This window comes from Triticum urartu, chromosome 5A, assembly GCF_056163025.1.
Source record: "Triticum urartu cultivar PI428250 chromosome 5A, HENAU_Tu73, whole genome shotgun sequence".
Classification (NCBI taxonomy): domain Eukaryota; kingdom Viridiplantae; phylum Streptophyta; class Magnoliopsida; order Poales; family Poaceae; genus Triticum; species Triticum urartu.
In genome coordinates, this window is record NC_141877.1 from 542,482,297 (window position 1) to 542,553,982 (window position 71,686).

The 71,686-nt window shown below is 45.4% G+C and overlaps 4 protein-coding genes and 1 pseudogene across 4 annotated transcripts; 3 read left to right on the forward strand and 2 right to left on the reverse strand.

The window, feature by feature from the left end:
- Positions 1-8,708: 8,708 nt before the first annotated feature.
- Positions 8,709-11,840, forward strand: LOC125510403 (BTB/POZ domain-containing protein At2g46260). The gene is made up of 5 exons (XM_048675569.2): positions 8,709-8,981; positions 10,360-10,478; positions 10,558-10,621; positions 11,014-11,293; positions 11,415-11,840. Exons 1-5 carry the CDS (start codon positions 8,831-8,833, stop codon positions 11,635-11,637), a joined length of 837 nt encoding a protein of 278 aa, XP_048531526.2. The 5' UTR covers positions 8,709-8,830; the 3' UTR covers positions 11,638-11,840.
- A 1,334-nt stretch (positions 11,841-13,174) lies between these two features.
- Positions 13,175-14,761, reverse strand: LOC147972665 (E3 ubiquitin-protein ligase WAV3-like). The gene has a single exon (XM_087521586.1). The coding sequence runs from the start codon at positions 14,744-14,746 to the stop codon at positions 13,175-13,177; it is 1,572 nt and encodes a 523-aa protein (XP_087377712.1). The 5' UTR covers positions 14,747-14,761.
- An 8,734-nt stretch (positions 14,762-23,495) lies between these two features.
- Positions 23,496-26,270, forward strand: LOC125510405 (BTB/POZ domain-containing protein POB1-like). Its single transcript, XM_048675571.2, has 5 exons — positions 23,496-23,867; positions 24,635-24,753; positions 24,833-24,896; positions 25,278-25,554; positions 25,677-26,270. Exons 1-5 carry the CDS (start codon positions 23,690-23,692, stop codon positions 25,924-25,926), a joined length of 888 nt encoding a protein of 295 aa, XP_048531528.1. The 5' UTR covers positions 23,496-23,689; the 3' UTR covers positions 25,927-26,270.
- A 9,106-nt stretch (positions 26,271-35,376) lies between these two features.
- LOC147972666 (uncharacterized) lies at positions 35,377-36,452 on the forward strand (annotated as a pseudogene).
- Positions 36,453-40,661: 4,209 nt separating this feature from the next.
- On the reverse strand, positions 40,662-42,442 carry LOC147972667 (uncharacterized). Its single transcript, XM_087523470.1, has 3 exons — positions 42,359-42,442; positions 42,061-42,207; positions 40,662-41,342 (listed from the first exon to the last, which is right to left on the reverse strand). The coding sequence occupies exons 1-3, from the start codon at positions 42,440-42,442 to the stop codon at positions 40,662-40,664; spliced, it is 912 nt and encodes a 303-aa protein (XP_087379596.1).
- Positions 42,443-71,686: the final 29,244 nt, after the last annotated feature.

Consider the following 71,686-nt stretch of genomic DNA (forward strand, 5'->3'; position numbering starts at 1 on the left):
AGATCCATTTATTCTTGCTTGCCGATCATCGGGCAAGTCAACCAAAGTCCATACTTTGTTCTCATACATGGATCCCATCTCAGATTTCATGGCTTCAAGCCACTTTGCGGAATCTGGGCTCACCATCGCTTCTTCATAGTTCATAGGTTCATCATGATCTAGTAGCATGACTTCCAGAACAGGATTACCGTACCACTCTGGTGCGGATCTTACTCTGGTTGATCTACGAGGTTCAGTAGTATCTTGATCTGAAGTTTCATGATCATTATCATTGGCTTCCTCACTAACTGGTGTAGGTGTCACTGAAACAGTTTTCTATGATGAACTACTTTCCAGTAAGGGAGCAAGTACAGTTACCTCGTCAAGTTCTACTTTCCTCCCACTCACTTCTTTCGAGATAAACTTCTTCTCTAGAAAGGATCCATTCTTAGCAACGAATGTCTTGCCTTCGGATCTGTGATAGAAGGTGTACCCAACAGTTTCCTTTGGGTATCCTATGAAGACACATTTCTCCGATTTGGGTTCGAGCTTATCAGGTTGAAGCTTTTTCACATAAGCATCGCAGCCCCAAACTTTAAGAAATGACAACTTTGGTTTCTTGCCAAACCACAGTTCATAAGGCGTCGTCTCAACGGATTTTGATGGTGCCCTATTTAACGTGAATGCAGCCGTCTCTAGAGCATAACCCCAAAACGATAGCGGTAAATCAGTAAGAGACATCATAGATCGCACCATATCTAGTAAAGTACGATTACGACGTTCGGACACACCATTACGCTGTGGTGTTCCGGGTGGCGTGAGTTGCGAAACTATTCCACAGTTTTTCAAATGTACACCAAACTCGTAACTCAAATATTCTCCTCCACGATCAGATCGTAGAAACTTTATTTTCTTGTTATGATGATTTTCAACTTCACTCTGAAATTCTTTGAACTTTTCAAATGTTTCAGACTTATGTTTCATTAAGTAGATATATCCATATCTGCTTAAATCATCTGTGAAGGTGAGAAAATAACGATATCCGCCACGAGCCTCAATATTCATCGGACCACATACATTGGTATGTATGATTTCCAACAAATCTGTTGCTCTCTCCATAGTACCGGAGAACGGTGTTTTAGTCATCTTGCCCATGAGGCACGGTTCGCAAGTACCAAGTGATTCATAATCAAGTGGTTCCAAAAGTCCATCAGTATGGAGTTTCTTCATTCGCTTTACACCGATATGACCTAAACGACAGTGCCACAAATAAGCTGCACTTTCATTATCAACTCTGCATCTTTTGGCTTCAACATTATGAATATGAGTATTACTACTATCGAGATTCAATAAAAATAGACCACTCTTCAAGGGTGCATGACCATAAAAGATATTACTCATATAAATAGAACAACCATCATTCTCTGATTTAAATGAATAACCGTCTCGCATTAAACAAGATCCAGATATAATGTTCATGCTCAACGCTGGCACCAAATAACAATTATTTAGGTCTAATATTAATCCCGAAGGTAGATGTAGAGGTAGCGTGCCGACCGCGATCACATCGACTTTGGAACCGTTTCCCACGCGCATCGTCACCTCGTCCTTTGCCAGTGCCCGCTTATTTCGTAGTCCCTGTTTCGAGTTGCAAATATTAGCAACAGAACCAGTATCAAATCCCCAGGTGCTACTGCGAGCTCTAGTAAGGTACACATCAATAACATGTATATCACATATACCTTTGTTCACCTTGCCATCCTTCTTATCCGCCAAATACTTGGGGCAGTTCCTCTTCCAGTGACCAGTCTGCTTGCAGTAGAAGCACTCAGTTTCAGGCTTAGGTCCAGACTTGGGTTTCTTCTCCTGAGCAGCAACTTGCTTGCCGTTCTTCTTGAAGTTCCCCTTCTTCTTCCCTTTGCCCTTTTTCTTGAAACTAGTGGTCTTGTTAACCATCAACACTTGATGCTCCTTCTTGATTTCTACCTCCGCAGCTTTCAGCATTGCGAAGAGCTCGGGAATAGTCTTGTTCATCCCTTGCATATTATAGTTCATCACGAAGCTCTTGTAGCTTGGTGGCAGTGATTGGAGAATTCTGTCAATGACGCAATCATCCGGAAGATTAACTCCCAATTATACCCAGACATTTTGAGTATATGCTCACTGACAGAACTGTTCTCCTCCATCTTGCAGCTATAGAACTTATTGGAGACTTCATATCTCTCAATCCGGGCATTTGCTTGAAATATTAACTTCAACTCCTGGAACATCTCATATGCTCCATGACGTTCAAAACGTCGTTGAAGTCCCGATTCTAAGCCGTAAAGCATGGCACACTGAACTATCGAGTAGTCATCAGCTTTGCTCTGCCAGACGTTCATAACATCTGGTGTTGCTCCAGCAGCAGGCCTGGCACCCAGCGGTGCTTCCAGGAAGTAATTCTTCTGAGCAGCAATGAGGATAATCCTCAAGTTACGGACACAGTCCGTGTAATTGCTACCATCATCTTTCAACTTTGCTTTCTCAAGGAACGCATTAAAATTCAACAGAACAACAGCACGAGCCATCTATCTACAATCAACATAAACAAGCAAGATACTATCAGGGACTAAGTTCATGATGAATTTAAGTTCAATTAATCATATTACTAAAGAACTCCCACTTAGATAGACATCCCTCTAATCTTCTAAGTGATTACGTGATCCAAATCAACTAAACCATAACCGATCATCATGTGAGATGGAGTAGTTTTCAATGGTGAACATCGTTTATGTTGATCATATCTACTATATGATTCACGCTCGACCTTTCGGTCTCCGTGTTCCGAGGCCATATCTGCATATGCTAGGCTCGTCAAGTTTAACCTGAGTATTCTGCTTGTGCAAAACTGGCTTGCACCCATTGTAGATGGACGTAGAGCTTATCACACCCGATCATCACGTGGTGTCTGGGCACGACGAACTTTGGCAACGGTGCATACTCAGGGAGAACACTTCTTGATAATTTAGTGAGAGATCATCTTATAATGCTACCGTCAATCAAAGCAAGATAAGATGCATAAAAATATAAACATCACATGCAATCAATTTAAGTGATATGATATGGCCATCATCATCTTGGGCTTGTGATCTCCATCTCCGAAGCACCGTCATGATCACCATCGTCACCGGCGCGACACCTTGATCTCCATCGTAGCATCGTTGTCGTCTCGCCAATCTTATGCTTCCACGACTATCACTACCGTTTAGTAATAAAGTAAAGCATTACATCGCGATTGCATTGCATACAATAAAGCGACAACCATATGGCTCCTGCCAGTTGCCGATAACTCGGTTACAAAACATGATCATCTCATACAACAAAATTCAGCATCATGCCTTGACCATATCACATCACAACATGCCCTGCAAAAACAAGTTAGACGTCCTCAACTTTGTTGTTGCAAGTTTTACGTGGCTGCTACGGGCTTAAGTAAGAACCAATCTCACCTACGCATCAAAACCACAACGATAGTTTGTCAAATAGAATCCGTTTTAACCTTCGCAAGGACCGGGCGTAGCCATACTTGGTTCAACTAAAGTTGGAGAGACAGTCGCCCGCAAGCCACCTGTGTGCAAAGCACGTCGGGGAAACCGGTCTCGCGTAAGCGTACGCGTAAGGTTGGTCCGGGTCGTCTCTTCCAACAATACCGCCGAACCAAAGTATGACATGCTGGTAGGCAGTATGACTTGTATCGCCCACAACTCACTTGTGTTCTACTCGTGCAAATAACATCAAACCATAAAACCTAGGCTCGGATGCCACTGTTGGGGAACGTAGTAATTTCAAAAATTTCCTACGCACACGCAAGATCATGGTGATGCATAGCAACGAGGGGAGAGTCTGATCTACATACCCTTGTAGATCGCAACGGAAGCATTAACACAACGTAGAGGAAGCAGTCGTACGTCTTCTTCCCGATCCGACCGATCCAAGCACCGTTACTCCGGCACCTCCGAGTTCTTAGCACACGTACAGCTCGATGACGATCCCCGAGCTCCGATCCAGCAAAGCTTCGGGGAGGAGTTCCGTCAGCACGACGGCGTGGTGATGATCTTGATGTTCTACCGACGCAGGGCTTCGCCTAAGCACTACAACGATATGATCGAGGTGGAATATGGTGGCAAGGGGCACCGCACACGGCTAAGGAACGATCTCAATGATCAACTTGTGTGTCTAGAGGTGCCCCTGCCTCCGTATATAAAGGAGCCAAGGGGGAGGGGTGCGGCCAGCCCTATGGAGGCGCAGGAGGAGTCCTACTCCTACCGGGAGTAGGACTCCCCCCCCCCCCAATCCTATTCCAACTAGGATTCCCAAGGGGGAAAGAGGGAGAGGGGTGGCCGGCCACCTCTCCTAGTCCTAATAGGACTAGGGGAGGGGGGGAGGCACGCAGCCCTTATGGGAAGCCCTTTCACCTTTCCACCAAGGCCCACTAAGGCCTATATGATTCCCGGGGGGTTCCGGTAACCTCCCGGTACTCCGGTAAAATCCCGATTTCATCCGGAACACTTCCGATGTCCAAACATAGGCTTCCAATATATCAATCTTTATGTCTCGACCATTTCGAGACTCCTCGTCATGTCCGTGATCACATCCGGGACTCCGAACAACCTTCGGTACATCAAAATGCATAAACTCATAATAACTGTCATCGTAACGTTAAGCGTGCGGACCCTACGGTTCGAGAACAATGTAGACATGACCGAGACACGTCTCCGGTCAATAACCAATAGCGGGACCTGGATGCCCATATTGGCTCCTACATATTCTACGAAGATCTTTATCGGTCAGATTGCATAACAACATACGTTGTTCCCTTTGTCATCGGTATGTTACTTGCCCGAGATTCGATCGTCGGTATCCAATACCTAGTTCAATCTCGTTACCGGCAAGTCTCTTTACTCGTTCCGTAATTCATCATACCGCAACTAACTCATTAGTTGCAATGCTTGCAAGGCTTTAAGTGATGTGCATTATCGAGAAGGCCCAGAGATACCTCTCCGACAATTGGAGTGACAAATCCTAATCTCGAAATACGCCAACCCAACATCTATCTTTGGAGACACCTGTAGTACTCCTTTATAGTCACCCAGTTACGTTGTGACGTTTGGTAGCACCCAAAGTGTTCCTCCGGAAAACGGGAGTTGCATAATCTCATAGTCATAGGAACATGTATAAGTCATGAAGAAAGCAATAGCAACATACTAAACGATCGGGTGCTAAGCTAATGGAATGGGTCATGTCAATCAGATCATTCAACTAATGATGTGACCTCGTTAATAAAATAACAACTCATTGTTCATGGTCAGGAAACATAACCATCTTTGATTAACGAGCTAGTCAAGTAGAGGCATACTAGTGACACTTTTTTTGTCTATGTATTCACACATGTATTATGTTTCCGGTTAATACAATTCTAGCATGAATAATAAACATTTATCATGATTATAAGGAAATAAATAATAACTTTATTATTGCCTCTAGGGCATATTTCCTTCATCATTGTCCCACTGTGGACACTCAGAGATGAAGTGTCCAGTTTTCTTGCACTTGTGACATGTTTTCTTCTTGTAGTCATGAGCAGAAGCTTCATCATTCCTTGAGCTTGATCGTGAAGACTTTCTGAAGCCTTTCTTCTTGGTGAACTTTTGGAACTTCTTCACAAGCATTGCAAGTTCCCTTCCAATGTCTTCAGGATCATCAGAACTGTTGTCAGATTCTTCTTCAGATGAGGAAACAGCTTTTGCCTTCAAGGCACGAGTTCGCCCATAGTTTGGACCGTAGATATCTCTTTTCTCAGAAAGCTGAAACTCATGTGTGTTGAGTCTCTCAAGTATGTCAGATGGATCGAGTGTCTTGAAATCAGGACGTTCTTGAATCATCAGGGCTAGGATGTCAAACGAACTATCAAGTGATCTCAGCAGCGTCTTGACGACTTCATATTTGGTGATCTCAGTAGCGCCGAGAGCTTGAAGCTCATTTGTGATGTCAGTGAGTCGATCAAATGTGTGCTGGACATTCTCATTGTCATTTCGCTTGAAGCGGTTGAAGAGGTTGCGAAGAACACTGATTCTCTGATCTCTCTGAATTGAGATGCCTTCATTGACCTTGGAGAGCCAGTCCCAGACCAGCTTGGATGTCTTCAAAGCACTCACACGGCCATACTGTCCTTTGGTTAGATGACCACAGATGATATTCTTGGCAGTAGAGTCCAGTTGAGTGAACTTCTTGACATCAGCAGCAGTGACACCTTCTCCAGCCTTGGGAACGCCGTTCTCGACGACATACCATAGGTCGACGTCAATGGCTTCAAGATGCATGCGCATCTTATTCTTCCAGTAGGGATATTCAGTTCCATCGAAGACGGGGCACGCAGCGGAGACTTTGATTATCCCTGCAGTCGACATAGCTAAAACTCCAGGTGGTTAAACCGAATCACACAGAACAAGGAAGCACCTTGCTCTAATACCAATTGAAAGTGCGTTATATCGACTAGAGGGGGGGTGAATAGGTGATTTTTATGAAAGTCTTCAAAACGTGGAAGTTATGAAGACAAACAGTAGAGATATGCCTATCACTATGCAGCGGAAGTTAGATTACACTAGACAAGCCATGGTCAAGTATTCAATAGAGTAAAAGCACAGTGACAAGTAGCTGCAGTGTAATAAGGATCAGGTAGGAAGAAGTTATGAAGCCAAACAGATCATACAGTCACGTTGTGAAGACAGAAGATATAGCAAGCATGCAATGACTTCACAAAGAGTAACAGTAAGAAAAAGGAAGTGAAGATGAAACCAGTGACTCGTTGAAGACAATGATTTGTTGGACCAGTTCCAGTTTCTGTGACAACTGTACGTCTGGTTGGAGCGGCTAGGTATTTAAACCAAAGGACACACAGTCCCGGACACCCAGTCCTGAACACGCAGCTTGGGACACCCAGTCCTCACCGTATTCTCCTTGAGCTAAGGTCACACAGACCTCTCCCAATCACTCTGGTAAGTCTTCAAGGTAGACTCCCAAACCTTCACAGACTTCGTTCACCGACAATCCATAATGTCTCTTGGATGCTCAGAACGCGACGCCTAACCGGCTGGAGGATGCACAGTCCTCAAGTGTAATAAGTCTTCAGATCACTCAGACAAGAAGACTTAAGTGATGCCCAATTCTCTCTGGCTCTGGGTGGTTAGGGCTTTTCTCCTCGCTAGGAATTTTCTCTCAAAGGCTTCGAGGTGGGTTGCTCTCAAACGACAAAAGCCGTGCACTGAAATCTGAGCAGCCAACCGTTTATGGTTGTAGGGGGTGGACTATATATAGCCACTGGGCAACCCGACCTGATTTGTCCGAAATGACCCTGGGTCACTAAGGAACTGACATGTGTTCCAACGGTCAGATTTCAAACTCACACGGCAACTTTACTTGGGCTACAAGCAAAGCTGACTTGTCCGACTCTGGACAAGATTTGCTCTCATAGTCTTCACTCGAAGATATAGGTTTTGAATTAGGCATCACTTCAGTCATTCTGACTGGTTCTCTTGGACCCCACTTAACAGTACGGTGATTCCTATGACTCAACACAAAAGAAAAAGAACTACGAAAGATCCAAGTCTTCGAGCTCCATAGGCTTCATATCGTGTCTTCTCCTGTCATAGTCTTCAATGTGAATATCTTCATATACCACCATTGGCTTCAATGTCTTTGTACATTTTTAGGGGTCATCTCTGGTAGTAAAACCGAATCAATGAGGGACTTCTACCTGTGTTATCCTGCAATTCTCACAAACACATTAGTCCCTCAACTAGGTTTGTCGTCAATACTTCAAAACCAACTAGGGGTGGCACTAGATGCACTTACAGTGTCCACCGACATGGTCGACCGGGGGTTCATCCTGGTCATGATTTCGTATCATCTGTTTTGGTCAGAAGCAAAATCGGTAACCAAAGGTCTTGTGCGGCAAGATTCGGTGAGGATGTGGGCCAAAGGTTGTGGAAGGGCGATTACCTTCATATCAGGCATCGAAGACCAACATAATAGGTCATGCCACATTCCACACCTATTGTCGCCTCGCCGTCCCCACTACCGAGGACACACAACCAACACCTACGATCATCCTTGGCGATGCCTCAATGCACCAGAAGTCCTTCACCCGAGCAATGAAGCACACAAGATATCATTGCCACACTCGCCAACAACGGCGAGGGAAGAGTTGACAACACGATAAAAAACCTAATCACCCTCGAGTCGCCCACATAAGGATGACATGAGGGCTGAATTGTTTTTCACTTTCTGCTTCACTAGCTGGTCAGCCAGAGAGTGTTGTGTATTTTGATGGGTAAATGAAGGCTAACATTTTACTAAAAAAACTAGCTAATTGTTCATGCATTGCAACGGAGATATACTTATTCTAGTGGGTTAGCATCAATATTGCTCGACATATAACTTACTCCGATCATATTTTAATGCAGAAAGTAATTTGATTTCATTGAGTTACTGCAAAAGATTTAATTTGATTGCCCGTGTCCGACATGTAGCTAGAATGGTTTACTTTGATTGAGTTAATGCAATTATGTTACACCCACCGGTATGAGGCCTTGCAAAAGATTTAATTTAATTTATTTTTTTGAGAGTAAATTTGATTTAATTGATATAATGAAAAACATTTATGGTCGGAGAAATGAAAGGAACGACCTCACCTCCCCTCGTCTCTCTTATCTCAGCAACACAGCAGTCCCTTTCCCCTTCTTCCTACGCCTCCAGGCCATCTAGCTCGCTCGGATTACGGCCGTCGGCGGCGGTGCTTCCAGAGGTGAGCGGCATGGCAGGGGCGGGGGCGGAGGAGGCGGTGGTGGGCGAGAGCTTCGAGTTCGCCTTTGACAAGGAGGCCTTCTCCGACAAGAAGCTGCGGGTCGAGGTCGTCGGTAGCGACGACGCCGCCAGCCGCAAGCGCCGCCGCGAGGACGACAAAAGTGAGCACAGCACCTCCGGCAGATCCATCGCATCTCCCCCACTTCTTTGCGCGCAAATTAAACCCCTACGCAACTCGGATCTGGATTTGTGTGATTTTCTCCTCTGTTCGTTCGTTAGGGATCTGTGGGTAGGTAAAGGGGGAGTAAAACAGAGGAGATGTTTTTCTTAAATAAAAAAAGTTTGGATTTTTGAGCTGTACGCCTGTACTCTACGATGTAATCCAGGCGACTGATTTGGATGCAGCACATCTGTGGCCACATATTTGGATGTAGCAGTAGTTTTCAGCAGACTGCATCATACCATTACCAGTAAGATATAGTACTCCTTAGAATTTATTTTGCATGCGATAGGTCTGCAGGACCAGTGGGATGCGGACTGGTTAAGGGTAGTTACTATGTGTGATTCGTGTTTCCGTGGCTGTCTGTGTGATCCAGGCAGCACAATTCTTCAGACTCAGATCCAAGGAAAACAAGCTGATCAATTATTTCACATCTTTCACAAGAGAAACGTGATTTGCTTGATTGCTGCATTGAATCTGCAGTTGTTAAATCTCTGGATGTAGCATCGAAAGGTCCAACACAAGTAGAAGGACAGATTCATCAAAACTGTTATATTTCTGAATGTATACATGGATATGTAGAAATATGTTTAGGTTTTTATTTTTTTTGCGAATAAGAAATATATTTAGTTAGGAGGTGTGGAGTGAGGAGCTCCTAAATCTCTAGAACTCTCTCCATAACCCTGCTCTCTGTTCCACATTTCATCTCAATTTCTGTCGTTTTGCATTGATACATTTACAGTCGATATTATTCTGCTCATAATCACTTACTTTTAGTTAGTACGAACACTTGTGCACTGTCGTACACACCGGTAATGTTGGTACAGTACTAGCACAGTCCATTCGTCAACTATATGTAGTACTAGTTGACTATTTTTTCATAAACGAGCAACATACTATTTACGACCCAGTCCTAGTGAGATACCATGCTACTGCTTCTAGTTGGTTGGGAGGTATGGAATACTGATTAATTACATAAAAGAAGATAACATTGCAAGACTTTAGTCTGGTGTTTGTCACTTGAGTGCAAGTTGAACAAAATTCTAATAGGATCCCTGTGGTAACTTTTGTGAATACTTCACTCACCGACATATGAGCGTGCTTATTATGCTTGATGCAGCTCAATAGGTGTCCAGTTTTTTGTATGTTCAACATTTTGTTGCTTTTCTATAGGTTGATTAAATGAATGTGCGACATAGAGAACATGTTGTTCCAAATATTTGAACAGCAAAAATCTTGTCTAGGAATTTCGTTAAAAACCTTCCACTCCCTAATTTTGCACACTTTCTCTGTATTTATCTGACATTGGTATTTTGCAGGTGATGAAGGAGAATGTGTTGATTCTTCTTCTATAGTGATGGCTGCACCAATTTTACGAGTCACTACCATGCATATCAATTCGGCCATTCTTGCTGCAAAAAGCCCTTTCTTTTTCAAGGTAATTTTGATGACATTCTGAAATGCATCTTTTCTATAGCCACTTTACTTAGCTTTCTGATAAACTCAATGCTTCTTAGCTTTTCTCAAACGGCATGAAAGAGTCTGACAAGGGACAGGCAACACTTCGAATAGCTGATTCAGGTAACAGCGTACAATGCACTCTTAGATTCTTCATCTTATAACTGATGATTCTAGTTTGCTATTGTGATTATATTGTCGATTTCTGTATTTTAATATGGTAACTTGTGTGTGTGTGTGTGTGTGGGTGGGGGGGGGGGGGGGGGTTGATTATGAATTGGTCATTCTCATTGACCTACAGACCACACCGACAAAATGGATTCTCGGTTCTTTGTGTATTATAGTTTTTTGAGTTGATTGCTGAAAGTCGATGGTCATACTTAAATGATCATGCAGTCATAAAAATAGCCAGCCCCCTTCCTTTGTGATCCTTTATTTAATGCTACCTTTTGAGATTTATTGAACTGTTTCATTTATCCTAATTCCTTCTTGCTCTCATTTCTTACTGGGAACAGAGGAAAATGCCTTCATGGAGCTTTTGTACTTTATGTATAGTGGAAAGTTGACACCAACAACTGAGCCCACTCATCTGGTTGATATCTTGATGGCTGCCGACAAATTTGAGGTCATTTCTTGCATTAAGCTTTGCGGTCAGTTGCTCACAAGCTTGCCTATGACCCCAGAATCTGCAGTGCTGTGCCTAGATCTACCATATTCCATTTCAATGGCACCTGCCCTGGCAGTGGCAGCCAAGAAATTCTTTGCTGAAAGATACAAGGATTTCCTGTCAACAAAGTAAGTAACCCCATTGGATTGAGGCACCCTTTTCTTTTCCTTTGTTAGTAAGCATGTCGACATTCTTGTAAGCGTGCAGAGGTCAACTAAGTGATCCCCATTTGGTTTTGTTGCATCTCAGGTTACAAGACGAACTGATGAGGATCCCTCTCGCAGGGATCCTAGCCATCTTATCAAGGAATGACCTCGGAGTTTTACCTGAAGAAGCCGTCTATGACTTTGTGCTCAGGTGGGCTGATTCGCAGTACCCAAATCCAGAAGAAAAACGCAAGATCTTGAGTTCACAGTTACTTCCACTAGTACCACTAGTGCGAAGTAGAGTCAGAACCATTGTACTTGATTAGCCGTCTTGTATAATCAACTTCAGTCTAGAGTTGATTATCTTGTATGTGATAGACCCTGTAGGGCTGTAGGCTGGTGAGATACATAGTCTGGTTTGTGTGACTAGTGTACCGTGTCGTTGCCGTGTTTGTCCTGCTATGCAGCAAAGTCGCTGAACTGTCTTTGTCGGAAGTTGGCTGATATATTGCTGATTACCTCTGTAAAACGATGGAGTGTAATCCTTAGAATCTATGCCCACCTCCCCAATGGGTGGCATCTGAGCCCAGATCAGGTGCCGATTCTCGTTGTCCCGGAGACAGGCCGCACCCGCCTCGTAGAGATCAACTGTGAGTCGCGTGCGCATGCACCGAGCCCACCCAGAGCGCGCGGCTTGACGCCGACGCCCTTCCCCTCCCCGTCCCCACCACCACCACCGCCGAAGAGGAGGAAGTGGCTGGTGGATTTCAAGATGGAGGACTCCCAAGAGGGAGTTCAAGCGCAAGCAGGAGGAGTGTGAGGGCCTGGAGGAGATGATGGTGTTGTCGGCCGCAGGTGATGTCTATGTCTCCAAGCTTGACGTGAAGGAGGAGGTGATGGAGGACCGGTTGTCCACCTCGGAGTGGAAAACGACCTTGTACGGGCAGTTGTGGTTATGGACGACCACAATGCTATGCAGCCCGCCCTCACCACCACCGACAGTGCCGCTGGCCTCGTGGGCGCCGTGGTCACCACCCCCGCCACCATTACATCCTGCCCTGCAATGGCAGGTGTCGGGGGGGGGGGGGGGGGGGGGGGGGGGAGCCCACCTCTCGCCGTCGCTGCCCTACATCGGATTCACCATGGATGACGAGGACGACGACATTGTAGGCGAACACGATGGCGGAAGAAAGATCTACCTTTTTCTGTTATTTTTGTTAATTTCAAATAAAATTAATGTGTGGACGTGACTTTTGTGGACCTTTTAATAAAATTTTAAAAACAGTTCGTGAATTAGAAAAAAAGTTTATTGATTCATAAATTGTTTGCTGGTCCGAAAAGTGTTCATGCATTTCAAAAAATGTTCTTGAATTAGAAAGAACACCAATTTCGAATGAAATGTTCGTCTATTCTCGAATTGTTCGCCGATTCAAAAGAAAATGCTTAAAACCCGTTCGCAATATAAAAAAATGTTCACAATTTTTTTAAAAATGTTTGTAAATAGTATCTAATGTTCACGATTTTTAAAAATGTTCCCAAATTTGTAAAAATGTTCACGAATGATCGAAAGTATGTAGTTAAATGGTAATGCTTCTGAGTCTTTGTGACTATATACCCGCGTGAATTTTGAAGAATTAACTGCCGGGGTGGATCAGCATATTATAGTATATTTTTTTTAAAATGTTTCTTGAAATTCAGAATAATTCTTTGAGTTGCCAAGTTTTTTTACAACCACGATATTTTTTTTTCGAAAATGTGAACATTGCTTCAATTTGTGAATAAAATTGAAAAAAGAAAAAATTTCTTGCATTTGTGAACAACATGCGATGAGATGTGAACATAATATGGTCATCGTATTATGAATTAATCCTCTGTCAGGTCTTGCTTGATCTGTTTATTAAGCTGGCTGGATCCGGCGTCGCTGCTGCTGCCACGCTTTCTGCTCTGCTCACGCGACGTCTCCACCATCTCCTCCATCTTGGGAGTCAGGTACGCCCGGGCCTTGCTCGCCGACTGCAGCTCCACCGCCGAGGCGCGCTGCTGCGCGTGTGAGCTCATGCCGGCAAGCAGGCACGCGCGCCCCGTCTGCTGGTACTCCCGCCGGTCCCCCACGCGGGCGCTCAGGTCGCGCAGCTCCTCCTTGATCGCCTCACACGTGGGATCATCTCCGGCCGTCCCAGGCGCCGACCTCTCCACCGCCTTTAGCCGGGAGTCCAGTATCCGCGCCGCGCTGGCGTGTTGCCCTCCTTCAGCTGCCTCCCGTGCGGCCGCGATGTCTTGGGTCGTGGCAAGGCGGACGCGCTCCCGCTCCACCTCCATGCACGGATGCGGCAGGTCGGTCAGCTCCAGCGGCCTCTGGATCACCGCCGCGGGTGCGGCGGCGTTGGCGGCCTGCCCTGTCGCGGCGTCATTGTAGCCGCAGGTCACCTTGATCAGGCGGGTGACCGACTCCGCGGGCCGGGCTCTCGGCACGTACACGAGCACCAAGAAGCGCCTCTCCTCGCCGTCGTAGAGCTCTCCGACGCCGATGGAGGCGGCGCGGCCGTCGGCGTCCACGTGGTTGCCGTAGCAGCCCGACTTGACTTCCTGGACGTGCACGCCTCGGTGCAGGCACGTGACGGCGATGCGCGCCTCCTGCACGGCGACCGACAGGAGCCCGCCGATGCACTGCGCGAACGAGTCCTGGATCGCCGCCTGGTTCCCGACGAAGGAGAAGGTGCCGCCCGTGGCCTGCGCGATGGTGTGCAATGCCGCGGCGTCGTGGTTGGCGCCGAAGCCGAACGTGTGGATCGGCCCGGGCCGGCTACCAGCGAGCACGAACAGAGGCGGCACAAGGTCCATGTACCTCTTATTGGCCCTGAGGCGCGAGTCCTGGCCGTCGGAGAGGAGGATCATGCTGGCGACGGAGTTCTTGAGCCGGCGGCCGACGAGCACCTGGGCGCCCACACGGAGGCCCTCGCCGATGTTGGTGCCCGACCCAACAACAAGGGAGTCCACCGCGAGCTTCGCCGAGGCCTTGCCCGCGTCCGACATGCGCGCGAGGCAGGTCAAGCGGGCCGCCCGACCCGAGAAGGACACTACGGAGAGGCGATCGGCAGGGCCGAGTTGATCGACGACGAACGCCATGGCCTGTTTCAGCAGCGCCAACTTTTGGCCCTTCATGCTGCCGCTGACGTCGAGCACGGTGACGAGGTCGAGCGGCGCGCGCGCCACGTCGGCGGGCGCCCTGGCGTGGACGAGCACCGCGAACTTGTCCCTGAACGCGCCCCTTCCGATGGCCGGGAACTCGCAGTGAGTCTTGAGGACCAACCCCCGGCCGTTGTTTGCCAGGGGTTTCTTCTCCTCCACCGGCTCGTCGTCTTGGTAGTACGCGGCAGCCGGGGCCGCCGCCGGCGGCGGCGGCACGGCGAGATAGGGAACCTTGGTGTGCGACATCGATGTGCTAGCTAGGGTTCGGTCGATTTCGTTGGCGAGATGGATTTGAATCGGCCTGTGCCTAGCCCAACTGCCGTAGTATATGGAAGGAAACTGATCAACAAAATCTTCGAGAGTGCATTTTGCTGGAATTTAGTCTATTTTGCTATTTTGGGTAGCCCAATAACTATTTCAGAAATTCCTAATAAATCTTAGAAACCCACTTAGTCCATTTATGTAAGGCAAGGAATACTATTAAAGTTTAGTCCCACATTGCTAGTTTAGTGGGAGTTGGACCTCCTTATAAGGGAGGTTCTTTCCCCATTTGTATGAGCATGAAAACAAGAGGGATATCCACGCGTGCTCCTCCTCTGCCGCCTGCCTCGGCACGACGCGCCGCAGGTTGCGGGAATGAGCCGAGCTGATATCTAAATTTTTACCACGCACGACGGGTATACGGAAGGTCACGGGGGAGTTGAAACGTTTTCTGTAGTGGACACTGAATTCGAACGAAGCGCCTCTTCGGCCGCTGCCTGTTCGCTTCGTCTCCCTTCGTTGCTTCACCTCCTGCCGCAGCCTCTTCGCGTCCTTCTCCTGTGCCTATATAAGAGAGGTCGCTCCTCTTCAGAGAGACACAACAGAAGCTCCTCTTCCTCTCGCCACAAAGTTCCGGCCACTGCGCTGGTGCTACGTTCTTCCCCATCCCGTCTTGCGGCGTGCACCGCAGGTCGGGACAGTAGGCCTCCGAGACCGCACATTTTGGGTCATGTATGGAAGAAGGGTGATAAGGTTTTTGGGGAGCGCTCAGCGCGACTACTGGCTGCTTCATCACGGACGATCCGGTCGCCGACGACTACTTCCCCGACGATGACTTCTTCCCCGACGTCCACAACCTCCTCGACGACATGGCAGGCGAGGACACCGACCCCAAGTCCAGCGCTTCTGCTGCTGCTGTCCCGTACGTGTTCTTGTCTTTCCTGTTAAAGGTTCTGCCACAGTTCCTTGTTCTAGTCCTTGTCCTACACATGATAGGTTCTACTTCATATATGCTACTTGCTATACTGTCTGCTTTAGATATGATAGGATACGGTTCATATATACAGAAGCTATTTACCTTCTCTCTGTCAGAATGCATGACTTGTTTTATCTCTACTATATTAGTCATGCTTTATCTAGTATTTCTGTTAATAAAATCATTTGGTAAATTGCTCATATTTCCAACACATTTTCTACCATGCACAGTATATACCGTGCATTGTCTACAGGGTGGGAAAGATATCATAATGTACTACTAATCACCTGCTATACGTCTCACTCTTGTCAGATGGTCAGTTTGTGTGTCAGCCTTTTTCTAAATATAAATAATGTCCTGTCCCTTGCATGCCTCCCCTATCCCCTTGCGACTCTATCACAGAAATATATTTCCTCTTCTAGTATGTAACTGTTTAGATGCTTGATATCTTCTGAAATAAAAGTTTCTTTTATATTCTATTTAGACAAATGTTTTTATACCAATGATATATTTTAAACAAGACTAGTAGAAAACTGATCTATGTACCATAATGAGTTTCTGTGCACATCAAATTGATCTATAGAAAACTTGATGAAACTTGGTACATAGTTTTTTTTACAGTTTCGTAAGGTCTCACCATGTTTTAGATTCGAATTTGAAAACTTGTCAAAATATATTCAACGGCGATCTTATTTTAAAGTTCCCTTCAATAGTAACACAAATATGCAAATGTATCTAAATCAAACTAATATTTCAAAAGATAAAATAAATTTAAATTTTAGAATCATACTCTCATACTGCTGGTATTTACTTCGGGGATGAGAGGAGAGATATTGCAAGTTACTGTAAGAAAAAGTTGTCTGCACATGGAGAAAAGGTGACTGATTGACAGGGTCATAAATTGTGGTTTACTAAACTATACAATGAGAACATGCATGCATAGATGCGAATCTCAAAGAGAGTGAGTGGCTGATATATGCACGGTATTTACCATGCATAGGAGAATGTCTTTTCCTACTATAACATGCTCCATGCATGCTGGGACATTCCAAAACATATTTATTTTTTCAGAAATGTAGGATGTTTTCCATATCTATATGGTCTGAACAGTTTTTTTTCTTTTTTTGCAGGATGAAAAGGATTTCATTACTCAAGGAATTACAAGATCGTTCCTACACAACATAGGAACATCCGCAGGCCCAAATCGCAGCCACACAGCCGTGCGATCCTCCACACGGCCAAAGGCAGCTAAATAGAAACAGGGTTCTGGTTCCTACTAAAAGCATCTCTAACATACCCTTTAAACTTGCAAACTGTAAAACTGGGATACAGATCGAAAAAAATACATATTAAAAGTTCATTTTAGCTACGGACAAACAGACACTATAAAACAAACTATAAAACTGGGATAAAGAGCTCCTTCTTCCAGTCCCCTTCCGCAGCCGGCCGCGCCCTGTCGCCCGTCGGCCACGCCCCATCATCACGTCGGCCGCGCCCCATCATCACGTTGGTCGTGCCCCTTTGCCTGCCGTGCCGGGAGGATTCCGGCGGCTAGGCTGAGGTCATGGGAGTAGGGGCGGAGCCACAATTTAGACATGAGGGGGGCGAGGAATATAATAATCGTTTGAGAGACACCACCCAAGAATATAGTCCCTAAAGTAGAATTGATATGATTGTATTGTAACATATGTCTGGGAATATATATATAAACTACATTTCTACCAGTTGCATATCAATAGGATTGGGGTTGGAATTATCATCTACAACCGGTTGCTTCTAAGGTGGATTTGCATTTTCTGTAACGTTTGAGTTAGAAGCAATGGGCTTGAAAAACAAAATATGTTGGGCTGCAGAAAAAAAACCAATATATTTTTGTTGTATCATTTCTCTTCATCGTTCACTGATTGAAATATAACATTTCAAACGATAAACAAGGAGTAAAATTAGAATCCTAGATTGTAATTTTACCGCCACTATCTTCAACGGAATTGTATTAATTCACAAAGATAATTATTTAGCAGTGATGTACCTTGATTCTTTGAAGTTGATCTTGTGATGCATGATGCCGGTGCAGCACACAGGGTGGCATGGGCTCCATCGTGGATTCAATCGCCACAGGAGTGGAGTGCCCTCTGACTTGTGCCGCAGCGGCGGACAGGTAGAGGAGACGACGGTATGGAGCGCACGGAGCCAGCAGCCCTAGAAGCCATGATGCCCACGAACAAAATTACCAGAAGGATAGGAAACAGACTGCCTGATCTCAAGCCAACTCCACCGCGCGATCTTATCCTGTTCGACCCTGTTTGTTTGGGATAAAAGGGACAAAAAAAAGCGGCCCAGCGCGCGGGAGCAAACAGACTTTTGTCCGCTTTGTGTCCATTTTCGACCCATCCCCGGTCCAAATTTGCGCCGGTTTTGAGGTGAAACGGACAGTGCGCGGACGGGCGGGACGCGCACGCTTGTCCTCCCCTGGCCCGCCTGTCGGTGGGAGAAACCAAAAACCCCCCGACGGCCATTTGGCGCCATTTCTCCCAAACCCTTCCACGTCCCTCCCGCCGCCCCCCTCTCTCCCCCGTCCATGGCCGACGCCCCGCCGAGTTCCAGCGGCCTGGCCGTCGACCCGACCGCAAAGGTGAAGAAGAAGGCGCCAAGGAAGCCGCGGTCGGAGTACACGCCGGAGGAGATCGCCAAGTTGGACGCGGAATCGGCGAAGAGGAGGGAACGGAGAGCGGCCGTCAAGATGAATGCCGCCGCGGCCAAGTTCGCCGCCCAGCGCGAGGAGCTGGAGGCCGCGCGGCGCAAGGCCGCTGCCGACGAGAAGGAGGACCTCGTCAACAAAGCGCACGCCATCCTCATGCTTGGCATGGGCCGTCCGACGGGGTTCCATGCAGCGGCCATCGGCCCAGCGAGCACAGGCTCGTCGGTCGCCCGGCCTACACACTGCCAGTCGCTGACGTCGCGCGCCGCGCCCATGTCGCCCGGCTTTCCTCCACCCAGGCACGACGGCCAGACCCGTTTCTCGGCGTCGCCGAACGTGGGCTTGTTCGCGCCGTCCACACCATGCCCCGCGGCCGTCATCGACCTCAACGTGACGCCTGGGTCCAGCAGCGGCGGGCGGCCTTCCGTCGAGATGCAAAGAAAGTAGGCGCGTGCACCGTTCACGGGCACCATGCCGGCCCCCCGCGTGTTGTTTGACGAAATGCCAACCTCAACGTCGACGGTGGACGACCCCTTCTACAACCAGTACATGGAGGACGTGATCTTCCAGGGTGGGCATGGCCGTGCCTACGACCCCGATGAGACCCAAAGTCAGGATGGCCGCGCCCGATACGTGCCCGATGAAGAGGCCGATGACCGTGCTGACTACGACCATGGTGATTCATGGCATGAAGACGATGACATCTATGTCGAAGGTGAAGATGAAGATGAAGCCAATGATGTTGATATTGGTGGCGCTCCATTGTTCATAGACGAGCTCACCCAAAGAGCGGAAGCACAAAAGAAGCGGAAGAGCATTCGCACCGGTTCATATACACAAGATGAGGACAAGTTGATTTGCCAATGTTGGATGGAGATTAGCTAAGATCCAAGGACCGGCGCGCAACAAAAGGGCATTGTTTTTTGGACGAGAGTCCACAAAACATTCCATGAAAGGAAGATGCTTGAGCCCTACCAAATTACAAGCAACCGTGGCATCGGTTCGATTCAAAAAAGATGGTTGTTCATCCAACAAGAGTGCAACAAGTATTGTGCCGCACTTGAGAGCGTTGAAGCACGGCCGGTGAGTGGTCTCGGCGTTGGAGACATGGTATGCTCTTCTCTTTCTAGCCCTTGCTACGGCCATGAGACTTCGGCCGTGTATATGTTTGCATGTTCACTTGTTGTTGATCATGTGGTGTAGGCATTTCAATCTTTGGAGGCATTCAAGGCCCGGCACAATGACAAGCCATTCACTCTTACGCATTGTTGGACGATCATCAACAATTGCCCTAAGTTCAAGGATCAATACCGTGAATTTCAAAGAAAGAGAGGCAAGAAGACGACCAAGTTCGTCGGAGGTGGGGATGGCGAGGCGTTGAAGAGGCCGAGGGGCAAGAACAACTCAAAGGTGGACGGCATACATGACGCCTCATCCATGGCCTTGCATGAGACTTTGCATGGCATGATGTCACATAAGGATGTGAGGGACGAGAAGAAGCGGCAAAGTAAGGACGAGCAAATGAAGCAATACCTAGACCTCCAACGACAGAAGCTTGAGATGGAGGAGGCGGCCAAGAAGAGGAAGATAGACATGGAGGAGGCGGCCCGGCAAAGGCAGCTCGACATGGAAGAGGCCGCCTGGCAAAGGCAGCTCGACATCGAGGCCGACAACGTCAAGGTCAGGCAGAGGCAGCTCGACATCGATGCCACCAATGCCGCCACCAAAGCGAAGGAGGTGGCCCTTGCGATCATGAGCGTGGACTTGTCGAAGATGAGCGACAAGACGAGGGCCTGGTTCGAGGCCAAGCAGAAGGAGATGCTCGACGCCGAAGGCCTGAACTAGGTCGTCCGATCGGTGTGGCCGTTCTTTTTGGAGGCTGGCATGGGTGCCGCCCGCCCGCTGGGCCGCTGGCAGTGTGCCGGCGAAAAAACATTCATTTTGGAGGCCGGCTGTGTTGTCGGCCGCTGGCTGTGTTGCCGGTGAGGACAACTATTCATTTTGAAGGCTGACTGTGTTGCCGGCCGCTGGCTGTGTTGCCGGCGATGGTCGTATAGGCCGCTGGCTTTATTGCCGGCGTGATGAACTCGGGTCGTGAACTGGGGCTTGGTATTTAAAATGTCCCTTTTTTTTAAATAGACGCGGACAGGATGGGGCAAAAGGATGCGGCCGCGCGCTGGATGCACGGCCACCGCATTTTAGGACAGGCCCGGACACGACCCCAAATCCCTACTCAAAAGGACAAAAACCGGACAAAACAGACGTTCGTTTAAGGTCGCGCGGTAGAGTTGGCCTCACGGATGCACGTTGCCTTTTTTTCTGATGTGTACAACTAGCGATCAGGGCATCAAGGGATGCTTTCTCAGGTTGGGCCTTTGGGCTGGAATGTTCGTGCCAGGCCATTAGCGTTAAATTTAGGACTACCGAAGTTCGCACTTTACGTATACGTAGAAGTACCAGGTAAGGAAAACTCACAGGGGGGGCGAGGCGATGGGGGGTGTCTGACCCTGTTCACACCCCCTGCCTCTGCCTCTGCATGGGAGCCCACGGCGATGTCGAGCTCGTCCAATTCAAATCAGTAGCGACCGATTGCGGTGTCTAGTGGCAGCCTTTTTCGATGTGCGGTGATGAATTTCGGCGAGTTTAGAGCGGATTTCGGCAAACTCCACGATGGCGTGTTTGCTTCGACAAGGTTTGACCGGTATACGGGCCCCCCTAGATTTGGCCTTCCAACCTTCAAAGATAAGGATTTCGGGTGTGCATTTTCGATGGCTCTTAAAAAATTTACGAGTTGGATCATTTTTATGGTTTCTGTTATGCTCATTTTTTTCGACCAAAACTGTAAAACGTAAAAAAATTACGAATTTGACCACTTATACAGGGTCTGTTAGAGATGCTCTAATGTGAGTAATATAATATCCCTATGTCCAAAAAGACTCTTAATTTCGTTAACCATAATCACATGCAGCGATCTGTCCAGTTCAGGCGACTGGATTAACTTCACAGCATCCATGCAATCCATCTCAATATCCACCGGCACCCGCACATTTCTATTTAAGGTCAATCATAATTTTCACTAGGTTTATGAGGAATATCAACATCTACAATACCAGTAAATACATTATCCAATATATTTTTATAACATACTTATTTTATAGTGGTAATATCATCTGGAAGCATAGAACTTACGTCGCATGTCAGTTTGATGCTAAAACTTTCAAAATACAGTTTTGTGATCACCTTTTTTTTGCATCGGTTTCGTGGTCATCTAACTTGACTCAAGCATGTAGAAACGGTCATAGTACGCGTATCCATGTGCATGGCCCCACCTATTAGTGAGTGGGTGATGTATTGCAGCCCATTTTAGGCGCATTTTTTTAAAAATATTTGTAGGACGTAAGTAATAAAGTTATGTTCAAATATTTGTGTGTTAAAAATGTTATACATACATCTGATGATTAGTAAATAAAAACATTTAAATATAAATTTGTGTATTATATGTAAAATATTTGGTAAAACATAAGTAATAAAATCATTTAAGTTATTTATAAAACATAAGTAATAAAATTATGTTCAAATATTTGTGTGTTAAAACTGCTATACATACAATTGATGGTTAGTAAATAAACACATTTAAATATAAACATATGTATTTCTACTCTTATAAAAAACCGAGTTAGTGATAATGGTGTGTGTGCCATCTTGCAATATAGACCGTCCGATCTATATCTGACGGGTAGAAAGCAAACTATGACAATTTTACAAAAAGATACCTGCACCTTTCTCCACATTTGTAGATAAGGCCTTTCCTCGTTCATCCTTATCTCACACAACCTCATTGTTGAGCAATTAAAAAAGAAAGCCTCTGAAACAATTTGGCACAGTGCCCGCTGCAGGCGTCGTCCATCCCCATGCCTTCGCTCAGTCCGATCACCAATCACCACCACGCCCCACTCCTCCTCACCTTATCTCTCCTCTTTCTTGAGATATCATTGGTTTTTACACATGGGATTGCTGCCGCATGGGTCAATCACAACAGGTGTTTTATAAAAAAAAGCATCTTGATGTTCCGTGCAATGCACGGCCATCTTGCTAGTGCTAGAGAAAAGATGTAGCACTAGTAATAATAAAGGGCCTATTGCTTCTAGCGGTACGTCAAGAAAATTGTTCATAACGTAGCAAAATATTACCCACCAATGTCATGATTAAAAAAGCATAGAGGAATCCCTGGCCTGGGCCGGCTCATGCATTAGAGACCTTCTATACCGCGCTCTACGCGTTGAGAGAAGACGCAGCACGCCCGTTTGGGCCGGCCCATGTCTCGGTGGCTTGTTTTTTTTTCTGTTTTCCTTTTTTTCTACTTTAAATAATTTTGGGCTTAAAAAAGTTCTAAAAATTAGAAAAGTGAGAATTTTCAAATAAAATATTTAATAAATCATAAAATGTTTGTGGATTCAAAATTTTTGACGTTTTGCCAATTAAAAAATGTTCATGAATGGAAAAAAATCCTGAAAATTCAAAATCTATTTCTGACTTACAAAATCATGAATTCAAAAATTGTTCTTAATTTTAGAAAATTTTCAAAAAAATTCAATAGTTTTCACGAATTTTAAAAATGTTCATGATTTCAAATATGTGCATGAGTTTAATTTTTTTTCATGATTTCAGAAATTGTCATGATCGCACGAAATTGAGAGTGATAGTGTATCTTGATGACGCAACAAAATATGATCATGACGATTGAAGATTATGATTTTTTTCGTTGCAACGCACGGACCCTTAAGTCCAAGCCAGACAAATATTTTGAGATGTAGCGGTCGGTTAGACGCACCTACTCCTATGGACGAATGGCTAAAGCCGGTCATGACCATCCGTTTTGCCGACGCAAACGAACGCAAATCGAAAAATACGACCGTCCCACGCCACGCGGCCGCTCGGGTAGAACACACAAGCCCGTAAAATTGGCGCCTCGGTATTCGGGTGCAGGCGCGGCAGTCAGTGTCGCCACTGGCGCACGGCGAAGTCAATTCACAATCAATGGCGAGGCGTCCGACTTGCCCACCCTCCTCTGTCCTCTCTCCCCCCCTCTCTCTTATTAGTGGAGCACCTCTCTCACTCTCAGTCCCAATGCTCAGCGCAACACTCGTCCTGCCTCTTTCTCCATTCCCCCTTCCTCCGCCGCCAGCTAGGGTTACGGTCGCCGGTAGCAATACCTGTGATAGCGCCGGTGGGAGGGTGGCGGCGACCCGCGCGGATGGCCGGGGGAGACGCGTCGACGGGGGCGGAGGTGGACGCGGGCTTTGAGTTCGCCTTTGACAACGAGACCTTCTCCGACAAGGTGCTACGCATAGAGGTCGTCGCCGGCAGCGGCGACGCGCCTGGGCCGAGCGCCGGCGCCGCCAGCCGCAAGCGCCGCCGCGAGGGGGACGAAGGTGCGTGCGTGCAGGCACAGTACCCAGTCCGTATTAGCCATTAGTACTGGTATATAGGTACTAGATTCTAAGCGTCACGCTAATGACTAATCTAGGCACGTGCGTAGGTGCCTGCATGAAAGTATCGGTCAGATATGTGAGCGCCTCCAAAAAAATTAATCCATCTGTCCAAATCTGGCTACGCGAGTTCTCGCATGCTTTTTTGGATGTAAATTTCTCGCGATTGGGATCTGGATTTGGGGGAAATTTTCTGGCTTATTTTGGGGTTATACGTTTGTCTGTCCGTTTGTTTTCTAGGGATTGGTAGTAAAGAAAAAGAGATGAAATGTGTTGTGGTTTACTCTAAAATGTGTTCCATTTTTTTTTGGGGGGGGTGGGGGGGCATCGAGTGAGATACGTACAGGTTATGTGTGTTTAACTGTTTATGCATGATCCGTGTAGCTTGTAGATAGCTGTGATCAAAGCAGCACAATGCTTCAGCCTTAGATTGAAGGGACAAGGTGATCAATTATTTCACATCTTTCACAAGAAAAAATAATAATCTTCTTTTATCTCTGCACTGAATCTGCACTCAATGTATATCCAGTTTTTGTGATAATTAGCATTCCCCGCGTTTCTTGAGGTTGATCAAATGAATCTCGCGCATAGAGAATATGATGTTCCATATAGTTTAAGAATAAAAAAACCTGTCAAGTAATTCTGTCACGTGCCTCTTCTTCTCTAGCTTTGCATTTTCTTCTATATTATCCGACCTTAGATTTTCGCAGGTGGGGATGAAGAGGATATTGACACTTCTTGTACTGTGATGGGTACACCGATAATACAAGTCAAGACCATACATGTCAGTTCGGTGATCCTTGCTGCAAAAAGTTCTTTCTTTCTGAAGGTAATTCTGACAATCTTTAGAAATGCATTTGTTCTATAATCAGTTGACTAATCCTTCTGATAAGCTTCCTGCTTTTTAGCTTTTCTCAAATGGCATGAAAGAATCTGGTCAAACCCAGGCAACAGTTAGAGTTGCTGATTCAGGTAAGTAAAGTGTGCAATGTACTCTTCTTCATCTTCCTATTACCGATGGCTCTAGTTTGCTACTGTGAGTGTATTATTGAGTTATGTTTTTTTTTAATTTACAGTGATTATTATAGGGAGGCCTGTTTTAGAGTTTCCTCCCACACTTTTATACTTTGATAATGAATTGGCTATTCTCACTGCCAAATGAATATTTTTCTTGTGTGTTACCGATTTACCCAATTGATTACTGATAGTCAATGGTCATGCTTAAATAATCATCTAGGCATAAAAGAATAGCTATCACCGTTTTGGTGTTTATTTAAGTGTTTCCGTTTGAGATTTATCGAATTGTTTTATTAATCCTGATGCCTCCTTGTTTCCATTTCTTATTTGGAACAGAGGAAAAGGCCTTCATGGAGCTTTTAGGCTTTATGTATAGTGGAAAGTTGACACCGACTGAGCCCACTCTTCTGCTTGATATCTTGATGGCTGCTGACAAATTTGAGGTTGTTTCTTGCATGAAGCTCTGCGGTCAGCGGCTCATAGACCTTTCCATGAACCTAGAATCGGCAGTGAGGTGCCTAGATCTCCCATGTTGCATTTCAATGGCAGATGCCCTCCAAGAGGCAGCCCAGAAATTCTTTGCTGAAAGTGGAAGGTACAAGAAATTCCCGGAGTAAGTAACCCCCCTTGGAGTGAGATACCCTATTTTTTTTCCTTTATTATCTCAAGTGAAAGAACATTGTTGTCTCAAAAAATCATTATCTCAAGGCATCGCATGGTTTTGTCTCATGTCAGGTTCCAAGATGAACTAATGAGGGTCCCTTTCCTTGGGATTATGGCCATCTTGACAAGGAATGACCTTGAGGTTGCATCTGAAGTAGCTGCCTATGACTTTGTGATCAGGTGGGCCTGTTCATGGTACCCAGATTCGGAGGAAAGTCGCAGGATCTTGAGTTCTTTTTTAATTCCAACAGTGAGTGTACACAAGGCCAATGCCTTATTGTCAGATTTCATACAAAGCATGAAGAGTATTCTGAAGCAGTAGTGGTTGCGTGCATTAGCCACTAGCTTGATGTCCCTTGCCCCAATTCCCTTCCTGTTTTTGCGAGCGAGGAGAAGCCCCTGTTCCTCTGAACCATTCAAAACCTGAACTGTGATGCTCTAGTTATTTACTAGCATTGTTCTCCCTTTTGGCGACTGTAACGTAGCATGTGAACATCTAGAATTTGATGCTGGGGGTTCACCATCTCAGCACATGTGTGTGTTCTGCTACGCACCGAACGTGCTGGCCAGTTTATGTACACTTCGTCGGCTGATATATATCGCAGACTCTGTAATTTGGAGTATAATCCTTAAAATCTATGTTATGTGATGATCTTTTGCTGATTATCGCTGGATGTTTTATTACATACTTCCTGGAAGTCAGATAGGTATTTTAACAATGTGTGCTCCCTGGAAACTGGAACCGAAGCAATGTGGGTTACCCCAGAACTGAATACTTTTGTCTAGTTCACTGCTGACAAAGTCTATTGCTTTGCAGATTAGGGATTTCAACGTAAATGAATTTTCGAAAGTTTATTCACTAGTTTGTTCAGTTAGACCAATGTATCCAGGTTACCTGAATGTGACTGCTGTGAGTGGGCCGACACTTGCCAATGCCATCAAACTACAACTGAAAGTCACCTTCAAGTGCCATGGTTTTTGGGTATACTTTTCGGTTGCTCTTGTTGTTCACCTATTAGTATTTCTGTACATGGTTGAAACTGGGATGATTTTTATGTTCCCTTGAATGCAGATTACTATGGCATTTTCACCTAGTACTAACAAAATAAGCAGGAGCATGAACTTTCAGGTTCGGGGTTCCTATTGAAAGATAGTACCAGAATACATTCACCAAACAAGAACCAGTTCCTGAAATCGGACACCACAAAGAAAGAAAAGGAAATTTTGTAGCGTGGCCATTTCATACGGGTGGATTGACTCTGAACTTGCAGTTATTCCTAGTTCCTCTTGGAACGGACAGAAGATGGTGGGCGTCGCAACTCTTCTTGAACTACTCCCTCCGTTCCTTTTTATAAGGTGTATTTGTTTTTTCAAAAGTCAAACTCGTGCATGTTTGACCAACTTTTAAGAAAAATGTATCAATATCCAGAATCTGAAAATTATATCATTTGATCGATCAGGAAAGGTAGTTTCATATTTTATCTATTAGATATTGGAGATGTTTCTATTTTGTTCTATAATCTTGGTCAAACTTTAAAATGGTTGACTTGCACGGAAACCAATACATCTTATATCCTGAAATGGAGGGAGTACTAGCTAGCAAGAGTGATCAGTCACCTTGCAGAGTCAGGAGTCAGTCACGACGACAGACAGCGAGCAAGGTGGTGATGTTGCCGTGCGGCCAAATTCGCTGTTTGACCCTTTTTGGAAAGTTAAGCAAGATCTGACCCAGTCTCAAACAATTTCACGACCTGACCTTTTTCTTACCGTCGTGGTGTCTGGCGGTAGGGTATAACCGCATACCGCCATGGACCTTGGTGATAGGAGATTTAACTACGCCGTCACGTTTGTTTAACGTGAAAAACACCCTATCGCAAAGACAAGGCCGTTATTGCAGTTTGTGACCTGTTACAAGGGCACCTTCACCACTGATCGTGAGGAGGCTGTTGGACGCAGCGATCTATTTGGCATTCCTTGGTCGGAGTTCATTGCTGACAACAGCCCCTTCTTCGTTGACAATGAACTCCATCTGCGAGTTAATGTCAAGATAAGGGCATAAAGCTGAAGCCCTAGGGATGCATGTTGCAGCTGCTAGCTTGATGTGCCTCGCCCAAGTCCCTTTTTCTTTTTGCGAGCGAGGAGCAACCCCTTTTATTCTGAAACATGAAGAAACCTTAACTGTGTGCTCTAGTTGTTTGCTAGCATGCAAACATCTTGAATTTGATGCTGGGGGTTTCACCGTCTCAGCATATCAAAACTGTTATGTGTGCATGTGAGTGTTTCTGCATGTTAATGTATTATTGTTTTAAGTTGGCTGATATACGTTCCTCTCTAATTGTGTGTAGTGTAGTGTAATCTCTAGAATCTGTATTATGTGATCATCAGTTGGTGAGTATCCTTGGAACATTTCAGTACATACTTCCTGGCAGTCGATAAATTTCATCTAACCATGTGTGCTCCCTGGAAACAGGAACGTTTTAACGTGTCATCCCAGGACTGAATACTGCCGTATAGTTGAATGTCGACAAGACTGTTGCTTTGCATATAAGGGATTTCAGTGTAAATGAATTTTAGAAAGTTTATTCACTAGCCGAATGTATCCAGTCTCTTTACCGGAATGTGATTGGTGGTGGTGGTACTGTGTGTGATTCAGCAAGCAAAAACCAGTTCTTGAGATTGCTCACCCAAAAGGACAAGGGAAATCTGTAACTTACAACACTTGCACCATGCAAAATGGGCTGGGCAGTGAGCAGGACATGGCAGGTTACAAGTTTTGAAAAATGCAGATCACTATGTGGCTGTCACATCCAAGCTGATGGGATACTACTCCCACCTAATAATAATAAAGTCATTAGTGCTTCTGGCGGTACATCATATAAATTGTCTTTAAAATTGTAAAATATTACCCACCGATGCCACCTATAAATTACAAAAAACATTTCACACAGGGGAATCCTCCATCTGGGCCGGCCCACGGAGTAGGAAGCTCCTATACTGCGCTCTGCGTGTTGGGAGAAGATGCCGTGCGCTCGTTTGGGCCAGCCCATGTGCGGGCGGTCTGTTTTTTTTATTTTCTGTTTAATTTTTTCTCCTTTAAATAATTGGTACTTGGAAAAATTTTCGATTTTTTTTTAAAAATATTTTTTAAATAAAATGTTCAAGAAATGATAAAATGTTTGTGGATCCAAAAAATGTTCACATATTCAAAAAAATTTGTGGATTCAGAAAATGTTCGTAATATTTTAAAAAATGTTTGCATATTCATAAAATATTCACAATTTTAAGAAAATGTTTGGGAAATCAAAAAATGTTCATGTTTTTTGTAAAGTACGTGTATTAAAAAATATTATTGATATTAAAAAAATAGCCAAAATGTTGTCATGGCCTTTGCAGATCATGAATATTTTTTCTCCCGTTACAAGGCACGGGCCCTTTTGCTAGTTTATACAAAGGTATTTACCTTTTTTTTAGAATACAAAGATTTAGCTTGGAACATGTTTAGAGCAACTCTAGCAGATCTCATAAAAGGCCTCATCCCTTATAATAACCGTCAGTTTACAAGTTTTGTCAAAAAAGAAATAATGAACCTGAACATATCCTGCATATTAGGGGGGAGGGGGGGGGGGCTTGTATGAGATCTCACGTTAGGTGAGATCATGAGATCAACCTCAAAAATACATATTTAGACATTTTGAAAAAAAAAAACTAAAATTATTTGACAACACCCATATGATGTATGTCTACAACTCCAAGAAAATCAGCTCAAAATTCAATATACATTTAAAAGTTCAGAAAAGACAAATTTGAATGTGAATAATGGCCTTGCGGGGTTAATAATAGTGTCAAAGTATTATTCGACCTATGTTAATAGGGAGTATGTGGACATAAAATCATTATATCAAGGCATTGCGGGGTCTGTTGCATTTCAGGTTCTAAGATGAACTGATGAGGATCCCTCTTGGTGGGATTGTAGCCATCTTGTCAAGGAATGACATCGGGGTTGCATCTGAAGTAGGTGTCTATGATTTCGTGCTCAGGTGGGCCTGTTCAGCGTGCCGACACTCAGAGGAAAGACAGAAGGTCTTGAGTTCTCATTTACTGCCACCAGTACGTTTACGTATGACTGATTTTTTTATTTTTTTTATAGAAAAGAAGGATGACCCCGGCCTCTGCATCTGGAAGATGCATACGGCCACTTTATTGATTATTCACGAGGACCTTACAAAGTATTATAACAAAATGTCTGAATCCGTCATCTTGGCAACATATGCCACTACTCCTATTCATATGATGGAGGGGTGCTACCTGGGCCAAATACCCGGTCTACTCACCTAAGCCTATCATCAAAAGCCAGAAACCCCAGCCGAGCCACATACCGGGTCTGGGGCATAAACTGGCCTGACGCACTCACATGTGTCGTCGCCGCCATCTTCCACAGGTCCGTCTTCAGAGCAGATATTGAGGCTTCTACCTTGTCAGGCCACGCCGCCATCGACGCCACCTTGACGCCAGACAACTACCTCCACCTGCGCGAGTCCATCACCGCGCATCGGCCGCCGAGTGTCCACTGCACCACGCCGCCGAGATCCGTCGTCATCAATGTGAAGGATGATGTACCGCTCCACCAAAAAAGGCGCCCGCTGGTCCCTCGAACTCGTGTACGCCTCCAAGAATGACGCCCCAAGGAAGAAACGACACCAACGCGTCGCCGTCATCCAATCAACTGATCTAGGGTTTCCCCTGGAGGTAGCGGATAGAGGTCTAGAGCTTCTCCACGGCGATGCCTTCAAGAAGGTAATGACACCACAGGGTGCCACCAACGCCGGTCTTGGCATCAAGCCGAGCACAAGGTTTTCACCCGGATCCGCTCGAAGAACCTTCATCACGTATTGTGTGCACGGGTCACCGCCGATCTAGGCCGCCGCACATGGAGCACGCCGCACCGGCCAGATTAGATCTGTCCGGAGGGCACAACCCGCATGGTGCCGACCCAACCACCAGGCCTCCATGCCGCCACCGCCGATCCGAGGTCAGATGTTGTGTCGCCGCAGACCCGGCCGCCGCCGCCGAACGCCGCCACGCAGCCCGAGGCAGGGCCGGCTACCGCACCCCACCATCGCCGCCATTGGCCGAGGCAGCCGCCGCGCCACCGCCGGAAGGCAGGCCTGCCGCGCCGCCAGGCCAGATCGGCCGTGCCACCCACGCCGTGGGGCTCCGCACCGCCTGCACGGTGTAGGCAAGAGGGAAGACCCCCGCCACCGCCATCAGCCCTGGGCTATAGCCGGCGGCGGCCTTCAGCGGCGGCGGAGGGAGGGGAGGACGGATGGGGACCCCCGGCGGCTAGGGTTTTAGATCCCGTCTGAGTCGCCCGAGCGGGGGGGACGCGGGGGGCCTGGGTCAAACATCTCTACTTCCAAAGAAGATGAGTTCCCGTATGGATCATCATGATGCACAGGCCGGGGGTATACCTCCATTTCCAAAAAAAGCAACACCAGATCATAAACTCATCGAGCAAACTCCCAAAACCCATTGCCAAAAACACCCAGATCGCAAACCATCTCCCAAACACCATACCTACAAACAATCACATGGCGTCTTCAACAACCTCTGTCGCGGCCCTAACCACCCAAGTCACCGAAAAACTCACTCGCTAGAACTACATACTTTGTCATGCTCAAATCCTTCCCCAAGTTCGCAGTGTCGGGTTCTATGGTCTCCTTGATGGGAGCGATCTGGAGCCAACGAACTTTGTCGTCGTCAAGGATAAGGAAGGGAAGGACTCCTCCATCACCAATCTCGAGCATGCTGTCTGGGTCAGGCAGGATCAGCTTGTGCTCGGCCACCTCCTCAACAACCCGACGAAAGAAGTCTTGATTCGGGTAGTGTCGATCCCCATTGCTGCTGCTCTTTGGAAGTACCTTGCAGCCATGTTTTCCTCCACCTCCAGATCGTGCATCAATAACTTGTGGGTCGCCCTCACCAACGCCCGGAAGGGGACTCATAACGTGGCTACTTATTTTGCCCACATGAGGTCCTTGGCCGACGAACTTGCAACAACTAGAAATCCTCTGAATGATGAATAACTCATCTCTCACATCCTCTCTAGGCTCGACCTCGACTACTAGCCTCTCATCCTCGCCCTAAACGTCCGCACCGAGCCGCTCTCCCTCGACCATCCTTTTACGTTGATGGTCCAACTTTGATCAGCGCATCGAGCTCTTCCAAGGGCCCTCAGGCGGCTTCAATTCCTCGACGAACGCAGCCGCTCGTGGAGTCCGCACTTCTTCCAAGGGCTACTGCCCTCCATCATGGGGCAACTCCAACAATTCCCGTGGTGTGGTGGCGGCGGCTCAAACCAGTACGGCGGCGGCGGTCACTAGCAAGGTGTAATGGCGGCTACAATCATGGTGGAAGTGGCGGCGAGTCACCATGGCGGTGGAGGCTACAACAGCAACAACTATGACGACAATGGTTGCCCCGACAACGGCCTCCCCTTCTACTCCAACAATAGGGGCCGCCAAGGAGGAGGACAATCAAGTAGCAACAACGACTATGGGTATGAGTTTGATGAGTTTGGTCCTTGCCAAATCTGCAAAAAAAAACTAACCACATCGCCAAAGATTGTAATTGGCGTTATGTTGAGGACAATAACTACCAGAAAAGGCGAGTTGTTGCTATTGGAAATATGAGCAATTTACCAAATAACTTTGCTAACAGAAATACTAGATAAAACATGACTAATATAGCAGAGATAAAGCAAGTCATGCAATCTGACAGATAGAAGGTAAATAGCATCTGCATATATGAACTTGAACTAAACACATCTAGAAAGTACACTAGATGAAGTTGCATATATGAAGTAGAACCTAACATATGTAGGGCAGAAACTAGAGCAAAGAACTGTGGCAGGACATCTAACAGAAAGAGCAAGAACACGTACGGGACAGCAGCAGCAGAAGAATTGGACTTGGGGTCGACATCCTCTCCAGCCATGTTGTTGATGAGGTTGTCGACGTCGGGGAAGTAGTCGTCGGAGTCCGTGATGAAGAAGTCAGTAGTCGCGCAGAGCGCTCCCCAAAAACCTTATCACCCTTCTCCCGTACATGACTCAAAAGGTGCGGTTCCGGAGGCCTACTGTCCCGACCTGCGGTGCACGCCGCAAGCCGGGATGAGGAAGATCGTAGCAGTAGCTCAATGGTCAGGAACTTGGAGGCGAGAGGGTTGTGTTGTTCTGGTGTGTCTCGCTGGGAGGAGCGACCTCCCTTTTATAGGCACAGGAGAGGGACGTGAACAGGCTGCGACGGGAGGTGAAGCAACAGAGGGAGACGAAGCGAACAAGCAGAAATATCATCAGAAAACGTTTCAGCTGCCGCGTGACCTTTTGTATACCCGTCGTGCGTGGCAAAAATTTAGACATCGGCTTGGCTCATTCCCGCGGTGCGGCGTCGTGGCGGCGGAGGAGCGCGCGTGGATGTTCCTCTTGTTCTCATCCTCATACATGTGGAGAAAGAGCCTCCCTTATAAAGAGGTCCAACTCCCTCTAAACTAGCAATGTGGGACTAAACTTTGTTCCACCTCTTGCCTTGCACGAATGGGCTGCGTGGGCCTCTAGGATTTATTAGGAATTTCTGAAACTGCTATTGGACTAGGCCCAAAAATAGACAAAATTCCAGCAGTTGCACATACATATACCTCTTATGGAGTAGATACAAACTGGTATGTTGATAGTGGAGACACGGATCACATAACCAGTGAGCTTGGACAGTTGACCATGCATGAGAAATATCATGGCCGTGAGCAAGTCGACACCCCCGGTGGTACAGGTATGTAGATAAGTAATTCTGGGAGTAAATTACATAGAAGTACCACAATTGGGGCATTGGAAGCAGATTGGTACCAAGATTGGTAATTTTTACGTGTTAGTGCCAAGATTGGGGCGAGCCGTTGCAAAAAAGACTAAAAGTGCGTTTTATACGTATTGACAGAAAAGCTGACCGGTTGGGCCCGCCCGTTAGGCGCCATGCTGGCCAGTGCGCGCGTGCCCGCACGCTGACTAGGACGAGGCCGGCTCGCACCATTTAGGTCTCGCTGGTGCGACCGAGCCAGACCCCGACCCCGCTCTCCCCTCGCACCCTCGCCGGCGGCTGCCTCCCCGCCCTCCCCGCCGCCCGCCACAGCACACCGTCGTAGCCTAGGATCGAAGTGCTTAGGCACTGTCACCTCCCCCGCGGCTGCTCCTCCCTCGCGCCCTCCTTCCCCCGGCTGTTGTGCCTCCCTAGGCGACGATGGCCTCGGCGACTCCGGCAGGCGGCGATGGCCGGGGCGATGTGAGCGGCGGCGACCTCCCCCGCTTAGGCCTCGATGGCAGTGGCGGCTACTCTAGCTCGGAGTACAGTAGCGAGTATGAAGATTTTGCGGAGCCGGCGTTGTCGATGGAGCAGAGGCTACAGTTGGCGCGATTTTGGGTGGCCAACCCTAGCACCGCCCATCACTGGACTCATGGCTTCGGTGGTGTTCTGTAAGTGGTCAACTGTTCCATTCTTGCTCACTGAAATTGGGGATTAGGGTTAGGTTTCTACTGCCTGCATGTTTAGCACTCTAATAGCTAGTCCTAACTAGAGCAGAGAAGTATAGTGGATTACGTGAGTCCCATCTAGTCCAAATTGGTGGATTACATTGTTATTTGTTAGTCCAAATTGTCAGAGTAGCATTATGTGTTACCTAACTGGAGCAGAGCAGAGCATCATTAGTGGCTTACATTGTTATTTCTTAGTCCTAACTAGAGCAGAGCACCATTAGAGCAGAGCACCATTAGATCACATCAGAGCAGAGAAGCATAGTGGATTAAATGAGTCCTAACTAGAGCAGAGCACCATTAGTGGACAATTCTATTAACTACTTATATGAAAATACAAAACATCAGTTTGCTGTGAGTTAAGTACCCACTCTGTAATTAGGGTTGCATTGAGATAGTTGTTTACATTGTTTGATTTTGTAGTAATTGTTTAGTTTATTCATATTGCAAGGCTAAATTAAACAAAGATTTGTTTATATGTTAGCCTACCTATTAAGCAAAATTGTTTATTAACCAATTTTGTCTGTTATTTCATTTTGCAGTTTGTATGATGACATTTTGGATGTTAGGTTCCATTTTGATGCTTCAGAAATGTTTGAGCTGAAGCTCTGCAGTTCAGATGTGAAATACATGAATATGATTGCAGTGATGGAAACTCAAGGATTTAGAGAATATGATCTGCTGTTTCACATTGAGAATCCAGATTTAGGGGAGAAAGGATTGGAGATGGTAGAGAGTAATGCTGAGTTGCAACTAGTAAAGAGGCAGGTTGAGGAGTGTAAGGTTTTAAATTTGTTAGTGAGGGCATGTCCACCTCCTTGCAGCCAGTTTGAGAGGCAAGATTTATCCACTGTTCCACCTCCTTGCAGATAGTTTGAGAGGCAAGAATTATCCACTGTTCCACCTCTTTGCAGCCAGTTTGAGAGGCAAGAATTATCCACTGTTGTGTATGAAGAGCCTGTGTTATATGATCTCAGTGAGCCACCCATCTATGCTGTTAATGAAGAAGGAGTTGCCTTTGAAAGTCAGAGTAGCAGCTTCAGTGTAGCTCATGGTACTGGTGTTTGCACACAAGAGAGCAAGAATGTAAAAGGAAAACTGAAAGCTGTGTTGGAAATAGAAGAAGAAGAGGGATATGATGGCAGTGGTGGTTCTGATTGTGAAGGTGAAGATGACAGTGATGTAAACCCTTTTTATATGGGTGATGCTGGTCATATAGAGATGGAGGAGGGAAAGAAACCGAGAGAGTATGATGAAATAGAAGAGGAAGAAACAGATGATGAAGAACCTGAGGTGGAAGAAGTGGTGCATTATGAGGGTGACACAGAGGTTGAGGAACCTTTCCAAATGGATGAAGATGAGAAAGTTGTTTCACAGGATGAAGAAACTGTAATTGTACAGGAAGAGAAGAAGAAGAAGAAACAGAAGCTTCTAGTTAGGAAAGGGCCTACAACAAGGACACATTCAAGTGTAGTTCAAGAGGAGGAACCTGATTTCAAACCTTCATCTGATGAAGAAGAGAAAGGATTGTTGAAGGAGGCTGATGATGATGGTTATGAGCCATTGTCATTTGTACTGCCAAAGAAAAGGAAGAGCAGGTCAAAGCAGAGGCCTCCTAGAAAATGGTACAATGAGAAGATGGAGGCACCACATGAGCAATTATGTCTAAAGATGTGTTTCTTGGATCAACATCAATTCAGAGAGGCTTTGTTGAACTTACACATCACTCAAGGCAGAAACTTCAGATATCATAGGAACTCAGATCAAAGAAAAATTATAGAATGCAACCAAAAACATTGCAACTTCTTTATGGTGGCAACAGTTATAAAAGGTGAAACTACTCTTGTAATTAAGAAGATGAGAATTAAGCACACTTGCCCTATTAGTATAGAGACAACAAGGGTAAGTGCCAAGTGGCTTGCACAGAAGTATGAGTCACTGTTCAGATCTGATCTAACAATTGACATTCAGACTTGATTGATGCCTGCATGGAGAAGTATGGTGTGGATGTGCCCAAGTCAATGGCATATAGGGCAAAGAACCTAGCTATTGATGCTGTGCTAGGAGACCACAAGAAGCAATACCCTAGGTTGAAAGACTATGCTCAAACAGTGATGGATACAAACCCTGGGAGTAGAGTAGTAGTCACTACTATAACTCCAACACCCAATGCAAAAATCCCCCATCTAGGTCCAAGATTTCATGCTATGTTCCATTGCATCAATGGAGCAAGGGAGGGGTTTCTCAAGGGGTGCAGACCATTCATTGGTTAGTTTGTTCACCTTGTGCATTAGTTACATATTGTTTCATCTTGAAATGCATTTGAATGTTCTAAATATTGAATTTGCTTGCTCATTCAGGTGTTGATGGGTGCTTCATTAACTTAACTACTGGTGCTCAACTACTTGCTACCACTGGTAGAGATGGCAACAACAATATATACTCACTAGCATTTGGTATTGTTGGGCAAGAGGCCAAAGCTAATTGGTGTTGGTTTCTACACCAACTTAAAATCTGCCTAGGAGGAGAAGAGGGACAATTTGGTCCATATACAATAATGTCAGATAGGCAAAAGGTATGTGCTTGCATCTTATGTCCTTGTTCCTATAAGGTTGTTTTGTGCTAGATATTAGCTTAGCTAGTTTAATTGTGTGTCCCAGGGCCTACTATATGCAGTGAATGCTGTCTTTCCTAAGTGCAACCAAAGGTTCTGCCTTAGGCATATCTATGCAAACTTCCAAACTGCTGGGTTTAGGGGGGAAGATCTGAAGAAGTGTATGGATAATGCTGCCTATGCATATAGTGAACATAAATTTAACATTGCAATGAATGACCTTAGAGCTGAATGCCAGGAAGCTTGGGAGTGGCTTTGTCAAATACCCAAGAAAACATGGGCAAGGCATGCATTTGACACAAACTCCAAGACTGACCTTGTAGTCAACAATTTGTCTGAGGTGTTCAACAAGTATGTCCTAGATGTTAGGAAGAAACCATTAGGACAATGTGTGATGGAATAAAGGATAAGCAGATGATGAGGTGGCATAGGAATATGGAGAGTGCAAAGACAACTAGATGGGACATAACACCCCATTATAGTGAGAAGCTAGAGGTTGAGAAGGAGAGGGCCAAATATTGCAAACCAATTCAAGCTGGTGTGGACTTGTGGCAAGTTACAAGTGGGCAGAAAACCCATGCTGTTAACTTGCAAGTGCACACATGTGGGTGCAGAAAATGGGACCTCAGTGGCATCCCATGTAACCATTCCATCTCAGCAATAAACAAGGGCAAAAGAAAACCAGAGGATTATGTCAGCAAGTTCTTTAAGAAAGAATTTTATGTGGCAGCTTATAAACCAATGATCTATCCAGTTCCTGGTGAGCATGACTGGACAAGGACCCCTGGTCCTGACATTGACCCACCTGCATTTAAAGTGAAGAGAGGAAGAAAGAAAGAGAAGAGGATCAAGGGGAAATTTGAAGTTCCAAAGCCTAAGGACACATCCAGAATGTGGACTATAACATGTGGCAATTGTGGACTACAAGGACATAGGTACACTAGCTGCATGAAGCAGTTGAAGCCTGAGATGGCTTTGAGGAAGAACAAACATGTGGTAATCCTCTTATAAGTAGTAACATGTTTTCCTTCTTGTACATTCCATTTTTTAAGTACTAACTCATTTTCCTTCTTGTTTATGCAAGCCTCTTGCAAGGAATCCCAATGCTGGTGCTGCTGCTACTACACCAGCAGCAAGAACTTCTCAACCAGCTCCTACAACAACACCAACAGCTGGAACAGGAGGTGCTGGGACAGGAGCTGGGTGAGGAGCTAGTAGAGGTGCTGGGAGAGGTGCTGGGAGAGGTGCTGCAGCTGCAGGTGCTGGGAGAGGTGCTGGTAGAGGTGATGGGAGAGGGAGAGGTACATTCTCTGCCCCAAAGCAATCTGGTCCATCCACATCTACTGCTGGGACAGGTGCTGGTGTTACACATAGTGGATGGAGGAGGTACTTCTATGAAAGTGGCAACTAGATACTTCATGTGTGTGTTCTTGCATCCTATGATACAATGGTGATCTTGCTTTGATGATGTACTTTAAGAATCAATGCCATGTATGGCTTTTGTTCATGTGGATGCATATTATTGGATATCTTCATGTGATATGTTGATGAGTACTCAATATATTATTGGATATATTGCTGGAGTTATTGATATTTTGGAGTTATTGATGAGTACTCATTATATTGGATATCTTCTTAGTGTGTATGTTCTTTTTATGATTCATATGTTGATGAGTACTCAAAATCGAGTTATTGATATGCTGGATATATTAATGGAGTTATTGATATGTTGTGTATGCTGAAAATGTTCTTTATATGATCGATACGTTGATCCTATTGATATGTTGTATAAAGCGATCATTTTGGGTTTTGGTGGCTCGGGGTCGACGAAACCACCTAAATCCATCATTTTGGGTTTTGATGGCTCGGGGTCGACGAAACCACCTAAAGCCATCAACTAGGGTCTAGGGTGGCTCGGGGTCGACGAAACCACCTAAAGCCATCAACTAGGGTCTAGGCTGGCTCGGGGTCGACGGAACCACCTAAAGCCATCATTTTGGGTTTTGGTGGCTTGGGGTGGACGGAACCACCTAAAGCCATCAACTAGGGTCTAGGGTGGCTCGGGGTCGACGAAACCACCTAAAGCCATCATTTTGGGTTTTTGTGGCTCGGGGTCGACGGAACCACCTAAAGCCATCAACTAGGGTCTAGGGTGGCTCGGGGTCGACGGAACCACCTAAAGCCATCAACTAGGGTCTAGGGTGGCTCGGGGTCGACGAAACCACCTAAAGCCATCATTTTGGGTTTTGATGGCTCGGGGTCGACGGAACCACCTAAAGCCATCAACTAGGGTCTAGGGTGGCTCGGGGTCGACGGAACCACCTAAAGCCATCATTTTGGGTTTTGGTGGCTCGGGGTGGACGGAACCACCTAAAGCCATCAACTAGGGTCTAGGGTGGCTCGGGGTCGACGAAACCACCTAAAGCCATCAACTAGGGTCTACGGTGGCTCGAGGTCGACGAAACCACCTAAAGCGATCATTTTGGGTTTTTGTGGCTCGGGGTCGACGGAACCACCTAAAGCCATCAACTAGGGTCTAGGGTGGCTCGGGTCGACGAAACCACCTAAAGCTAAAGCCATCATTTTGGGTTTTGGTGGCTCGGGGTCGACGAAACCACCTAAAGCCATCAACTAGGGTCTAGGGTGGCTCGGGGTGGACGGAACCACCTAAAGCCATCAACTAGGGTCTAGGGTGGCTCGGGGTCGATGGAACCACCTAAAGCCATCAACTAGGGTCTAGGGTGGCTCGGGGTTGACGAAACCACCTAAAGCCATCATTTTGGGTTTTGATGGCTCGGGGTCGACGGAACCACCTAAAGCCATCAACTAGGGTCTAGGTGCCTCGGGGTCGATGGAACCACCTAAAGCCATCATTTTGGGTTTTGGTGGCTCGGGGTGGACGTAACCACCTAAAGCCATCAACTAGGGTTTAGGGTGGCTCGGGGTCGACGAAACCACCTAAAGCCATCAACTAGGGTCTACGGTGGCCCGGGGTCGACGAAACCACCTAAAGCGATCATTTTGGGTTTTTGTGGCTCGGGGTCGACGGAACCACCTAAAGCCATCAACTAGGGTCTAGGGTGGCTCGGGGTCGACGAAACCACCTAAAGCCACCAACTAGGGTCTACGGTGGCTCGGGGTCGACGAAACCACCTAAAGCGATCATTTTGGGTTTTTGTGGCTCGGGGTCGACGGAACCACCTAAAGCCATCAACTAGGGTCTAGGGTGGCTCGGGGTCGACGAAACCACCTAAAGCCATCAACTAGGGTCTACGGTGGCTCGGGGTCAACGAAACCACCTAAAGCGATCATTTTGGGTTTTTGTGGCTCGGGGTCGATGGAACCACCTAAAGCCATCAACTAGGGTCTAGGGTGGCTCGGGGTCGACGAAACCACCTAAAGCCATCAACTAGGGTCTAGGGTGGCTCGGGGTTGATGAAACCACCTAAAGCCATCAACTAGGTCTACGGTGGCTCGGGGTCGACGAAACCACCTAAAGCATCACTGTACCATAACAAACTATTCCTTTTGCAAATGCATTTAAGCATTTAAGAATCACTCTAACATATGCAACTATATGCATTTAAGAAGCATTTAACCATCAGAATAACATAAGCATCAGTATGTAAACATTTTCAGTCTAACATAAGCATCACTGGAGTTCACATTACATAGTGGAGTTCAAATGCACAATCCATCCTTTTCTCACAAAAGGATGAATAGCATATTACTAGGTAGATAAACAACCAGAGTTCACAATTAGTACTAGAACCATACATTACACAACCATAATTCTAAGTTACTAGGTCATTGCACAACCATCCTTTCCAAAAGGTCTGCAATGCCCACTAATCTCAATTCATCTTGTTCAGTTCTCCAAGATGGCCTGGATCCCCTTGATCTTCTCCTTCAGCTTCTCCTCTGCCTTCATGAGCTCAGTTATCTTAAACTCTTGCATCTGCTTCTCTTCATTATGGTTTTCCTTGAGCTTCAGCAGATTAGCAACCTGGAACTTCAACTCTAGCTTCTCTTGGGTGAGCTTCTCCTCAAACTTTGTGAACTCTGCATTCTTCAACTCCAAATTCATCCTAGCCTCACTCAGCAATTCCTTCTCTTTCATATTCTTCAACTTGAGGTTTTGGATGGCAATTGCTTGAGCACTTGTCAGGTTGCACAAGATTTCATACTTCTGTTGAAGCTTCTCTGTAGCTGCATCTTTCTTTGCCATTTCTGCATTCTTACGAGCCACTAATTCAGCTCTGCATTCGTGCTGATATGTGACAGTTGACGGCAGATAACTGAAATCCACAACCCTATCCTGCTGAAAGTCCACAAGTTGATGCACATCTTTCACTAACTTGTCATAATCTACATCCAGCTTCTTCTTTTCTTCTGTCAAATGGTGAATAGTTAAAGCACTTTGAAGATTATCATTCACCCTAGCAGACTTGCTCTCTTCAACCATTGACCAAAGCTTCAGCAATGCATTCTCCATTGTTGGGGGCCACTGCTCATCAACCCACTGAACAAATCCACAATTCTGACCTTCCTGGAAAATAACAAGGCAAAATTTAGTACAATACAACTACTATGAGTAGTAAGCAACAGTTAGTTCATGCCAGTAGCTAATGTTGGTACTGACCAACACTGAATTTGCACAGCCATGTGCTAAGCAAGAGGGCGATCAATATATAATTAGCAGAGTAACACTCCATTCAACTTTGCATAATAACCAACTTACAATTGGCCATTAATATAATGGAATCCTACAATCTGCACTACCACTCTAGCAGTGAACTACTTTGCCATATATCACTAACAAATGGAACATAGAAATCACTGAATGAAGAGTTATCAAACCAGACTACATTAGCCTAGCTAAATACACTACATTAGCCTACAGGAACAAACTAGCTAATGACAGTACCTACTGTCAACAGTAAGCAACAGTTACTTATTAAGAGTCACACATCAGCTAATGGAGGGGCTAACGTGAGTACTAAGCAACATTGCATACAAGCATAAATAAATAGCATGTGCACACAACAGAGCATTCATGTGCACACAACAGAGCATGCTTGAGCCTATATTTAGCCTAAATGCACTCCACTGACCATAATATTCACCATTCCTACAATGAGCACTACAGTATGGCATATATGACTAACAAAATTACCATACACATAACTGAATCACAATTGGCAAACAAGACTCTGTCACTTCCAATGAACATATCCTGTGCATAATCAATAAGGCAAGAAAAATACCGGCTCTGCACATGCTAAGAACCTTCTCCCAGTCATTGTTCCTTCAAATGCAACAAGCCTCTCTGATGGCTTCCCATGCTTCTCGCATAGCACTATCAGATCTAGCTCAAGACCCTTGTAATCCGGGTCCTCAAGAGAGAAAGGCACCTGCCCAAGCAAAATCCAAGTTAGCATCATGTGCAGAGGACGAGGACAAAGCAAATCAAACGAAATCCTCACACCAAAGACCACCTACACAGAAAAATCCCCAAAATTTTCTAAACCTAGCCCTAACCCTAGCTCCAATGGAGTAACTGACCTGGTTGAGCCCATCGGTGGAGGTTTCAGAGTGCATGTACGGGAGGCTTGAGTTGTCATCGCTGCTCTCGTCTTCAAAAACCATGGCTGCGACAGCTTCGTGTGGCGGCCGGCGGGGCCGGGCGCAGGCGGCGGCGAGGTAGAGAGAAGGAAGAAGAACGCAGAGCAGAGCGGGGGGAATGGGTGGGTTGTGGCTCGACCGCACTAGCCGCGCCCTAAACGGTTCGACCCGGGCTCGTCCGAGTCAGCGCGCGGGCACGCGCGCACTGGCCAGCGTGGCGCCTGACGGGCGGGCCCAACCGGTCAGCTTTTCTGTCAATACGTATAAAACACACTTTTATTCTTTTTTGCAATGGCTCACCCCAATCTTGGTACTGACACGTAGAAATTACCAATCTTGGTTCCAATCTGCTTCCAATGCCCCAATTGTGGTACGTCTATGTAATTTACTCTAATTTTGGTCATTCTATCATCAAAACCCCACAAAAGACGTACATCTTAGAAGAATATTACATATACCTAGTGCCTCCCAAAACTTGCTCTCCCTTCATCGCATTGCCATTGATAATAAAGTAAACTTTTTTTTAGAATTTCACCATTTCTTCTTTTTGATTAAGGACCAAGAAATGAAGAGAATTATGTATCGAGGTAGATGCGTGGGAGGGCTATACCATTGATTCCTCAACTTAGAAGCTTAAATAAACATTATCAAAAAAATACTTTTGTGATATTACGTGTTTGTCACAGTAGGTCACATTTTCTTTATGGCCGCATGCATCTTTCTGATGCAGAGGCCAGGGGTTATCCTCCTTTTCAAAAAAAGGGTCAAGTTTTCTTTGGTGGATGGTGTACCTCTATCTAGCAACTCTGACAAAGTGACTCGGGAAATTGGGAGCAAGAGAAGGTTTACTATTAGAGATATGTATTTTCAACTTAAGGCATTTACCTTGGTTGACTACAAAGGAATTTGGAAAGTCAAAATGCCTTTGAAGATTAAGATCTTGCTATGGCTTATGATAAAAACATTGCCCTATCCATAGAAAATTTGCTCCAGTGGGGATGGACTGGGAAGTCAATGTTCGTTCCATGGTCATGATAAAACTATTAAGCATCTATTCTTTTATTGTAATTTGGCAAAGTTCTCCTAGAGCCTAGTCCTCAGTTCCTTTGGTTTAGTCAAGCCCCCTCGGGATGTTGATGACCTAGTGGTCCCCCCTGGATAACCCTCTTCCCTGCTTGATCATATGAAGATGACCCTGGTTGGCCGGACAACACTATTTTGAAATATCTAGAAAGCCAAGAACTCTACTTGTTTTGATAAGGAAATGCCTAAAGATCCCGCTGCATTTATATTCAGTTCCTGCCATTATCTCACTAGTTGTGCAATACTGCAGACAAGCCAAAATGAGGAAGCATGGATGGCGGAGCCACGAAGATCAAGAGGATACTGTTGGAGATCTTCAACAGGGTGCACGAGTGGATCGCCTCTCTTCGTGTGAGCTTAATTGTAATAAGCTTATGGTGTTTTGCTTAGCGTTTCCACACTGTGTTTGAAGTTTGATTTGAACTTTTGTCCTGTTGAGAGCCTAGGACCCTGTGTGGTTACCTGGTGGTCTCCTTAAGTTTTGTTTCATGTCGCTCTTTCATGTTTTGGGAAGAATGTTCCTTGTAAATTTTGACTGTTTATTTAATCGAATCAAGGAGGCAAATGCATGTTGTTTCAAAAAGAAAAATAAGTCCTGATTCAGAGTATCAAGTTTGCTTTGGCAAAAAAATTGTTGTGCTTTTCTTGTAATGCGTTTTATTGTTATCGGTTTGAACTATTCCCTCCATTTCAATGGATAAGGCGTGCATGTACCTCAAAATTCAACTTTAACCTTAAAATTCATATTGAAAAGAAATTTTCAGTGGTATAATTTGTAAGTCAAAAATATATATATTAGTGATCTAATTTATGGTCAAAGTCAGCTTTTAGGAAGCATGCACATTTTATTCATTGGAATGGAAGTGGCTAGCAAGAGTGATCCAAAAGAGAAGGGAAATTTTGTTTTTGCCACTTTAGATTGCCACTATAGTATTTAATATTTCACTTTTGCCACCCTTAGCTCTTGACAATGTATCACAATTGTTAATCCATGGCAAAAGAAAAAAATCATTTCACTTTTGACATTCATAGCTTTTGACAATGTTTCGCAATTGCCACTCTGAAAATTTTGCTTTTCCAACAAAATGGCAATTGTGATGTATTGCAAGAATAACAATTATGATGTATTATCAAAAGATAAGAGTGACAAAAGTAAAATATCGAATTTTAAAATAACAAAAATTGGCAAAAGCTTAAGTGGTGAAAACAAAATTTTGCCAGAAAAAGCTAGCAAGAGTGATCAGTCACCTTGTAGAGTCCGAGTCCGTCATACGAATCAACATGTGATTGGATGGTTAGAGCAACTCCAACGGGGCGACCTATTTCGTCCGCCCATGTCTGTTTGGGGTGCGGCGGACAAAAACGCCGACCCAGCGCGCTGACCCAAACCCAAAATGCATCTGATTTGGGCCTGAAATGCATCGTCACAAACACGAAACGGACACGCCACGCGTTCTCTCGGTGTCCGCCGCGTCCTGATGACCCACAAGTATAGGGGATCTATCGTAGTCCTTTCGATAAGTAAGAGTGTCGAACCCAACGAGGAGCAGAAGGAAATGATAAGCGGTTTCCAGCAAGGTATTCTCCGCAAGTACAAAAATAAGTGGTAACAGATAGTTTTGTGATAGGATAATTTGTAACGATCAACAAGTAACAAAAGTAAATAAAGTGCAGCAAGGTGGCCCAATTCTTTTGTAGCAAAGGACAAGCCTGGACAAACTCTTATATGATGTAAAGCGCTTCCGAGGACACATGGGAATATCGTCAAGCTAGTTTTGATCACGTTCATATGATTCGCGTTCGGTACTTTTGATAATTTGGTATGTGGGTGGACCGGTGCTTGGGTGCTGCCCTTACTTGGACAAGCATCCCACTTATAATTAACCTCTATTGCAAGCATCCGCAACTACAACAAAAGTATTAAGGTAAACCTAACCATAGCATGAAACATATGGATCCAAATCAGCCCCTTATGAAGCAACGCATAAACTAGGGTTTAAGCTTCTGTCACTCTAGCAACCCATCATCTACTTATTACTCCCCAATGCCTTCCTCTAGGCCCAAATAATGGTGAAGTATCATGTAGTCGACGTTCACATAACACCACTAGAGGAGAGACAACATACATCTCATCAAAATATCGAACGAATACCAAATTCACATGACTACTAATAGCAAGACTTCTCCCATGTCCTCAGGAACAAAAGTAACTACTCACAAAGCATAAACATGTTCATAATCAGAGGGGTATTAATGTGCATATAGGATCTGAATATGATCTTCCACCAATTAAACCAACTAGCATCAACTACAAGGAGCAATTAACACTACCAGCAACCTACTAGCACCAATCCTGGACTTGGAGACAAGAATTGGATACAAGAGATGAACTAGGGTTTTGAGATGAGATGATGCTGATGAAGACGTTGTTGGGCCTCCAAGTGTAGAGGTTTGTAGGACAGTAGCAAATTTTCCTCAAGTGGATGACCTAAGGTTTATCAATCCGTAGGAGGCGTAGGATGAAGATGGTCTCTCTCAAGCAACCCTGCAACCAAATAACAAAGAGTCTCTTGTGTCCCCAACACACCCAATACAATGGTAAATTGTATAGGTGCACTAGTTCGGCGAAGAGATGGTGATACAAGTGGTATATGGATGGTAGATAAAGGTTTTTGTAATCTGAAAATATAAAAACAGCAAGGTAACTAATGACAAAAGTGAGCATAAACGGTATTGCAATGCTAGTAAACAAGGCCTAGGGCTCATACTTTCACTAGTGCAAGTTCCCTCAACAATAATAACATAATTGGATCACATAACTATCCTTCGGCATGCAACAAAGAGTCACTCCAAAGTCACTAATAATGGAGAACAAATGAAGAGATTATGGTAGGGTACGAAACCACCTCAAAGTTATTCTTTCCAATCAATCCATTGGGCTATTCCTATAAGTGTCACAAATAGCCCTAGAGTTCGTACTAGAATAACACCTTAAGACACAAATCAACCAAAACCCTAATGTCACCTGGATACTCCAATGTCACCTCAAGTATCCGTGGGTATGATTATACGATATGCATCACACAATCTCAGATTCATCTATTCAACCAACACATAGAACCTCAAAGAGTGCCCCAAAGTTTCTACCGGAGAATCACGATGAAAACGTGTGCCAACCCCTATGCATAGGTTCATGGGAGGAACCCGCAAGTTGATCACCAAAACATACATCAAGTGAATCACGTGGTATCCCATTGTCACCACAGATACGCACGTTAAGACATACATCAAGTGTTCTCAAATCTTTAAAGACTCAACCCGATAAGATAACTTCAAAGGGGAAACTCAATTCATTACAAGAGAGTAGAGGGGGGGGAGAAAACATCATAGGATCCAAATATAATAGCAAAGCTCGCGATACATCAAGATCGTATCACCTCAAGAACACGAGAGAGAGAGATCAAACACATAGCTACTAGTACATACCCTCAGCCCCGAGGGAGAACTACTCCCTCCTCGTCATGGAGAGCACCGGGATGATGAAGATGGCCATCGGAGAGGGATTGCCCCCTCCGGCAGGGTGCCGGAACGGGTCTAGATTGGTTTTCGGTGGCTACGAAGGCTTCTGGCGGCGGAACTGCCGATCTATTGTGCTCCCTGACCGTTTTAGGGTATATGGATATATATAGGAGGAAGAAGTACGTCAGGGGGCCACGAGGGGCCCACGAGGGTGGAGGGCGTGCCCGGGTGGGTGGGTGTGCCCCCTGGCTCGTGGCCTCCTCGTAGATCCCCTGACATGCACTCCAAGTCTTCTGGGCTTCTTCTGATCCAAAAATAAGTTCCGTGAAGTTTCAGGTCAATTGGACTCTGTTTGGTTTTCCTTTCCTGCGATATTCTAAAACAAGGTAAAAACAGAAAGTGGCACTGGGCTCTGGGTTAATAGATTAGTCCTAAAAATGATATAAAAGTGTATAATAAAGCCCATAAACATCCAAAACAGTAGATAATATAGCATGGAGCAATCAAAAATTATAGATACGTTGGAGACGTATCAACATCCCCAAGCTTAATTCCTGCTTATCCTCGAGTAGGTAAATGATAAAAACAGAATTTTTGATGCGGAGTGCTACTTGGCATAATTTCAATGTACACTACAAAAAAAAGACACATCCGTGACATTTTGGACCAAACGAATTTTTTTTCTGTCATACATATGACACTTCTATGACGATAATTGTGACAAAACCTGGTATCATCATAGATGTGGTGGGCTCCTACTTCTATGACAAAAAATCATGATAGAAAATGGGCTTTTCGTCCTGGGCGGGCCGGAGACGCAGCTGCATGACATTCTTTGGGCTGTCCATGATGGGAAAAACCGTGGTAGAAGCTAGGGGGAGGAAAATTTCGGGGAGTTCCTGGTTACGGTGGGAGGTCGGGGGCCGAGCGATGCACATTTCTCTCATACACATACACACGTGTGTGTGAGGCGTTGGCTCTAACTGAACCTGAGCGGGGCGTTGGGCTCTAACTGAACCCGAGCGATTGCACTGCAGGCTACGCGTTACTGAACCCAAGCGATCGATCGATGGCTGTTAACTGAACCCGATCGAGCGATTCCTTCGCTACTGCCGCTAACTAAAGCCGATCGATTGGATGAATAGTGAGCGTTGCGTGGGGGGGGGGGGGTTGGGTGAACAGTGATCGGTGGCGTTGCCTCTGGATGAACATGACCCCGTGGTGTGGTGGAGGGCTAGATGAACAGTAGACGGTGGAGGGGTGCTTGTGGAGGGGTGGTTGAACAGGACCCCGTGGTGTAGAGGGCTGGATGAACAGTAAACGATGGAGGGGTGCCCGTGGAGGGGTGGTTCAACAGTAGCCGGTGGAGTAGCGCGCGGTGGAGGCTGGATGAACAGGAGCCCGTGGAGGCTGGAGGAGGTCGGCAGTAGCCCGTGGAGGCTGGAGGAGGTCGACGGTGGAGATGAACAGTATCCCGTGGAGTCTCGTTTTGCGGTACGCCACACCCCTCCCGATGAACAGGACCCCTGTTTCGACCGTAGCGGTCCAACACAAGTCCGTTTCGTCCGTTTTACGGTACGCCACACCTACGATCAACAGGACCCCATTTCGACCGTAGGAGGTCCGTTTCGTCCGTTTTGCGGTACGCCACACCCCTCCCGATCAACAGGACCCCCGTTTCGACCGTAAGAGGTCCGTTTCCTCCGTTTTGCGGTATGCCAGACCCCTCCCGATCAACAGGACCCCGTTCCGAACGTAGGAGGTCTGTTTCCTCCGTTGTGCGGTACGCCAGGCCTCGTTTCCATCGCCTGTTCCGTCCAAGCCCTCCCGATGAACACGACCACGCATTCCGTTCTGACCTAGCTGGTTGGCTCCCACGCGTTCCGTTGCCTCTTGATGAACACGACGCATTCCGTTGCCTCCCCATGAACACGACGCATTCCGTTGCCTCCCCATGAACATGACGACGACGCTGTTTCTCCGTTCCAACCTAGCCATGTAAACGAGCCCTGACCGTACATATGCGCGAGTAGGCATTCGAGACCCCTCCCGTATGTACACATACGTGGCCGTATTTTCTTTCTTGCACCCTGGCCGCTGTATGTACGTGTACATGCTACGTGCGCGCCTCTACTATGACACGTACGTGCCTCTACTACGACACATGCGCGCCTCTACATCCACCAATATATATGTACGTACACATTCTCGACCAGAATGACAACGCTACGTACGCTTTGACCAGGTGGGTCCCGACTGTTAGGCACTTCCTTGCCTGCGAAGATGTTGCTGGTGGGTCCCATTAGTCAGGGGGGCGAATCATTTTTTTGCCCGGACGCACTTCCTTGCGTGCGAACATGTAGCTGGTGGGTCCCAGCAGTCAGGGGCAATCATTTTTTTCGTGAAATACAGTGGCCCATCCGATGGGTCCCCGCTGTCAGGTGGAGGAATAATTATTTTGCACGTAATAAGGAGGCACTTCCTTGCTGCGGCCGTGGACCCAGCTGTCAGCCTCTCCATGTATAGTCCATGTCCGATGGAAGCCGTTCCTTGACCACATTGACCACGCCGCGCCGAGAGCACCAGGGCGGTGGACGACGGCGAGGACTAGGAAGGGGACGACGCGGAGCCGTGGAAGACGCGACAGTGGATGCCCACGCGTAGAGGAGTACGAGGGTTCACTGGTTCGCTGCGGTGTGAGGCTGCCGTCGCCGTAGAATAACAGGGGGTGTGGGTGAGTAGAGAGATGACCTGGCCAGTGGTGGGAGTAGTAGGGGGCGGTGAGGCCTCCGCCACATCGCAGCCGGCCACGTGAGGCAGGAGCACGAGGCACGACCGACGCTGGTTTGGGCGGTTGGAGCAAGAAGACCAGAGGTTGAAGAAGCACTACGGCCGTTGGATGGACATCGTACGGTCACTGGAGCTAGAATCGTGCATATTGACTAAGTTGACAAAGCCCTCCGTCCTTGTCAACTTAGTAGGCCCACAAGTCAGCCTGCCACTATACTGGGTCCCAGCTAATAGGGGGAGTATTCATTTTTTGTGCGTAATAAGGAGGCACTTCCTTGCGTGCAAAGATATAGCTGGTGGGTCCGAGCTGTCAGCGGCGGTAATGTTTTTTTTGTGAAATACAGAGGCCCTTTCGGTGGGTCCCTGATGTTAGGTGGAGGAATCATTATTTTGCGCGTAATAAGGAGGCATTTCCTTGCGTGCGGCCGTGGACCCAGTTGTCGGCCTCTCCACGTACAGTCCACTTCAGATGCATGTCGGTCGTTGACCATGTTGACCAGGCCGCGCCGAGAGCACCAGGGCGGTGGACGACGGCGAGGTCTAGGAAGGTAACGACACGGAGGTAGGGAAGACTCGGCAGTTGTTTCCCACGTGGAGGGGAGTACGACTGTACGAGGGTTTACTGGTTTGTCTGCCGTCGCCGGAGAATAACAACAGGTGTAGGTGAGTAGAGGGATGGCTAGGCCAGCGATGGGAGTACGGTAGGGCGGTGAGGCTTGCGCGGCAGCAGAGCCGGCCGCGGGGAGGAGGGAGCAGGCATTCCCGCCGGCGCTTGTTTGAGCTGCTGGAGCAGGAAGAGCAGAGATTGAAGAAGCACGACGGCCGTTGGATGGCCATCCAACAGTCACTGCTTGTGCTTCAACCTTTTTTTAGGAAAGCCTTAAATCTATGGAAAACAGCATACAACCCATCTGCCATTATTCCTAATAATTTACAGCCCATTTGCTAATTATTAAGGTTTTTTGAAGCCCATATTCTTTTTGTTAGCATTACAGCCCATATTGTGGCCACGATTAAAAAATTATACGAAATTTTGCATATTTCGGTGCGGTCCGAACTATTTTTAATCCCGAAATTTCGACTCACATTCAAACTGATTTTAAAAATAAATGCATATCAATATAAAATCCAACAAATTCTCCACGCATAAAAATTAATGTAATTTAAAATCTCGAAATGAAAAAAAAAGATATTTGAAACTAATTGCCGGTTTGATGTGTTTTAAAAATGTACAACCCATTTATCATTACTGATGGGCCATTTTCTCGGCCAGCCGAATGAAAGCTCTCCTCGTCTTGAAAGATTTGCAGCCCAACAGGCCTGACAAAGCGACTTACTTGGCAAATCACAAAAAAACTGGGCTGTGGCCGTGGACCCAGCTGTTAGCCTCTCCACGTACAATACTCTTCCGATGGAATGTCGTTGACCACGTTGACCACGCCGCGCCGAGAGCACCAAGGTGGTGGATGACGGCGAGGCCTAGGAAGGGGACGACGCGGAGCCGGGGAAGACGCGGCAGTGGATGCCCACGCGGAGAGGAGTACGAGGGTTCACTGGTTCGGCTGCGGTGTGAGGCTGCCGTCGCCGCAGGGCCTGGCTAGCGGTGGGAGTAGTAGGGGGCGATGAGGCCTCAACGGTAGCACAGCCGGCCACTGGAGGCAGGAGCATGCGGTCTCCTCGGCGCTGGTTTGGGCGGCTGGTGCAAGAAGAGCAGCGATTGAAGAAGCATCAGGACCGTTCGATTCAAATCCAACGGTTACTGCTGCTAGAATCGTTTGTTGACTAAGTTGACAAGCCCTACGTATGCATCAACTTAGTAGGCCCACGGGTCAGCCTCCCAACCGGTGCACCCCAGATGTCAGTGGGAGGAATCATTTTTTTCATGTAATAAGGAGGCAGTTGATTGCGTGCGGCCAGGCCAGCGGAGGGAGTAGGGTGGGCTGGGGAAGCCTGTGCGACATCACAGCGGGCCACAAGAGAAGGGAGCAGGTAGTCCCGCCGGCGCTAGTTTAGGCGGCTGGAGCAGGAAGATTAGAGATTGAAGAAGCACGTCGGCCGTTGGATGGACATCCAACAGTAACTGCTGCTAGAATCGTGTGTTCACTGACAAAGCCTTGCGTAAACAAGCCAGCCTCGAGATCTGTGGCGTATACAACCCATTTGCTATTGTTTTTATAATTTTTACTCATTTTCTAATTCATATGGAATTTATTGCAGCCCATTTTCCATTTTTAGAATTGCTGGCCATTTTCTGGTCAGTACGAGGGTCAAAAAATTAACTAAATATGTGGGAAATTTTGAAAATTCGCAAATTTTTGCTGGGGAACAAAATATTCTTAATCCAAAAATTAATATCCATACTAAAACAAATTTAAAAATAAATTAGTACTATGTCATGTTCAATCCAATGAAATACGTATAAGATACCAGTGAAGAACAAAAACAAAAAAAGAAACTTATATCCCATTTGCTATAATTTTTTGGAATTTTCAACCCCTTTTGATATTACTTTTAACAGACATTGACCATACTCTTAAGCTAGGCCGGAATGCACCCTCCTCGTCTTGAAAGATTTGCAGCCCAGTAATTCAGAGAAAACAAATAGGCCTAGTTTGGGTATTCTTCAAAAAGAAATACTGGGCTACCTATTTTCGCAAAGAACTGGTGCATGAGCATTTAGCTTTATTTTTTTATTTATTTACTTATTTATGTTTAGGGGACCATGAGCATGTACCTGGGACGGATTCATGTGAGAGCCTCACTTCCAGTTAATTATGAGCTTCTCTATTGGGCCTTCATCAGTGGGCTGCATGTTATCAACAAGTGGAAAATGTGTTCCGTACGAAAAATAGTATGCGCTACGTACGGTACGGGGCACTAAAGGATCGAACCGTGCAACGACTTCCAAAACATTCTGTTTGTCGTTTTAACAACACATTTATTCAACCAACAAATGAAATATACTACTGATTGTACATTGAAAACAGCAGTAGCAGCAACCAGGGCTGGGGGTGCAACAGAAGCAGTAAGCAGGCCAGAAGAGTGAAGACGCATCTCTCTCTTCCAAACCAAACATCATCCATCATTACAAAAGGGCTACCAAAAAAGAACAAGTGTATGCATCAAACTAAATAAAGATCCTACTACACCAAGTGTACGCATCTAACTAACTGGCTCAGCTAGACGTTACTATTTATTAAGCTGTGGAGATTGGCTGACGGCTTGAACCAGATGGGTGCCTGACGAGGGAAACTCCAGCCAGCAGGTCGAAGTCTGATACTTGCAACCCTCTCTCCTACTTTGGGCTGCAGAGCGTGGCGGCACATATCAGGGTATGGTGCATGCAGAGACGCATGGTATGCTGTGTACACACAATTTTGCCTGATGAACGAAACCGCGCTGCCATCATGATCCTTGCCATCGGTTATCTCCTGGTTAATCGGATAATTCAGTCTGACAAACAGAGAGCGTGTACCAAGGCTACTTACCAGCCTCCAGTCAAAAATTCCTGAAGGCCCAGAGAAGCTGGGATCCTGCTCAAAGACCTTGCAGTGACTGTGATTGTATTCCGCGAATAAACACATCCGGTACGTGCGAACGATCATCAATCTTTCGCCATCGTCTGATCGAGCCAGTAACCACCTGCAACTGCCATGCCACTTTTCTTTGAAAGGTTCTGGGATTAGGAAGGGTAGGGACACCAGGCGGCCTACAACATCATATCAAGTTGGAGTCAAATAAAAAAGGGCTCTTGATTTAGTCAATCTTAAGAACAACATGTTATGAGCATGAATATTTTTTAGCAAATGTTGACAGTAATATAAGCAAGCCATCATGATATCATAGGAAAGTAACATAATGCTGTAACAGCCGTTTGTAGCGATGACTGGAGTAGGCCAGCAATACGTCCAGCCATAGAAGGAGTCGACAGCGTAAATGAAGCCCTTGTGTTCAATGGCATCAGAGAACCATGGAGGATGTATGATCCTGCGATGGACGTGCAGATTTATCCACTTACCGCAGTGACCTATCAGATAGGCGAGACTGCGGTTGAAGAATGCAATTAGCCTAAAGTCTTTATAATTCGCAGATCTTGTGGGCACTTGGCAGATTACAACCTTGAGCAAATCAAACTTGGTATCATGTTGCTACTGTAAGATTCCGAGTATTCTGGGCCACGGTGCCAAAGCAGAGCAGTGTTAATCGAAGGAAGGGGGATCAATCGCTGGGTGTAGACCTCCATGACAATCCAGCTGCCGCGACCGTCGACGAGCACCATCCAAGACGTGTTCATGCCGACCCAGTACATACCGTTAATGTAGTTGAGGCTGACGGGGATCGGATCACAGTCAAGGGGGTTGATGCTCGCCACCCTACGATCGTTATGCTGCGTGACACGCTGTTTCTGAAGATCAGGCGGCATCAGCAAGCAAGGAGCTGGCTTAAAAAGCTCTGGCCTGAGGGCTTTGAGTAAATGGTACAACCCCGATGAGCACGCGGCGAGCGGCATGGTACTGAGATTGTCCACACGCGAAACAATGAGCTTGATTACCTCTGTGGGGAGCGAATTCCAGCCACTCTTTCGGCGGACGCTGCTCGGTTCTGCCATTGTTCGTGCTTGGGTTTCGGACGAGGGGGGAGGCGCCTTAGTGGGGATGGAAGATTGGACGAGATTACGTGCAGACAAAGATGGAGAAGCGAATTTGTGCCGCGGGAAGTGGACAGGTGATGATGACTACATCACGCCAATTGACTTACGAGACACATACCAGCAGCGTAGGGTCATGTCGATGTCAGACAACTTGCTCGAGTGATCACAGTACTGGTACTCCCTACAGTGCTATGCCCTAACTTTCTTGAGTAGAGTAGTAGAGTAGGACTCTGCTCTACTACTAGCACCGGAGGAGTAGTATATTCTAATCTAAAATAATTACAAACTTCAATGCTCGAGCGTGGAAAGACTACGAACCGTGCTCAAAGACCGTGTCTACATGGTGTTTGGACATGGGCGACAACCTCAACGCCAACGGTGCTGCTCCCGTTGCACCGTATGTGTTTCTGTCCTTCCTGTTCGAAATCGTGGTAGAATCCATGTTTCTACTCTGTATCCTACTACTATGCTAGTCCACATGATTAGTTTCATCTCTGTTATAGCCGTCATGATTTTTTTGTGCTTATTCGGATTAAATCTCGTAGTAACTTGCTCATATATTCAACTGGCACAACGTCCCCTACAGCCACTCCCGTTTCATGGACGGCCTGGTCGATGCCTCCAAGGAGCCCTTAGTCCACTGCTATGAGTGCCCGATGCCGTTTTGTGGCTCGTCGGCGGACATGGTGCATCACCTCATGGATGCGTGCAGCGGTCACTGCTGACCCTTGGCGGAGAACATCAAGTACGAGACGTGCTACCCGTTTACCATGCCGGATTCGCTGGAGGATCACCGCCGCCTGCTAGTCTCGGAGGAGGACGGCAGCGTCTTCCTCTTGATCATGGGCACCGGTGAGGCCCGCGCAGGCTGCCTCCCCGTCTCTGTAATGTGCGTTAGGGGCGACGCCACTGACGCTGACACTGACACGAGGCCGATGTACGGGTGCTCGTGGCGCGGCAGTAAAGCCGTCATACCACAAAACCCAACCACTCCCAGTAATAAGTGGCCTGGTAAAATAAACGGACAAGCAACCATCACATCCCTCCATCTTTTTTGCATTTCATCTCTCTGCATTTACTTTCTCCGGTTCATCTCGCACACTCGATCCCTAGCTACTACTCCTAGGGCCTGTTCTTTTGGCGGCTTCCCCAGCTTTTCCCACAAGACTAGTCAGAATGGAGAGTACTACTCATTTATTTGGGCTTCTAAACTACTACTCCGTCCTGGTTTATTCCTCACCATTGTAATTTGTGCTAAATTTTGACCAAAGATTTAACTGGTTTATTCCTCACCATTGTAATCCCTCCGTCTAGGTGTGTAAGTCATCTTACGAAAACCAAATAATCCCAAAACACTTAGGTGCGATGCATTAACTTCTACCTCGTTTCTTGTTTCTTGACATATCAACCAATAAGAGATAAAGAGTGTGCATGCTTTTAATGACTTGAGATATCAAACACGACATGCAGTGGTTAGTTCATTGCATGCAATACTATTAATTAGCAAATAAACATTAACGTTTCTCGTTTTATCCTCCTCCTTGGTCACGATGCACAACCTAAGATGACTTACTCACCTAGACAGATGGAGTAGTGCATGTGACATGCACTAACATTTCATTAGTTAAATTTATGATCAAAATTTGACACAGATTACAATGGGGACCAATAAACCAGGACGGAGGTAGTAGTTATGGGATTACTAATCTAGAAGCCTAAAAGAACTGGCCCCTGGTACTCCTACTAGTAGTAGTACTCAAGTTGGAATTCCAATTGCACGGCACAACTTGTTAGGCAAAAAATTCGATACAGGGTGTAGGAAGCGGTTTGGGAATTTGCATGCCTTTCCAACCAGTGAGATACTCCGTACAAAGTATGGCAGAGAAATAACCACAGAGAAGGAAGCTAAAAGTAAACAATCAAACGAGCATTTTTGAATTTGTTTTGCATTGAATCGTTTCATAAGATTGTCTAGTGCTGTTTTTCTACTTTTACAAAAACTGCATCATAATGTTAAAACCTGCATTTGCACATACTCCCTCCGTCCGGGTTTATTAGGCCTAAAGACAACTTCTCTTAAACCAAGACACATAGTAATTTGCTCACATTAATTCTTCCATTCCACTCCCAATGCACTCTCTCACATGCATGCAACCAATGAAAAAGCACACATGAAGTGTATTAACTTTTCAGCCATGGCACCAACAACAATAGCTTTCAATACAACCAATGAAATGGTTGCATGCACCTTTCCAATGCGGGGCCTTATAAAAGGGGACATGCTTGTGATGTTGAGAGGCCGTAGTACTCCCTCCGTCTAGGTGTATAAGTCTTCCCTCCTTCTTGGTCACGGTGCACAACCAAAGATGACTTATTGACCTGGACGGAGGGAGTAGCACAGTCTGCAAGCATATATCGAGAGAGACGTGCAGTGCGATAGTATATAGTAAAGTTTGTGCTATATGCACGTACTTGCAAAATGCGTATGAATACACAAGGTTTCCAAACTTTCCCTTTTACATACTTAATTAAGGATGCTAAAAATTCCTGAACGTTCGGGATTTATCATTTGCGTCCCAAAACTAATGAGATCGCCTTACGAAACAAAAATTATACTCCTCCTAAAAGCCACGACGCTCGCAGGAGCGCTTGCGGCACTCCACGAGTGCCCTGGTGCGTGGTCGTTTCCCAGCGCGCCGACACAATGCCTCTTCCTCAGCCTCGCAACTCGCGAGGTGCTGATTGGCGGCTTGCCGGCGGGTGAGCGCAATCTCACCGGTGTGGTGATCCGGCGCCAACAGGTACTCCTCCTCGCTGGAAGCATGCACCCGGTCCACATACCGCCAAGCGTAGATGAGGCGCTTGGGCCCGACTACACTCAGGGCGTCGACACGGGCGTCCTCCGCCACCCTCACGGCCCTCGCACTGAGCCTTTTTCCAAAGAGCCAATTGCCTGACTCTGTTGGACGCGACATAGGCCTCCCAGGCAACTTGTTCTGTGGTGCGCTTCTCTTCCTCGGCCTTCTTCTCCGCTTCTATTTTGGCGCGCTCTGTTGGAGGCAAAGCCTCCCACAAGGCGACATCCATTTCTTTCCAAAGCTCCTCAAGGTTGGGGGGCTCGGCGGGCGATGCGGTGTTCTCCTCGTAGTGGGGAGCCGACGCGTCCTCCGGCGCGCGTGCTGGCGAGATTGGGAACGCTGACGCATCCACCATGACGTGTCGCGGCGAGGAGCGGAACACCGACGCGTCCTCCTCGACTAGTGGCGGCGAGGAACGGAACGGCGACGCGTCGCGTCGCGGCGAGGAGCGGAACACCGACGTGTCCTCCTCGACTAGTGGCGGCGAGGAACGGAACAACGACGCGTGATCGTCCGCGTGGTGTAGCGAGGGGCTCCTAGGGCTTGGGAGGGGTGATGCCATGGTGGTCGACGTGAGAGGGAGGGGGAGGAGATAGCGATGAACGTGAACATAAGGGGGAGGAGATAGCGATGTCGTGGGAGGCGCATTATTTATAGCGAGCAATGGCACACCTACGTAAGATATGGACTGAGCTGCATTGACTTAACTGCAGGTCCAGTTGCGTCACTGACATGTGGGCCATACCCCTGTTGGGCCCATATGTCAGTGACCCAATGCACTTGCAGTTAAGTAGCAGCTACATGGGCATATTTGTTGGAGTAAATTACGGGGTGGAAATATTGCTGGTCACAACGGATTGGACGAGCGAGGGGGAGGAGAGTCATGCATGCAGATTTTTTCACACGGGCTTCCTGCAGGTATGGGGAACGGTGCATAATAAGTCATCTTGCATGCCGGGCTAGGTATAGTCTCAAGTCATTAAAAACATACATTCCCCACACATGTTCATATTTCAAGGTGCACTAAATTATTGCATGCGATGATTAAGGCTGGCCATAATGGTGGTATCTTAGCTGGTATCATGCACACGGGAATAGCAAACATGCTGATGTGGCAAAGAATTAAAGAAGAGAGGGGGGTTAGATCTAAACCATAGTATTTTCCCTAGAACTACCAGGTTCAACATCTCGCAACATAAACACATACAACCTCCATCGCAAAAAAAAACCATACAACCATACGCCAAGGAGGTACGTAGTACTATGAATTCCATTTTCGCTCCATACCAGTCGTTCTAAAAACTACTTACTTATAACGCGCCATTGAAAATCGGAACTCTTAACCCCACTAAAAAACGATATTTTAAATGTGGCTACTCGATCTGTGGCAACTGGTGAGCCACCGCGCTCCAAGTCGTTCACCTGTGGTCCCGACCATCAACTCCTACGGATCAAATTATCACGTGAGCTGACTGTTCCTACAATGGTGCTCCACCACGTACCCGGTACCCGCGAATGCAGCAATCATGCACCTAGGGTTTTAGGGTTTATTTGTTAATGTCGCCTTTACGTAACACTCATGTGTGCAAGACAACGAGAGGCCGACTGCGTGCGTGCGCCTCTTCTCTTCGTATATGTACTCCACCCTTTGTCTGATGTCCAAAAAATTATAATAACTACTAGCAATGTGCCAATGCATTGCCACACGATCAAAGTAGATTAATATATATTCACCGATTTGATAGAAAAAAGTCTAGTTTTGAAATACGTATATCACTAAAAATATGTTATGTTTCACTCAAAATAATTCCTTTGGTGGTTTTGATGAGATAAGGGAGGAATGTTGTTGGTTTCAAGATTCGAGAAGTGGTATATGTCTAATTTCTACTATTACTAGCAAGATGCCCGTGCGTTGCACGGAACATCAAGATCTTGTGGGAGAAAAGGATGAATGAGGGAAGGCCTTATCTGCAAATGTGGCGAAGAGTGCGGGTAAATTGCCATATTTTCCTTCCTATCCGTCAGATATAAATCAGACGACCTACATTGCAGGATGGCAGGCCCACCATCATAACCAACTCTATTTTTTATCCCTACTCTTATAAAAAGCATTGTCAGTGATGATCGTGTGCCTGCCATCCTGCAATACAGGCCGTCCGATCTATATCTGACGGATAGGAAGGAAACTATGGCAATTTTGCAAAAAGATACCCACACCCCTCTCCACATTTGCAAATAAGGCCTTCCCTCGTTCATCCTTTTCCCCCACAAGATAAACTACTCATACAAATGCATCTTGATGTTCCATGCAATGCATGGGCATCTTGCTAGTTGTTGCAAAAAGCCCATGTGTGTGAGAGAGAGAGGGAGAGTGGAGGAGGACGGAGTGCATGTGTGACAAAGACACAAGGAGTGTGTGTGCGATAGGTATCAGCTTAAAATGAGGCGATAGTGTGTGTGTGCACGATCGAGAGGGCGTGTCTCAAGAAGGGAAGAAAAATCTACATAGATACAAGGAGCGGGAGAGAGACATGTATGCGATGGTGGAAGCACGAGTGTGCGGGTGTATAAACCTATCTAGAGGCTAGCTAGTCGATAAATGTTTGTGAGAGAAATACGAGTCGGGGTGCGAAAGCGAGAGTTTTGTGTGTGTGAGAGAGAGACGGTAGTCGGGAAGGGGAGTGGAAGCAGGAGTTGTGTGTGTGTCTGTGTGATAGAGAGAGGAGATGGTAGTCGGGGTTGTCTGATCGGTAAACAAATGAATAATGTCAGTCTGGGATGGAGACGAAAAGGAGACCGCAACAAATGTTGTGTCTACAGGAGAGAGAGAGTAATTTTAGTGCTATGAGTCATATGTAGAGACATATAGGGTGTGTGAGAGAATCCCATAGAGAGAAAGACAAAGTGAAAGACGAGTGGAGACTGCGTGTGTGTGGCGGTGAAAAAGAAAGCTTAGGTACCGAGTGATACCAGAGAAGTAGAGACGTGAGAGATAATGAAAACCATGTAATGTATAATGATAGGGAGAGTGTGACACTTCTCAAGGGAGACGTCGAGAGACCATGTTTGCGAGGATAGGAGAAACATGAAGTGAGCGTGCGGGTGAGATGGAGAAAAGAGAGTAATAGCTACCTGAAGGAGCATGCATGCGAGAGAGATGGACGTGAAAGGAGTGAACAAAAAAGGGATTCAAATATTTGAATTCGAGATGATGATACATGTAATCCATACTCGAACCAAAATTGATCCATCAAACATGCATACTCATATGAATTCACGCACATCTATGTTATTTAATATGTAGATATTACTGATCCATACATTTAGTAGAACATAATTTGGTTAAAAAAATTCGAATTCAACCTTCAGATTTCGAGATCATTGTATTTGTAAATCATATTATACATATAATGGAGCAAAATTCTTTGTTGTGCTTTTGAAAGTATATATAAAAAAATGATGTATATAGAATGTAATTCCAATTGAAAATGGATCCCGCCCAAAAAAATAGAATACAAACGGGATTCGAATTGAGTTGGCACGGTAAACGTGCACTCTGCAAAATTTGAATGAAGCGGGGAAAGTCGCAGTAACCGCCCGAAACCAAAATCTGCGAGATGGAAATCACTACTGCCTATCCCTGCCACGCAAAGCCTATCTGCTGGATTTCTATAGGTTTGGATAGGGGTAGGTTTGTAATTTCACCCAAACGTGACGTAACCGCCTCTCACCCGGATTCATACACGGTGGGCGCCAAAACACAGTGTGTCCTCGGCCGAAATCGACTCCCTCCCCAATTCATATTAATACACGGTGGGCGCCAAAAACAAACTCTTGTCAACAAATATTCAGTGTATGCGAGATTACCGTCCTATCCCCAATCGACTAATGTTGCTTTGATGTAGTAGAAATTTGAAACGGGGGCTAAGTTTGTAAATTTCCTCGCATTTGAGACAAGCGCGCCCTGAATACATGGTTCCCCCCTTCCTCTCTGCTACCTCTTGAGCTTGCGTTGGATTTCCCCGAAGAGGAAGGGATGATGCAGCAGAGTAGCGTAAGTATTTCCCTCAGTTTTTGAGAACCAAGGTATCAATCCAGTAGGAGGCCAGGCTCAAGTCCCTTGTACCTGCACAAAACGATAGCTACTCGCAACCAACGCGATTAGGGGTTGTCAATCCCTTCACGGCCACTTACGAGAGTGAGATCTGATAGATATAATATTTTTGGTATTTTTGGTATAGAGATGCAAAGTGAAAAGTAAAAGGCAAAGTAAAAAGAAAAACAAGATTAAAGTGATGGAGATTGATATGATGAGAATAGACCCGGGGGCCATAGGTTTCACTAGTGGCTTCTCTCAAGAGCATAAGTATTCTACGGTGGGTGAACAAATTACTGTTGAGCAATTGACAGAATTGAGCATAGTTATGAGAATATCTAGGAATGATCATGTATATAGGCATCACGTCCGTGACAAGTAGAACGAAACAATTCTGCATCTACTACTATTACTCCACTCATCGACCGCTATCCAGCATGCATCTAGAGTATTAAGTTAAAAACAGAGTAACGCCTTAAGCAAGATGACATGATGCAGAGAGATAAATTCATGCAATATGAAATAAACCCCATCTTGTTATCCTCGATGGCAACGATGCAATACGTGCCTTGCTGCCCCTTCTGTCACTGGGAAAGGACACCGCAAGATCGAACCCAAAGCTAAGCACTTCTCCCATGGCAAGAACTACCAATCTAGTTGGCCAAACCAAACGGATAATTCGAAGAGACTTGCAAAGATAACCAATCATACATAAAAGAATTCAGAGAAGATTCAAATATTATTCATAGATAGACTTGATCATAAACCCACAATTCACCGGTCTCAACAAACACACCGCAAAAAAAGAATATTACATCGAATAGATCTCCACAAGAGAGGGGGAGAACTTTGTATTGAGATCCAAAAAGAGAGAAGAAGCCATCTAGCTACTAACTATGGACCCGAAGGTCTGAGGTAAACTACTCACACTTCATCGGAGAGGCTATGATGATGTAGAAGCCCTCCGTGATGACGGCCCTCTCCGGCGGAGCTCCGGAACAGGCCCCAAGATGGGATCTCGTGGATACAGAAAGTTGCGGCGGTGGAATTAGGTTTTTGGCTCCTGTTCTGATCGTTTGGGGATACATAGGTATATATAGGAGGAAGGAGTACGTCGGTGGAGCACCGAGGGGCCCATGAGGCAGGGGGGCGCGCCCTAGGGGGGGCACCCCCCACCCTCGTGACCGCCTCTTTGACTCCTTGGAGTAGGGTCCAAGTCTCCTGGATCACGTTCGGTGAGAAAATCACGTTCCCGAAGGTTTTCCGTTTGGACTCCGTTTGATATTCTGTTTCTCCGAAATACTGAAATAGGCAAAAAACAGCAATTTTGGGCTGGGCCTTTGATTAATAGGTTATTCCCAAAAATAATATAAAAGTGAAAAATAAAGCCCAATATAGTCCAAAACAGTAGATAACATAGCATGGAGCAATCAAAAATTATAGATACGTTGGAGACGTATCAGGCATCCCCAAGCTTAATTCCTGCTCGTCCTCGAGTAGGTAAATGATAAAAAGAGAATTTTTTATGCGGAGTGCTACTTGGCATAATTTCAATGCAAATCTTATTAATTGTGATATGAATATTCAGATTCGAAAGATTCAAGACGAAAGTTTATATTGACATAAAAATAATAATACTTCAAGCATACTAACAAAGCAATTATGTCTTCTCAAAATAACATGGCCAAAGAAAGTTATCCCTACAAAATCATATAGTCTGGCTATGCTCTATCTTCACCACACAAAGTATTTAAATCATGCACAACCCTGATGACAAGCCAAGCAATTGTTTCATACTCTAACTTTTTCAAAACTTTTTCAATCTTCACGCAATACATGAGCGTGAGCCATGGATATATCACTATAGGTGGGATAGAATGGTGGTTGTGGAGAAGACAAAAAGGAGAAGATAGTCTCACATCAACTAGGGATATCAACGGGCTATGGAGATGTCCATCAATAGATATCAATGTGAGTGAGTAGGGATTGCCATGCAACGGATGCACTAGAGCTATAAGTATATGAAAGCTCAAAAAAGAAACTAAGTGGGTGTGCATCCAACTTGCTTGCTCACAAAGACCTAGGGCATTTTGAGGAAGCCCATCATTAGAATATACAAGCCAAGTTCTATAATGTAAAATTCCCACTAGTATGTGAAAGTGATAACATGAGAGACTCTCTACTATGAAGATCATGGTGCTACTTTGAAGCACAAGTGTGGTAAAAGGATAGTAACATTGTCCCTTCTCTCTTTTTCTCTCATTTTTTTATTTGGGCCTCTTATCTTTTTTATGGCCTCTTTTCTTTCTCTTTTTTTGGGCTTCTTTGGCCTCTTTTATTTATTTTTCGTCCGGAGTCTCATCCCGACTTGTGGGGGAATCATAGTCTCCATCATCCTTTCCTCACTGGGACAATGCTCTAATAATGATGATCATCACACTTTTATTTTTCTTACAAATCAACAATTACAACTCGATACTTATAACAAAATATGACTCTATATGAATGCCTCCGACGGTGTACCGGGATATGCAATATGACAATGATGGAGTGTGTCATAATAAACGGAACGGTGGAAAGTTGCATGGCAATATATCTCGGAATGGCTATGGAAATGCCATAATAGGTAGGTATGGTGGCTGTTTTGAGGAAGGTATATGGTGGGTGTATGATACCAGCGAAAGGTGTGCGGTATTAGAGAGGCTAGCAAAGGTGGAAGGGTGAGAGTGCGTATAATCCATGGACTCAACATTAGTCATAAAGAACTCATATACTTATTGCAAAAATCTAGAAGTTATCAAAGTAAAGTATTACACGCATGCTCCTAGGGGATAGATTGGTAGGAAAAGACCATCGCTCGTCCCCGACCGCCACTCATAAGGAAGACAATCAATAAATAAATCATGCTCTGACTTCATCACATAACGGTTCACCATACGTGCATGCTACGGGAATCACAAACTTTAACACAAGTATTCTTTAAATTCACAACTACTCAACTAGCATGACTCTAATATTATCACCTCCATATCTCAAAACAATTATCAAGTATCAAACTTTTCTTAGTATTCAACACACTCAAAATAAAGTTTCACAAATCTTGAATACCAAGCATATTATTATTAAGCAAATTACCATGCTATTAAGAGACTCTCAAAATAATTTAAGTGAAGCATGAGAGATCAATAGGTTCTCTAAAACAAATCCACTACCGTGCTCTAAAAGATCTAAGTGAAGCACATAGAGCAACATTATAATGCTCAAAAGATATAAGTGAAGCACATAGAGCAAAACTACATAGCTCAAAAGATATAAGTGAAGCACATAGAGCAAAACTACTTAGCTCAAAAAGATATAAGTGAAGCACATAGAGTATTCTATCAAATTTTAATTCATGTATGGCTCTCTCAAAAGGTGTGTACAGCAAGGATGATTGTGGCATACTAAAACACAAAGACAAAAATAATACAAGACGCTCCAAGCAAAACACATATCATGTTGGTGAATAAAAATATAGCTCCAAGTAAATTACCGATGGAAGTGGACGAAAGAGGGGATGCCTTCCGGGGCATCCCCAAGCTTTGACTTTTTGGTGTCCTTGGATTATCTTGGGGGTGCCATGGGCATCCCCAAGCTTAGGCTCTTGCCACTCCTTGTTCCATAATCCATCAAAATAATTCACCCAAAACTTGAAAACTTCACAACACAAAACTTAAAGTAGAAAACTCGTGAGCTCCGTTAGCGAAAGAAAACAAAAGACCACTTCAAGGTACTGTAATGAACTAATTCTTTATTTATATTGGTGTTAAACCTACTGTATTCCAACTTCTCTATGGATTATAAACTATTTTACTAACCTTAGATTCATCAAAATAAGAAAACAACACATGAAAAACAGAATCTGTCAAAAACAGAATAGTCTGTAGTAATCTGTAGCTAGCGCAAGATCTGGAACCACAAAAATTCTAAAATAAATTGCTGGACGTGAGGAATTTATCTATTAATCATCTGCAAAAATAATTAACTACATAGCACTCTTCAAATAAAAATGACAGCAGTTCTCTTGAGCGCTAAAGTTTCTGTTTTTTACAGCAAGTTCAACAAGACTTTCCCCAAGTCTTCCCAATGGTTCTACTTGGCACAAACACTAATTAAAAACAAAAAAAACACAAACAAAAGAGAGGCTAAATAATTTATTTATTACTAGACAGGAGCAAAAAGCAAGGAATAAAAATAAAATTGGGTTTCCTCCCAACAAGCGCTATCGTTTAACGCCCCTAGCTAGGCATAAAAGCGAGGATAGATCTAGGTATTGCCATCTTTGGTAGGCAATCCATAAGTGGCTCTCATGATAGTTTCATATGGAAATTTTATTTTCTTTCTTGGAAAGTGTTCCATGCCCTTTTTTAATGGAAATTGAAATCTAATATTCCCTTCCTTCATATCAATAATCGCACCAACCGTTCTAAGGAAAGGTCTACCAAGAATAATAGGGCAAGAAGGATTGCAATCTATATCAAGAACGATGAAATCTACGGGCACATAATTTCTATTTGCAACAATAATAACATCATTAATCCTTCCCATAGGTTTCTTAATAGTAGAATCCGCAAGATGCAAGTTTAGAGAGCAATCATCAAAATTGCGGAAATCTAGCAAATCAAATAAAATTTTGGGGATAGTGGAGACACTAGCACCCAAATCACACAAAGCATAAAACTCATGATCTTTAATTTTAATTTTAATAGTTGGTTCCCACTCATCATAGAGTTTTCTAGGGATAGAAACTTTCAACTCAAGTTTTTCTTCATAAGATTGCATCAAGGCATCAACAATATGTCCGGTGAAGGCTTTCTTTTGACTATAAGCATGTGGAGAATTTAGCACGGATTGCAACAAGGAAATACAATCAATTAAAGAGCAACTTTCATAATTAAATTCCTTGAAATCCAATATAGTGGGTTTAGCAACATCTAGATTTTTATTTCTTTCAATCCCACTTTCATCAATTTCATCATAAAGATCTAAATACTTTGAATTTTTAGAACGCCTTCTATGTAAAGGAAGATCATAATCAGTTTCATCAAGATTCAAATTGCAAAACAAAGATTTAATAGGAGAAACATCAATAACTTTTAGATCTTCATCTTGATTTTCATAGGAATTGGAAGAACACGCTTTAATAAAGGCATCTTAGCGGTTCTTTCCTTGCACTCATCAATGGAAATTCTCATGGCTTTGAGAGACTCATTGATATCATGCTTAGGAGGAATAGATCTAAGCTTTAAAGAATCAATCTCAAGAGAAATTCTATCAATGTTCCTAGCCAAATCATCAACTTTAAGCAATTTCTCTTCAAGCAAAGCATTAAAATTCTTTTGTGAATTCATAAACTCTTTAATACTATTCTCAAATTCAGAGGGCATCTTATTATAATTTCCATAAGAGTTGTTGTAGGAATTCCCATAATTATTAGAAGGATTACTAGGATATGGCCTAGGATTAAAATTCCCTCTATAAGCGTTGTTACCAAAATTATTCCTACCAACAAAATTCACATCCATAGATTCATTGTTATTCTCAATCAAAGTAGACAAAGGCATATCATTAGGATCATAAGAAACACTCTTAGTAGCAAATAATTTCATAAGTTCATCCATCTTTCCACTCAAAACATTGATTTATTCTATCGCATGCACTTTTTTATTAGAAGATCTTTCAATATGCCATTGAGAATAATTAACCATAATATTATCTAGGAGTTTAGTAGCATCTCCTAAAGTGATTTCCATAAAAGTGCCTCCTGCGGCCGAATCTAAAAGATTTCTAGAAGCAAAATTCAATCCGGCATAAATTTTTTGTATAATCATCCACAAATTCAAACCATGAGTAGGGCAATTACGTATCATTAATTTCATTCTCTCCCAAGCTTGTGCAACATGTTCATGATCAAGTTGCTTAAAGTTCATAATATCGTTTCTAAGAGAGATGATCTTAGCGGGAGGGAAATACTTAGAGATAAAAGCATCTTTGCACTTGTTCCAAGAATCAATACTATTTTTAGGCAAAGACGAAAACCAAGCTTTAGCACGATCTCTAAGCGAAAAAGGAAATAGCTTCAATTTAACGACATCATTATCGACATCTTTTTTCTTTTGCATATCACATAAATCAATGAAGCTATTTAGATGAGTGGCGGCATCTTCACTAGGAAGGCCGGTGAATTGATCTTTCATAACAAGATTCAACAAAGCAGTATTGATTTCACAAGATTCAGTATTGGCAAGAGGAGCAATCGGAGTGCTAAGGAAATCATTATTATTGGTATTGGTGAAGTCACACAATTTGGTAGTATCTTGAGACATTGAGACAAACAAGCAATCCAACACACGAGCAAACAAAAGGCAAGCGGGCAAAAAGAGGCAAATAGAGAATGAGGAGAAGAGAGAGGGCGAATAAAACGGCAAGGGTGAAGTGGGGGAGAGGAAAACGAGAGGCAAATGGCAAATAATGTAATGCGAGAGACAGGGATTATGATGGGTACTTGGTATGTTGACTTTTTGCGTAGACTCCCCGGCAACAGCGCCAGAAATTCTTCTTGCTACCTCTTGAGCTTGCGTTGGATTTCGCCGAAGAGGAAGGGATGATGCAGCAGAGTAGCGTAAGTATTTCCCTCAGTTTTTGAGAACCAAGGTATCAATCCAGTAGGAGGCCACGCTCAAGTCCCTCGTACCTGCACAAAACGATAGCTACTCGCAACCAACGCGATTAGGGGTTGTCAATCCCTTCACGGTCACTTACGGGAGTGAGATCTGATAGATATACTATTTTTGGTATTTTTGGTATAGAGATGCAAAGTGAAAAGTAAAAGGCAAAGTAAAAAAGCAAAACAAGATTAAAGTGATGGAGATTGATATGATGAGAATATACCCGGGGGCCGTAGGTTTCACTAGTGGCTTCTCTCAAGAGTATAAGTATTCTACGGTGGGTGAACAAATTACTGTTGAGCAATTGACAGAATTGAGCATAGTTATGAGAATATCTAGGCATGATCATGTATATAGGCATCACGTCCGTGACAAGTAGACCGAAACGATTCTGCATCTACTACTATTACTCCACTCATCGACTGCTATCCAGCATGCATCTAGAGTATTAAGTTAAAAACAGAGTAACGCCTTAAGCAAGATGACATGATGTAGAGAGATAAATTCATGCAATATGAAATAAACCCCATCTTGTTATCCTCGATGGCAACGATGCAATACGTGCCTTGCTGCCCCTTCTGTCACTGGGAAAGGACACCGCAAGATCGAACCCAAAGCTAAGCACTTCTCCCATGGCAAGAACTACCAATCTAGTTGGCCAAACCAAACGGATAATTCGAAGAGACTTGCAAAGATAACCAATCATACATAAAAGAATTCAGAGAAGATTCAAATATTATTCATAGATAGACTTGATCATAAACCCACAATTCATCGGTCTCAACAAACACACCGCAAAAAAAGAAGATTGCATCGAATAGATCTCCACAAGAGAGGGGAGAACTTTGTATTAAGATCCAAAAAGAGAGAAGAAGCCATCTAGCTATTAACTATGGACCTGAAGGTCTGAGGTAAACTACTCACACTTCATCAGAGAGGCTATGATGATGTAGAAGCCCTCCGTGATGACGCCCTCTCCGGCGGAGCTCCGGAACAGGCCCCAAGATGGGATCTCGTGGATACAAAAAGTTGCGGTGGTGGAATTAGGTTTTTGGCACCTGTTCTGATCGTTTGGGGGTACGTAGGTATATATAGGAGGAAGGAGTACGTCGGTGGAGCACCGAGGGGCCCACGAGGCAGGGGGGCGCGCCCTAGGGGGGGTGCCCCCCACCCTCGTGACCGCCTCTTTGACTCCTTGGAGTAGGGTCCAAGTCTCCTGGATCACGTTCGGTGAGAAAATCACGTTCCCAAAGGTTTTATTCCATTTGGACTCCGTTTGATATTCTGTTTCTCCGAAATACTGAAATAGGCAAAAAACAGCAATTCTGGGATGGGGGTTAATAGGTTAGTCCCAAAAATAATATAAAAGTGGAAAATAAAGCCCAATATAGTCCAAAACAGTAGATAATATAGCAGTGAGCAATCAAAAATTATAGATACGTTGGAGACGTATCACTCTCTACCTCCCTTTTCCCCATTCGTGCTCCGTGGGCGCCAAAACACCCTCTCCACCCCACCCTCCTCTGTCCGCCGCCGTCCGCCACCCCATCCACCGCCGTCCTCCTCCACCATGCCGGAGCTGATACCCCGACGCCGCCGTACATTTCGAGAGATCGACCTCTCTCATCCACGGCTTCGGACCGGGATCCTTGCATCCCGTCCTCTCACTTCATCCTCGCCGTCATCCACCTTGCCGGTGCCGCTCCTACGACCGTCTCGTCCACCGCGCCCCGCCGCCACCGTCTACCCTCCTAGATCTGCTTCCACGCCGCCGAGAACCATTGCTACCGTTGCACCGTCAAATTCTCAGCAGATGCGTACACGGCGCCGCACCAGAGGCGGTACTCTTTTGTATCTTCTCAACTTATTTATCGTAGCAAGAAAATAGTACTTTACTTTGATTCCTTGTCTTGGTTGCGAAGTTGCCTTTGTCCGGTTTGCACCTTCAGATCCGCCATGGCACGCTCAACACTATACTCCCAATGCTTATAGTTTTCCCCTTTTATATTCCACACTAGTTAAATCACAGTAGACTAAATTTCAAAATTGGGTCAATCGATTTTTCAGAGCTCGCCAGAGTTCGCCGGTGCGATCGAAGGGGCTCGGGTGGTTGTGGGGCCTCGCCGAACGAACAAAACTCGCCGCGGGTGGGGGTTGGGACAGGGGTGGGGGTGGGGGTGGCGGAGGAACACAGGTGGTGGGGGCCAGTGGTCTGGCCGGTGGCCCGTGCGGTGTCCTATATGGGAAGAATCAGAGACGAGGAAGAAGAAGGGTTAGGAGACATAGGATCTTCATCCAACCGCTTGAAATGGTCGAGAGACAGCTGGGAGTTGCATTCTTAATGCGCTCTGGTTCATCATGTGTGGGCACTGCGCAACCAACACTTTATTATCCAAAATCTGCTTGCTCTTCTTTACCATGTTCCGCTTCCGTTCTTCTTTAATATGTACTCTCTCTGTTCCTAAATACATGTATTTGTATGGATTCCACCATGGACTACATATGGAGCAAAATGAGTGAATCTACACTCTAAAATGTATCTGGATACATCTGTATGTGATCCATAGTGGAAATCTCTACCAAGACTTATATTTTGGAACGGAGGGAGTATGATAGTAGTACAGTATGTTCCTTGTACTAAAAATGAGCAGGGACATTTGCAGTGTAGAGGTCTATATGGTCGGTTGTGATGGACACTTTGAGCCTCTTTGATTCGTAGGATCTTGTAAACATAGGAATATGATTTGTAGTGTCCTGCCCACTTGAATCCTATAAGAATAGCAAGGAAATGCGGGAGCTGTGTCGCCTTTGAGAGTTACACTGATATTAACAGTACCGCACCTTCACTTGAAGAGAGCTGGTATCCGAAGCCTTTCTAGCCGTACCGGCAATACTAGCACATATATTCCAGCAAGTTCCACTTTGCTGATTTTACTCTGATGCTTAAGGTTTTCCCGTTATATCTACATTATGATCTGTGTAGCTGCTTTGTGTCGCACTAGCAGCAGTCCACTCTTGAAGCTAAACACTGCAGTGACTTACAAAATTGGCACCAAGGCATTGAGTGCCACTCTGGATGCAATGAAACTCATACGCTCCCCACCTGTTGATTCTTGTTCAGAATATGATCCTAATGACTATTCTAACCTCGAGGAGTCAAAGGCAGATGACCTGTCCTGTTCACCCATCAAGGTGCCTGTTCTAATTTGGCAATGTTTTATTATTGCAGGTATCTTGCATATGTTGTCTTGCATTTCTTCTACTTTGTTGCACCGCCATCTGCTTAGTTTACTCATCATATATGTCGAGATGCCATGCCCATCCATTATCAATACATATTCCATTTGTCATCATACCATGGTTTTCCACTCAAATGATGTTCTTGTGCACCAGACATCAAAAAGGAAGAGGGTGATTGCTGAACCTGAAGGAGCACCAGCAAAGTCCTTGAAAAACATGGTGGTGCCGGAGAAATCAGACAGCACCCCACTTATATTGGTTGTACAAACAGTGACACAAAACGTAGGACCGACTCCAGCAGACTGTACCCATACTTCACTGGCC

What these genes read in the sequence shown, in the direction of transcription:
- LOC147972667 (XM_087523470.1), bottom strand. Translation starts at nt 42,442, where the DNA reads ATGGTTTTTGAAGACGAGAGCAGCGATGACAACTCAAGCCTCCCGTAC. An exon ending in CCACCGATGGGCTCAACCAG is followed by an intron (nt 42,208 to 42,358) that starts GTCAGTTACTCC and finishes TTGCTTGGGCAG; the next exon opens with GTGCCTTTCTCTCTTGAGGA. An exon ending in TCTTAGCATGTGCAGAGCCG is followed by an intron (nt 41,343 to 42,060) that starts GTATTTTTCTTG and finishes GTTATTTTCCAG; the next exon opens with GAAGGTCAGAATTGTGGATT.
- LOC125510403 (XM_048675569.2), top strand. Translation starts at nt 8,831, where the DNA reads ATGGCAGGGGCGGGGGCGGAGGAGGCGGTGGTGGGCGAGAGCTTCGAG. An exon ending in AAAGCCCTTTCTTTTTCAAG is followed by an intron (nt 10,479 to 10,557) that starts GTAATTTTGATG and finishes AATGCTTCTTAG; the next exon opens with CTTTTCTCAAACGGCATGAA. An exon ending in ACTTCGAATAGCTGATTCAG is followed by an intron (nt 10,622 to 11,013) that starts GTAACAGCGTAC and finishes TACTGGGAACAG; the next exon opens with AGGAAAATGCCTTCATGGAG.
- LOC125510405 (XM_048675571.2), top strand. Translation starts at nt 23,690, where the DNA reads ATGGCCGGGGGAGACGCGTCGACGGGGGCGGAGGTGGACGCGGGCTTT. An exon ending in CCGCCGCGAGGGGGACGAAG is followed by an intron (nt 23,868 to 24,634) that starts GTGCGTGCGTGC and finishes AGATTTTCGCAG; the next exon opens with GTGGGGATGAAGAGGATATT. An exon ending in AAAGTTCTTTCTTTCTGAAG is followed by an intron (nt 24,754 to 24,832) that starts GTAATTCTGACA and finishes CCTGCTTTTTAG; the next exon opens with CTTTTCTCAAATGGCATGAA.
- LOC147972665 (XM_087521586.1), bottom strand. Translation starts at nt 14,746, where the DNA reads ATGTCGCACACCAAGGTTCCCTATCTCGCCGTGCCGCCGCCGCCGGCG.